This window comes from Chlorocebus sabaeus, chromosome 13 (assembly GCF_047675955.1).
Source record: "Chlorocebus sabaeus isolate Y175 chromosome 13, mChlSab1.0.hap1, whole genome shotgun sequence".
NCBI classification, from domain to species: Eukaryota; Metazoa; Chordata; class Mammalia; order Primates; family Cercopithecidae; genus Chlorocebus; species Chlorocebus sabaeus.
Genome location: NC_132916.1, coordinates 74,132,100 through 74,204,188, shown reverse-complemented (window position 1 = coordinate 74,204,188; position 72,089 = coordinate 74,132,100).

Sequence of the window (72,089 nt, the reverse complement as noted above, 5' to 3'; positions counted from 1 at the left end):
ATTTACATTGTGGTTTCGTATAAGTTTGGGTAATGAGATAGAAAATGCTAAAGACACGAGTATTAAGCATGAAAACCAATGACAGATGAAGGAATACTTCATTTGGGTGGCTTAACCATTTTACACATATTTTTAGTAAGTACTTTTTAAATTAAAAAACGGAATGGAAAATAATCACAATCCTGTATTTACTTCAATTAATGTATTATGTGAAATCACTACTCTTGTGCCCTTGGAGAGAAAAAGAAAAATTGTATCTTACACATATTTATGTCCTGAAGAATTAGACAGTAATAGACATGGAAAACATAGTAAGTATTCGAGGATACTAATATAACTTTATCTTTTTGATTCCAATAGTTTATCAAGTATAAGAAGTCCTACCAGTATGATGTCTTTTGAAAATTTTAAAAAACAAGATATGAATTCAAGCCTTGCTTATTAACCAAAAAAAAAAAAATACATTTATTTGTTATGTTTATATCCCACTTTCTTCTTCAGCCTAATCCTTATATTCCATCGAATAATTATTCCTCTGAGTATTTTTTGTCAATCAAGAGTTACACATAAAATTAGAGTGGCATACTTACGTTCTTGGAGTTTTAGGTGCTTTAAAATGAAGTTCATGTTGATTTTAAGGTTTATTAAAGAGTTCTTGAGTTCTTGTCTTTCACAGTATGTTTGAAGGTATGTTTGAAGTTTCTTTTTTTTTTTTCTTCAGTTCATATACTTTATTTTTTAGAGCAGTTTTAGGTTTACAGAAAAACTGAGGAAAAAGTACAGAAAATTCCCATATTAATTCTCCTCTTCCCCTTCCCCTATTACTCACATCTTGCATCAGTATGGTGCATTTGTTACAATGGATGAACCAATATTGATCTATCATTATTAACTAAAGTCCATAGCTTAAATTACGGTTACTCTTTGTGTTGTACAGTTCTGTGGCTTTTCAAAAAGCCATAATGTCACTCAGTCACCATTTTAGTATCATACAGAAGAGTTTCTCTGCTATAAAAATTCCGTATTCTCCACTTATTCATTCCTCCTCCCTAAACTCCTGGCAACTACTGATCTTTGTACTGTCTTCACAGTCTCACTTTTTCCAGAATATGACTTAGCTAGAATCACATAGTATGAAGTCTTTTCAGGCTGGCTTCTTTTACTGAGCCAGATACATTTAAGGTTCCTCTAAGTCTTTTCAGTCTTTTCATAGACAGATAGCTCATTTATTTTTTTTTAAATTTTACTTTATGTAAAATAAAGTACGTTGTACATGTGCACGAAGTGCAGGTTTGTTACATATGTATACATGTATACATGTGCCATGTTGGTGTGCTGCACCCATTAACTTGTCATTTACATTAGGTATATCTCCTAATGCTATCTTTCCCCCCTCCCCCCACCCCATGACAGGCCCCGGTGTGTCATGTTCCCTTTCCTGTGTCCAAGTGTTCTCATGGCTCAATTCCCACCTATGAGTGAGAACATAGTTTGCTGAGAATGATGGTTTCCAGCTTCATCCATGTCCCTACAAAGGACATGAGCTCATCCTTTTTTATGGCTGCATAATATTCCATGGTGTATATGTGCCACATTTTCTTAATCCAGTCTATCATTGATGGACATTTGGGTTGGTTCCAAGTCTTTGTTATTGTGAATAGTGCCGCAATAAACATATGTGCTCATGTGTCTTTATAGCAGCATGATTTATAATCCTTTGGGTATATACCCAGTAATGGGATGGCTGGGTCAAATGAGGTTTCTAGTTCTGGATCCTGGAGGAATCGCCACACTGTCTTCCACAATGGTTGAACTAGTTTATAGTCCCACCAACAGTGTAAAAGTATTCTTATTTCTCCGCATCCTCTCCAACACCTGTTGTTTCCTGACATTTTTTTTTTTTTTTTTTTTTTTGAGACAGAGTTTCACTCTGTCACCCAGGCTGGAGTCCAGTGGCGCGATCTTGAGTCACTGCAAGCTCTGTCTCCCAGGTTCATGCCATTCTCCTGCCTCAGCCTCCTGAGTAGCTGGGACTACAGGCACCTGCCACCACACGAGGCTAATTTTTTTTTTTTGTATTTTTAGTAGAGACAGGGTTTCACCATGTTAGCCAGGATAGTCTCAATCTCCTGACCTTGTGATCCACCTGCCTCAGCCTCTCAAAGTGCTGGGATTACAGGCGTGAGCCACCACGCCTGGCCGTATTTCCTGACTTTTTAATGATCACCATTCTAACTGGTGTGAGATGGCTTCTCATTGTGGTTTTGATTTGCATTTCTCTGATGGCTGGTGATGATGAGCATTTTTTCATGTGTCTGTTGGCTGCATAAATGTCTTCTTTTGAAAAGTGTCTGTTCATATCCTTCACCCACTTTTTGATGGGTTTTTTGTTTTTTCTTGTAAATTTGTTTGAGTTCTTTGTAGAATCTGGATATTAGCCCTTTGTCAAATGAGTAGATTGCAAAAATGTTCTCCCATTCTATAGGTTGCCTGTTCACTCTGATGGTAGTTTATTTTGCTGTGCAGAAGCTCTTTAGTTTAATTAGATCCCATTTGTCAATTTTGGCTTTTGTTGCCATTGCTTTTGGTGTTTTAGACATGAAGTCCTTGCCCATGCCTATGTCCTGAATGGTATTACCTAGGTTTCCTTCTAGGGTTTTTATGGTTTTAGGTCTAATATTTAAGTCTCTAATTCATCTTGAATTAATTTTTGCACATTGATTTTGTATCTTGAGACTTTGTTGAAGTTGCTTATCAGCTTAAGGAGATTTTGGGCTGAGACCATGGGGTTTTCTAAATATACAATCATGTCATTTGCAAACAGGGACAGTTTGACTTCTTCTTTTCCTGATTGAATACCCTTTATTTCTTTCTCCTGCCTGATTGCCCTGCCAGAACTTCAACACTATGTTGAATAGGAGTGGTGAGAGAGGGCATCTCTGTCTTGTGCCCGTTTTCAAAGGGAATGCTTCCATTTTTTGCCCATTCAGTACAATATTGGCTGTGGGTTTGTCATAAATAGCTCTTATTATTTTGAGATACTTCTCATCAATACCGAATTTATTGACAGTTTTTAGCATGAAGGGCTGTTGAATTTTGTCAAAGGCCTTTTTTACATCTCTTGAGATAATCGTGTAGTTTTTGTCTTTGGTTCTGTTTATATGCTGGATTACATTTATTGATTGAGTATGTTGAAGCAACCTTGCATTCGAGTGATGAAGCCCACTTGATTATGGTGGATAAGCTTTTTGATGTGCTGCTGGATTTGGTTTGCCAGTATTTTGTTGAGGATTTTTGCATCAATGTTCATCAGGGATATTGGTCTAAAATTCTCTATTTTTCTTGTGTCTCTGCCAGGCTTTGGTAACAGGATGATGCTGGCCTCATAAAATGAGTTAGGGGGAATTCTCTCTTTTTCTATTGATTGGAATAGTTTCAGAAGGAATGGTACCAGCTCCTCCTTGTACCTCTGGTAGAATTTGGCTGTGAATCCGTCTGGTCATGGAGTTTTTTTGGTTAGTAGGCTATGAATTATTGCCTCAATTTCAGAGCCTGTTATTAGTCTATTCAGGGATTCAACTTCTTCCTGGTTTAGTCTTGAAGTTTCTTTTATTCCATGCAAATAAAATTCAGTGTTTCCATTGTTTGGTGTATATTCATGTAGACAATGTTGAGCCATTAACATTTTTAGGCATTTTTAAACCCCTGAAAAATAATAAAATCTGTGTTCGGGAAAAATATTGAAAACTTTAAATAAGAGATAAATAGAAAGAAAGTAAAGAAAACCAGAGGTAAGACACCAATTAGCAGACGTAGATAGTAACAAAGTAAGAGATAATGAGACTCCCAATCTAGGGTAGCAAGGATGAATAGGGAAAGGAATATTGGAAAGATATTTGAAATGTGGAATAAATAGAACTTATTGGCTTATTAGAATTGCCAAGTAAGGAAGTAGAATAAACTTAAAATATATTGATCAAAGAGGATAAATAAAAGTCTTTAAACAAAGTTTCCCAAGAGTGTACCTGAATGAAAGAATTATAGAAAAGCAATAAGCCTATTGGTTTCCTTCCTTTTTTATCTTCTTTCAGAAATATTTATTGAGTATCTTTTTAACATTACCCAAAATTCTAGGCTTTGTGACTAGAGAGTAAACAAAACTATGTTCTTGCTCTCAGTACCATACTGAAGAGACATATAATAAATAAAAAGTAAATACAGAGTACTTAACATACTCTAGAGGAAACCACTGCAGCATAAACTTTCACATAAAGTATGATACAGTAATTTGTATCTAATTAATTCACCTACCAATAACACCTGTTAAAGCTGGATTAAAATACAGCAGAACAAAGAAGGACAACTATATGAAAGCATCAAAGAAGATCCAAGGTAATCAGAATTTCAGTACAAAGATTTCAGAAGAAAAGCATATACAGATGTGAACCTGACATACTGTGCACAATTTCTACCTTGAGGCATCCCTTTGAGTATTTTGCTGACTCCAAAGTTATGCATGTGTGGGATAATTTTCCAAGAAACCAGTAGAAAGAAGTGATAAGAGGCTCAAAAGGCAAGAGGAGCTTTTGGCAGGATGAAGTTTCCAGAGACAGAGAGAAAAATAATTAAAGGTAATCCTGCCAAAGAGTTGAGGCCCTGGTGAAAAACCTAGGGCTAGGTCATATGAATAAAAGCAAAGAAGAAATTAATGGCCATCAGCTGGATCAAGGAAATCCACCAACATTAAATACTTTTTGGAAGAAGATAGCATCACACAGTGCTCCCACAAATTTTCATATATGACATCTGCCCTTCCACAAAAAGCACACGGCATATTGCAAACATGACCAAACTGAAAACCAAGAGAAAAAATAAATGATAGAAACAGGCCAACTGATGATCTAGTTATCATAGTGTTTCAGTTACTTTTGCTACATAGCATATTATACCAGAACTTGGTGGCATAGAACATATCTATGATTTTAAGGGTCAGGAATTTGGGAAGAGGTCAACTTTGCTGTTTTCACTTAGGGTCTTTTATATGGTTGCAGTTACATGTTGGCTAGGGCTGCATCACCCACAGACTTTACTGGGCTGTACATCCAAGGTGGCTTATTTACATGGCTGGGTAACTGATGCTGACTGTTGGCTTGGGGCTTAGCTTGGGCTGTTAACAAGAGCAACTTAGTATGGCCTCTCTACCATTGTTCTCTCAGTGTAGTGAAACTTATGTAATAACTGGTTTGCCCCAGTATAGTCATCCCCAAAGAGTCAGACAGAAGGTATAAGACCACCAATAACATAGCCTAAAAAATTCTATAGCATCATTTACATGTGCTTTTTGTGCTAAGCATAAGCCAGATATAAGGGAAGAAGACATAGACCCTGCTTCTCAATGAGAGGAGCACCAAAGAATTTATAGCCATTTTTAATTTCTACATGGAGATATCAAAGGTAGACTTTTCACATTTTCTTAATCCAATCTGTCACTGATGGACATTTGGGTTGATTCCAAGTCTTTGCTATTGTGAATAGTGCCGCAATAAACATACGTGTGCATGTGTCTTTATAGCAGCATGATTTATAATCCTTTGGGTATATACCCAGTAATGGGATGGCTGGGTCATATGGTACATCTAGTTCTAGATCCTTGAGGAATCGCCATACTGTTTTCCATAATGGTTGAACTAGTTTACAATCCCACCAACAGTGTAAAAGTGTTCCTATTTCTCCATATCCTCTCCAGCACCTGTTATACACCATGGAATACTATGCAGCCATAAAAAAGGATGAGTTTGTGTCCTTTGTAGGGACATGGATACAGCTGGAAACCATCATTCTTAGCAAACTATCACAAGAACAGAAAACCAAACACCGCATGTTCTCACTCATAGGTGGGAATTGAACAATGAGATCACTTGGACTCGGGAAGGGGAACATCGCACACCGGAGTCTATCATGGGTGGGGGGAGGGGGGAGGGATTGCATTGGGAGTTATACCTGATGTAAATGACGAGTTGATGGGTGCTGACGAGTTGATGGGTGCAGCACAGCAACATGGCACAAGTATACATATGTAACAAACCTGCACGTTATGCACATGTACCCTAGAACTTAAAGTATAATAATAAAAATAAAATAAAATAAAATAAAATAAAATGTTAGTTAACCTAGAAAAAAAAAAAAAACAAAGGTAGACTTTTCATAACTATGATTACAATGATGTCAGTGAAAATGGTGAAGTAAGGAATTTTGAAAGCTCACTTCTCCAAACAAACAAACAAACAAAAGGTCAGAACTGTCATAATTAACTTTTTTAGAACTCTGGAAATTAGCCAAAGGCAAAAGCCCCAAGGAATGCTTATTCAAGAAAAATGGCTTAGTCTTAGTAAGCACAGTAAGCTCTGTAACATTCTAGCATACCCCAGTCCTACACTTCCTCTTCCCATATCAGTAATAATCTATTCTTCTGAAAATTATAGCCTAGATTCTCTATACTGGATAAAACAGAATAGACCTTATTCATAAACAATTATATTTACTTGTTTTCATGTATTGATGACTACCTGGAAGACAAGCTCAAATATCTGTCTTTATTTCACCTGGATGGAACTGGACCAGTGCTAACATTAAAACTGTTATCTAAGGGTCATTTGTCAAAGAAAAATTTATAGGCAAATGTTTTCTTGCTGCTGCCTTCCAGATTCCCAGAAATATTAATCATTTCTGGGAATCTGGAAGGCCACACATGCCTAGGGCTGTGTACATACTTAGAAAAAAAAACTAGAGAAAGTTCTAAGCTCTTACATCTGACTACTCTTGACACAATACAGAAACAGAAAGTGAAGGCTAAGGCAGACTTATAAATTGCCTGAGTGAGTGTTGAGGTGTGACCTAATGGCACCTTGGTAAACACTGGGAAACTCTTTGATTCCAGGTGTTTAAGGAAATTTTAGTCCAATAATTATCTGACCACTAAACTAATGGAACAGACACTTCAGCAGCCATGAATGAAAAAAAAAAAATATTTAATTTTCTAAAATATTTTGGAGAATTAGTTCAGAAAAGTCACTTAATAAACAAACAACAACAGCTTTAATAAGAAGCAGTGTCAACAAACCTAGGTTAGAATAGAGTATCTTTTTTCTAGAGTTACCATATTTATAATATTCAAAATGTCCAACTCTAAACAAAGTTATGAGACATGCAAATAAATAAGGTAGTATGCTCATACATAAGAAACAAGAGCAGTAAACAGAAACTGTTACTGAGGAAGCTCAGACATTGGACTTTCTGGAAAAAAATCTATAAATGAGCTATTTAATTGAGGAGGAGGGACTCATCCCCAACTCATTCTATGGGGCCAGGATCATCCTGATACCAAAAACTGACAAACTGACCAAAAACACAACAAAAACAAGAAAACTTCAGGCCAATATCTTTGATGAACACTGATGCAAACATCAACAAAATATTAACAAACTGAGTACAGCAGCACATCAACCATGATCAAGTAGGCTTTATCCCTGGTATACAAGGTTGGTTCAACCTATGCAAATAAATGTGATTCATCACGTAGACAGAACTAAAGACAAAAACCACCTGATTATCTCAATGCAGAAAAGGATTTCAATAAAATTCAACATCCTTTACATTGAAAACCCTCAATAAACTAGGTATTAAAGGAATATACCTCAAAATAATGACAGCCATCTATGCCAAACCCACAGCCAACATCATACTGAATGGGCAAAAGCTGGAAGCATTCTTCTTGAAAATCAGAACAAGTGAAAGATGTCCACTCATGCATAATATTGGAAGTCCTGGCCAGAACAATCAAGCAAGCTAAAGAAATACAATAAAAGACATCTGAATAGGAAGACAGGAAGTCAAACTATTCCTGTGCATTACTCCATTTTTACACTGTTGATAAAGGCATTTGCCCAAGACGGGGCAATTTACAAAAAAAAATGAGGAGGTTTAATTGGACTTACTCTTCCACATGTCTGAGGAGGCCTCACAACCATGGTGGAAGGTAAGGGGGAAAAGTCACATCTTACATGAATGGAGGCAGGCAAAAAGATAAGGCTTGTGCAGAGAAACCCCTGTTTTTAAAACCATCAGCTCTCGTGAGACACATTCACTATCACGAAACACCATGGGAAATACCCACCCCCGTGATTCAATTATCTCCCACTAGGTCCCTCCCACAACATATGGGAGTTATGGGAGCTACAAGATGAGATTTAGGTAGGGACACAGAGCCAAACCATATCACCCTGTTTGCGGGTGACATGATTCTCTGTCTAAAAAACCCCATAGTCTCAGCCCCAAAGGTCCTTGAACTGATAAGCAACTTCAGCAAAGTTTTGGGATATAAAATCAAAGTATGAGAATCAGTAGCATTCCTATACACTAACAGCACCCAAGCTGAGAGCCAAATCAAGAATGCAATCCTATTCACAATTGCTACAAAAAGAATAAAATGTCTAGGAATACAGTTAATGAGAGAGATGAAAGACCTCTATAAAGAGAACTAAAAAACACTGCTCAAAGAAATCAGAGATGACACAAACAAATGGAAGAAACTTCCCTGCTCTTGGATAAGAAGAATCAATATTGTAAAAATGGCTATACTGCCCAAAGCAATTTCTGGATTCAATGGTACTCCTATCAAACTACTAATGTCATTCTTTACAGAACTAGATAAATGTATTCTAAGGTTCATATGGAACCAGAAAAGAGCCTTAATAGCCAAAGAAATCCTAAACAGAAATAACAGAACTGAGGCTGGGTGTGGTGGCTCACGCCTGTAATCCAAGCACTTTGGGAGGCTGAGGCAGGTGGATTACGAGGTCAGGAGATTGAGACCATCCTGTCTAACACAGTGAAACCCCATCTATACTAAAAAAAAAAAAAAAAAAAATTAGCCAGGCATGGTGGCAGGTGCCTGTAGTCGCAGCTACTTGGGAGGCTGAGACAGGAGAATGGTGTGAACCTGGGAGGTGCAGCTTGCAGTGAGCAAAGATGGTGCCATTGCACTGCAGCCTGGGCAACAGAGTGAGAAAGAAAGAAAGAAAGAAAGAAGGAAAGAAAGAAAGAAAGAAAGAAAGAAAGAAAGAAAGAAAGAAAGAAAGAAAGAAAGAAAGAGAGAAAGAGAGAGAGAGAGAGAGAGAAAGACGAAAGAAAGAAAGAAAGAAAGAAAGAAAGAAAGAAAGAAAGAAAGAAAGAAAAGAAAGAAAGAAAGAAAGAAAGAAAGAAAGAAAGAAAGAAAGAAAGGAAAGAAGGAAGGAAGGAAGGAAGGAGAGAGAAAGAAGGAGAAAGAAAGAGAGAAAGAGAGAAAGAAAGAAAGGAAAAGAAAGAAAGAACAAAGCTAGAAGAACAACCTTGTGGAACTTCAAATTGTACTACAAGGCTACAGTTACCAAAACAGCATGATACAAAAACAGATACATAGACCAATGGAACAGAATAGAGAGCCCAGAAATAAAGCCACACACCTACTACCATCTGATCTTTGACAAAGCTGACAGAAACAAGCAATGGGGAAAGGACTACTGATATGGCTTATCTGTGTCCCCACCCAAGTCTCGTCTTGAATTGTAACTCCCATAATTCCCTTGAGTTGTGGAAGGACCCAGTGGGAGATAATTGAATCACGAGGGCAGTTTCCCCTCTACTGTTCTCATGGTGGTGATTAAGTCTCACAATATCTGGTGGTTCTTTAAAGCAGAAACCCCTTTTGCTTGGCTCTCTCTCTTCTCTTGTCTGGCACCATGTGAGACCTGCTTTTCACCTTCCACCATGATTGTGAGGCTTCCTCAGCCACATGGAACTGTGAGTCCATTAAACCTATTTTTCTTCCTGGTCTTGGGTATGTCTTTATCAGTGGTGTGAAAATGGACTAATACAATAAATTAGTGGGGTACTGCTGAAAAGACACATGAAAATACAGAAGCAACTTTGGAACTGGATAACAGACAGAGGTGGGAACAGTTTAGAGAGCTCAGAAGGAGATAGGAAAATGTGGGAAAGTTTGGAACTTCCTAGAGACTTGTTGAATGGCTTTGACCAAAATGTTGACAATGATACGGACAATGAAATCCAGGCGGAGGTGGTCTCAGATGGAGATGAGGAACTTGTTGGGAACTGGAGCAAAGATGACTTATGTTATGTTTTAGCAGAGACTGGTGGCATTTTTGCCCCTGCCCTAGAGATTTATGGAACTCTAAACTTGAGGAAGATGATTTAGGGTATCTGACAGAAGAAATTTGTAAGCAGCAAAGCATTCAAGGGGTGACTTAGGTGCTTTTAAAGGCATTCAGTTTTTGTTTTTGTTTTGTTGTTGTTTTTGAGATGGAGTCTTATTCTGTCACCTAAGCTGGAATGCAATGGTGGAAGCTCGGCTCACTGCAACCTCTGCCTCCCGTGTTTAAGTGATTATCCTGCCTCAGCTTCCCGAGTAACTGGGACTACAGGCATGTACCACCACATCCAGCTAATTTTTGCATTTTTAGTAGAGACAGGATTTACTTTTGGCCAGGCTGGTCTTGAATCCTGACCTCAGGTAATCCACCTGCCTTGGCCTCCCAGAATGCTAGGATTATAGGCATAAGCCACCACACCCAGGCAACATTCAGTTTTAAAAGGGAAATAGAGCATAAAAGTTCAGAAAATTTGTAGCCTGACAATGCAATAGAAAAGAAAAACTCATTTTCTGAGGAGAAATTCAAGCAGGCTACAGGAATTTGCATAAGTAATGAGGAACCAAATGTTAATCACCAAGACAATGTGGAAAATGTCTCAAGGGCATGTTAGATGTCTTCACAGCAGTCCCTGCCATCAAAGACCTGAGGCCTAGGAGGAAAAAAATGGTTTATTGGGCCAGGGCCCAGGGTCCCTCTGCTGTGTGCAGTTTAGGGACTTGGTGCCCTGTGTCCCAGCTGCTGCAGCCATGGTTAAAAGGGGCCAAAATACAAATTGGGCCATGGCTTCAGAGGGTGCAAGCCCCAAGCCTTGGCAGCTTCCCCGTGGTGTTGACCCTGTGGGTGTGTGAAAGTCAAGAACTGTGTGGTTTGGGAACGTCCACCTAGATTTCAGCGGTCGTATGGGAACGCCTGGATGCCCAGGCAGAAATTTGCTGTGGGGGCTGGGCCCTCATGGAGAACCTCTTCTAGGGAAGTGCAGAGGGAAAATGTGGGTTTGGAGCCACCACACAGAGTCCCTACTGGGGCACTACCTTGTGGAGCTATGAGAAGTGGGGCCCCATCCTCCAGACCCCAGAATGGTAGATCTACTGACAGCTTGCACCATGCACCTGGAAAAGCTGCATACATTCAATGCTAGCCAATGAAAGCAACCAGAATGGCTGTACCCTGCAAAGCCATAGGGCAGAGCTGCCCAATGCTGTGGGAGCCCACCTCTTGCATCAAATGACCTAGATATGAGACATGGAGTCAAAGGAGATCATTTTGGAGCTTTAAGATTTGACTGTGCCACTGGATTTTGGACTTGCATGGGGTCTTTAGCCCCTGTGTTTGAACCAGTTTCTCCCAATTGTAATGGTTGTATTTACACAATGCCTGTACCCCATTGTATCTAGGAAGTAACTAACTTGCTTTTGATTTTACAGGCTCATAGGCAGAAAGGACTTTCCTTGTTTCAGATGAGACTTTGGACTGTGGACTTTTGAGTTAATGGTGAAGTGAGTTAAGACTTTCGGGACTGTTGGGAAGGCATGACTGGTTTTGAAATCTGAGAGCATGAGATTTGGGAGGGGCCACGGTGCAATTATATGGTTTGGCAGTGTCCCCACCCAAATCTCAACTTGAATTGCAGCTCCCACAATTCCCTTTTGTTGTGAGAGGAACTCAGTGGAAGATAATTGAATCATGGTAGCAGTTTCCTCCATACTGTTCTCATGGTAGTGAACAAGTCTCACGAGATGTGATGGTTTTATAAGGGGAAACCCCTTTCACTTCGCTCTCTCTCTTCTCCTGTCTGCCACCATATGAGATGTGCCTTACACCTTCTGCTGTGATTGTGAGGCTTCCCAGCCATGTGGAGCTGAGTCCATTAAACCAATTTTTCTTTTCAATCTCAGGTATGTCTTTATCAGCAACATGAAAACAGGCTAATATAGCTCCCTATTCAATAAATGGTGCTGGGCTTACTGGCTAGCTGTATGGAGAAGACTGAAACTGGACCAATTCTTTAAACCATATACGAAAATCAACTCAATATGAATTAAAGACCTAAATGTAAAACAAATGTATAAAAACTCTGAAAGATAACATAGGACATACAATTTGGACACAGGAACTGGCAAAGATTTCATGATGAAAACGCCAGAAGCAATTGCAACAAAAGCAAAAATTGACAAATGGGACCTAATAAAGTTAAAGAGATTCTGCACAGCATGTGAAGCTATCAACAGAGTAAATGGGCAACCTACAGAATGGGGAAAAATATTTGCAAACTATGCATCTTACAATATATCTAATATCCAAAATCTTCAAGGAACTTAAACAAACATACAAACAAAAAGCAAACCACTTCATTAAAAAGAGCAAAAACATGAACAGACACTTTTCAAAATAAGACCCACATGCGGTCAATAAGCATATGAACAAAAGCCCAATATCACTGATCATTAAAGAAATGCAGATCAAAACTATGATAAGATACTATCTCACGTCAGTCAGAATGGCTCTTACTAAAAAGCAAAATAAAATAAAATAAAATAACAGATGCTGGTGAGATTGCAGAGAAAAGGAAACATTTACACATTGCTGGTGGGAGTGTAAATTTGTTCAGCCACTATGGAAAGCAGAGTGGTGATTCCCTAAAGAACTAAAAGCAGAATTACCATACAACCCAGCAATCTCACTACTGGGTATATATCCAAAGGGATATAAACTCTTCTTCCATAAAGACACATGCACACGTATGTTCATTGCAGCATTATTCAAAATAGCAAAGACATGGAATAAACCTAAATGCCCATCAACAGTAGACTGGATAAGGAAAATGTGGCATATATACACCATGGAATACTACGCAGCCATAAAAAGAAAGAGATCATGTTCTTTGCAGAAACATGGGTGAAACTGGAAGCCATTATCCTTAGCAAACTAATGCAGGAACAACAGACCAAATACCACATGTTCTTGCTTATAAGTGGGAGCTAAAGGATGAGAATACATGGAGAGAAAGAGGGGAACAACAGATATGGGGGCCTACATGAGAGCAGAGGGTGGGAGAAGGGAGAGGTTTAGAAGAAAAGGAAGAAAAGAAAAAAAAAAACTATTGGATACCATGCTGAGTACTTGCTTGATAAAATAATCTGTACACCAGATCCCTGAGTCATAAGTTTACCTCTGTAACAAATTTGCAAATGTGCCCCTGAACCTAAAATAAAAGTTAAAATATTTTTTAAAAAAATTATCCTTGGCCTAGTGCGATGGCTCATGCTTGAAATCCCAGCACTTTGGGAGACTGAGGCAGGCGGATCACGAGGTCAGGAATTTGAGACCAGCCTGACCGACGTGGTGAAACCCCATCTCTACTAATAATACAAAAATTAGCTGGGCGTGGTGGCATGTGCCTGTAATCCCAGCTACTCAGGAGGCTAAGGCCGGAAAATCGCTTGAGCTCAGGAGGTGAAGGTTGCAGGGAGCTGAGATGGTGCCACTGCACTCCAGCCTGGGCAGCAGAGTGAGACTCCAACTAAAAAAAAAAAAATTATATATATATATATATATATTTCCTTCTAGGGGGAATCTACACTGGGAATACCAAAACTCTTCATGTGAAACTCAAGATCTACCTTTGTGTGCAGCCTTATCTATGAACCCAGACTCAGAATATAATAGCCTAAACTCAGGGCGTGAGATAAGCACGCAGTTACAGTTAGCAGAACAAGGAGGATAGCTCCTTATACTGTCAGCCCTGCACCCTGCTTCCCCAAATCGGCTTCTTTAGTTATTCTATTTCCCTTATCTTTTCCATAAATCTCACTTCCCATTGGGGACCTTGTTCCATGACATTATTGGTCTTGGACTTGATTGTTCTTTAGATTTGACTTCAGAAAACCCAAGCCAGAGCACCTTTCCTGTACACCCACACACACACATATGCACACACACATTCACCACCTGAAAAGAGGTAAGAGTGAACAATGTATCTCTCAAGATACCATGGATTGCATCATGAAGCAAACCTGCCACAAACATGAAATGTCTTATCAGTTTTGTGTTTTATCCTAAAATGAATGTATAATTTGCATTCTGATTTCTAGCATATTAATTTTTTTCATTTTCAAGGTAGGTTTAGATTACTCAAAATTCCACTAAGTAACCTAAACAGGTAAGAGCTGAGCCTGATATACAAAGCATGTCACTTTCAACGTCTGGACTGAATTGAACTGAACTGATACTTGACAAATCAGATGCAGCAACCATGCAACTGCTGTTGTCTGTCTTGCTATTACAATATTTCAAGAGTCTCAGTTCCCTCATACGTACACTTAAATAGAATCAGCTTTTGATGGTGGTGGTTTAATGTTTTATGGAGAAAGAGGCTGCTTGTTTTTTTTGTTTTTAGGTTTTATTTTTAGGTCAGTGTGATCACCTAGGTGAGCAGCCAAAATAATGCCAATGAGGTGGCAACATTTTCAACTTATTTTTGGTGGAAATTTTGATCAGCATATTTTCTTACTGAGAAATCAAATAGCTTTTATTCATTTTTTAGGTCAAATGGTTTTGATCCACTGGTCAGTTTATTTTACTATTTGGGGAAAATACATGCTGTATTAGTCTGTTCTCACATTGCTATAAAGAACTACCTGAGACTGTGAGACTGGATAATTTATGAAGAAAAGAGGTTTAACCAACTCACAGTTCTACAGGCTTAACAGGTAGCATGAGTTGGAGGCCTTAGGAAACTTACCATCATGGGAGAAGGCAAAGGGGAAGTAAACACCTTCTTCACATGGAGGCAGGAGGGGGGCGGTGGGGGAAGTACCACATACTTTTAAACCATCAGATCTCATCAGAGCTCACTCACTATCATGAGAATAGCATGGGGGAAATCTACCCCCATGATCCAATCACCTCCCACCAGGCCTTACCTTCAACACATGGAGATTACAATTCCACATGAAATTTGGGTGGGGACATAGAGCCAAACCATATCACATATCAAATAAATGTATTTTCAGCAAAAAATCTATTTTAAATATGTCTGAAAAGCTAAAAACACCTAAAGAACTGAATAATTGGCCAGGCATAGTGGCTCACGCCTGTAATCCCAGCACCTTGGGAGGCCAAGGCGGGCAGATCACAAGGTCAGGAGATCGAGACCATCCTGGCTAACACGGTGAAACCCCAGCTCTACTAAAAATACAAAAATAAAAATTTAACCAGGTGTGGTGGTGGGTGCCTGTAGTCCCAGCTACTTGGGAGACTGAGGCAGGAGAATGGTGTGAACCTGGGAGGTGGAGGTTGCAGTGAGCCGAGATTGCACCATTGCACTCCAGCCTGGGTGACAGAGTGAGACTCTGTCTCAAAAAAAAACAAAACAAAACAAAAAAAGGAACTGAATAATTAAAATAATCCTAAAGAATTAAAGAAATGTGGGTGACACATGTTTTACCAAATGGAGAATATCAATAAAAAGATAGAAATTATAAAGAAAAAACAAATAGAAACTTTATAGTAGGAAAAAAATCCAAATAAAATAAAAAATTCACTTGAGGGGCTCAACAAGAGATTTGGTCAGAAGAAACCATCGGTGAACTTGAAAACAGGTCAACATAGATTAGTTACCCAGTCTGAGGAATATAAAAAAAGAAATAAAATTGAACAAGTGAAGATAACCAAATTTAAAAATGGATAATTCATTTGAAAAGACAGTTCTCCATAGAAGATATACCAACAGCCAATAAACACCAAAAAATACTCAACATCATTAATAATTAGGCAAAAACAAATAAAAACTACAAGGAGATGGCACTCAACATGCCCTAGGATGGCAACAGTAAAAAAGATAGTCAATAGCAAATGTGGGTGAGAAGGTGGAGAAATTGAAACCCTAATGCGTTGCTGGTAGAAATATAAATTGTAGAGACACTGTTGAAAACAACTTGGCCATTTCTCAAAAAGTTTAGCATAAAACTATGATAAAACCCAACAATTCCATTCTTAGATATGTATCTAAGGGAAATGAAAAGATACATTCACACAAAATCTTGTCTATGAATGTTTATGACAACATTATAATAGCGAAGAAGCAGTAGCAACACAAATATCCATTAACTGATGACTGAATAAATAATATGTGATATATCTGTACAATACAACATATTTGGCTTTAAAAATAAATGAAGGGTTGATACATGCTGCAACACGGATGAGCCTTGAAAACATCATGCTAAATGAAAGAAGCCAGATATAAAAAAAATTGTGTGATTAACATATATTAAGTATCTAAAATAGAAGTATATTAGTAGTTGTATTAGTCAGTTTTGCATTGCTATACAGAAATACCTGAGACTGGGTAATTTATTTAAAAACACATGTACCCTAGAACTTAAAGTATAATTTAAAAAATAAATTTAAAAAATCAGAATAATTCCCACATTCTCTGCAGTTGCCCATAATTTATAAACTATTTTTATTTTTCATTATTTCTTGATTATTTAAATTTAAAAAATTATGGTGAAAGTATTACATGAAAATAATTGCTAAATACTTCTATAAAGCATATATATATAAAAAATTATTCACTCTTTTCTCTCATTGAATTGTCCCATTTCATTGATTTGTGCCATTTGCTAGAAGAATCACTTTGTTTTTAACTGTTTTTTCTGGTATTTACCTCTCATGTGAAAACAATATTCCTCTTGATAAATCAATTTACTTTCTATAGGATATGTTAGGATTTTTACTCATTTATACCTTATACTTCATATTCCTTTCCTCACTTCTTCCATATATGATTGATTATGTCTAAACTTTTAGTTACATCTTTTAAAAATAAATAAATAAATAAATAAAAAGTGGTTTAATTGGCTCATGCTTCTGCAGGCTGTACAAGCACAGGGCCAGTATCTGCCTCGTTTCTGAGGAGGCCTCAGGGAGTTTTACTCATGGTGGAAGGTAGGGCCAGAGTAGGCACATCACATGGCAAGAACAGAAGTAACAAGGAGGAGGTGCCACACACTTTTAAACAATCAGATCTCATAAGAACTCATTACCTTGAGGACAGCACCAAGCCATGAGGGATCTGCCCCATAAGCTAATCACCTCCCACCAGGTCTCACCTCCAACATTAGGGATTACATTTCAGCATGAGATTTAGAGGAGAACAATACCTAGACTGTATCAGTGGTTGCCAGGGGACAGGAAAAGGGGTGAATTGGCTGCTAGTAACTGTGGAGTTTCTTTGGGTGTAATAGAAATGCCCTGGCATTAGATAGTAGTGGTGTTTGAGCAACATAGTGAATATACTAACAACCACTGATTGGTAATCTTTAATATGTTAATTTTATATTATGTAAATTATATCTCAACTAAAAAATAACTATGCTTAATATTTCCAAGCCAATACATGAAAAGATGGAGATTTGACTAGAGAATTGGATTCATTTTAACAAATCAAATAGAAATCCCAGAAATAAAAATGATTACTTAAGAGCAAAGAGGAGGAAGTGCTACACACTTTTAAACAACCAGATCTCATAAGAACTCATTATCTAAGAATTTAATATAGGGTTTAATCAACAGATTAGACAGAGGCCAAGGTAGGAGGATCACCTGAACCCAGGAGGTTGAATCTGCAGCAGTGAGCTGTGATTGTGCCACTGTACTCTACCCTGGGTGACAGAAGGAGAACCTGTCTCAAAAAAAAAAAAAAAAAAAGAAAAAAGAAAAAAAGAAAAAAAAAAAAGAAAAAGGGAGAGGGAGACAAAATTAAAAACAAAGAGAGAGAAGTTGAAAATCATTCAGCTAAAAAAGGAAAAAAGGATACATTATTCAAAAGATCCACAGTAATACCAAGTTTTCAACAAAAAATGATGGAAATCAGAAGCCAGTGAAATGACATCTTTGAAGCGTCCAAAGAAAAAAACTGTCAATCAGTACCCAAACTGTCAATTCAATACCCAAGGAAAATATCTGTCACAAAAAAAGAGGGTAAAATAAATATATATATTTTTTAAAAAGATAAAGAATATTTTGCTAGAAGAGATGCAATAACAAATACTAATAATCATCATCCTACTAGTAATAATAATAGCAAGTTTCTGCCCTTCAAGTAGAAGGGACATGATCTCAGCTGGAACTACATACAAACAGAAAAAGTAAAGAACACTGGTACATATTTGGTTAAATGTACATAAATATTTACCGTTTAAAGCAACAAAACCACAATACGTTCTCATTTAATGTTGTTAATAGGTTTTTGAAAATTCTGAATTTAGCAGGTTTTCAAATAATATTGTTTTATTCAATGTGTCCTTACAATGTTAATGAGGGAAAAAATTGGATCTGTTATACAATGTTTCACTGGAAGTCTCAGTTTCCAAGAACGCGTTGACAATGTTACGTGAAGGCTTATTGTAAGGTATTATGAAGTTTACACTATATAAAGAATGTGTGAAGGTCCATTTAAATATATCTAGACATGAGGATAATCATTAAAAAAATTTATAACTAAAAAACTAATAAGAAGGTGGGAAGAAGATGGAATGATTAGAAAAATGAATCCAAAATAAGTCATGAAAGGAGTACACAGAATAAAAAGAAAACATAAGCTAAGAAAATAAAATGTGGGACAAATTTTTTAAAGACAGATTTAAACCCCAAAATGTCATAATTACATTATATATAAATAGACTAAGCCCAGTGAAAGTTTTTCTCACTTTAAATAGAAAGCTGGAAGTTACTAAGTTTAGTGAGGAAGGCATGTCTAAATCTGAGATAGGCCGAAATCTAGGTCTCTTGTACCAAGCTGTTAGCCAAGTTATGTAAGACAAGAACGCAAAAATGCGAAGGAAAAGTTCTTGAAGGAAATTAAAATTGCTACATCTGTGAACACATAAATGATAAGAAAATGAGACAACCTTATTTCTGATATGGACAAAGTTTGAATGGTCTGGATAGAAGATCAAACAAGCCACAAGATTCCCTTAAGCTGACATCTAATCCAGATCAAGGCCCTAAGTCTCTTCTATTATATGAAGGCTGAGAGAGGTGAATAAGCCACAGAGGAAAAATTGGAGGCTAGAAAAAGTTGGTTCACAAGGTTTAAAGAAAGAAGCCATCACCGTAACATAAAAGTGCAAGGTAAAGCAGCAATTGCTGATTATAAGCTGCAGCAAGTTTCCAGAAGATCGAGGTAAGATGTTTGATGAACATGGCTATACTAAACAATAGATTTTCAATGTAGATGAAATCGCTTTATGTTGGAGGAAAAATGCCTGATTTTAAAGCTTCAAAGGACAGGTTGACTCTTGTGAGGAGCTAACATGGCTGGTGGCTTTAAGTTGAAGCCAACACTCATCTACCGTTCCAAAACTTTTAGGGCTCTTAAGAGTTACACTAAACCTACTCTAACTGTGCTGTATAAATGGAACAAGAAAGCTTGGAAGACAGAACATCTCTTTACAGTATGGCTTATTTAATATTTTAAGCCCACTCCTGAGACCTACTGTTCAGAAAAAAAAGACTCAAAGAACTACTGATCATTTACAATGTACCTGGTCACTCAAGAGCTCTGATGAAAATGTAAAAGGAAATTAATGTGGTTTTCATGCCTGCTAACACAACATCCATTCTGCAGCCCATAAATCAAGGAGTAATTTTGACGTTCAAGTTATATTCTTTAAGAAACACTTTTATAAGGTGATAGCTGCCATAGACAGTGAGTAGATCTGGACAAAGTAAGTTGTAAGCCTTCTAGAAAGAGTTCATTCTAGATGCTATTAAGAACACTTCTGATTCATTGGAGGTCAAAATATCAACACTAACAGGAGTTTGGAAGAAGTTGATTCCAGCCCTGATGGATGACTTTGGGAGGTTCAAGACTTGACTTCAGGAGAGAAAGCAACTGTAGGTGTGCTAGAAATAGCAAGTGAATTAGAGTCAGTAATGGCTCCTGAAGATGTGACAGAATTGCTGCAATCTCATGATAAAACTTGAAGGGATTGCTTCTCATGGTTGAACAAAAAGTATGATTTTCTGAGATGGTATCTCTTCCTGGCGAAGATTCTGTGAGCATCATTTATATGACAACAAAGGATTTAGAATATCACATAATCTTAGTTAATTAGGCAGAGGCAGCGTTGGAAAAGATTGACTTCAGTTTCAAAAGAAATTCTATTGTGGGTAAAATGCTATTATATCAAAAAAAAACCCAGGGCATGCTCCAGGGAAATTATTTATGAAAGGAAGAGTCCAACGGTGTGGCAAACTTCATTGTTGTCTTATTTTAAGAAATTACTGCAGTCACACCCACCTTCAGTAACCAGCACTCAGTCAGTCAGCAGCCATCAGCCTTGAGGCAAAACCTTCCTCCTGCAAAAAGATTACTACTCGCTGAAGCCTGAGATGATCATTAGCATTCTTTAGCAATAAAGTACCTTTAAATAAGGTATGCACATTATTTAGACATAATGCTATTGCATACTTAATAGACTACAGCATAGTGCAAACATAACTTCCATACATACTGGGAAACAAAAAATTGTGTGGCTCACTGTATTGCAATATTTGCCTTTCCATGGCAGTCTGAAACCTAGCTCAGTATCTCTGAGATATTCTTTTAATGTGTAAGCTGTTTTCTTTTTATATCCTGTATTCAGTTTTCTGATGTACCAGGCTTTGGATCTTTTGTTGGTATTCCTCCATTCAGGATGCAATCCTTTCCTCTTGATGGTAACTCTTGATATTTTAATAACTGTATTTCTCTGCTATTAGGACTCTAGTGTATTCTGTTCTCTTTTGCAAAATCTTTGATCCTTGACCCTGGCCTGTAAAACAGCAATGTTGACTTACATGTGAATTACAAATTTCAATTATTTTCTGTCTCTCTGCTATTGTCATAGGCTATTGGTGATTTTATTTGTTCTTGTTGACGTACATGTTTTCTGGGGGAGTGTATGTGGAAGAATTTGAAATTAAGTGGTCACAATCAGCCCATGGAAAACCAGAAGCTCTATTTTTTAAGCTTTGATGTTTGAAGTTAAGAAGATTGGCGATATATCTGGAAAATCTTCAGATTGTATAATAGTTTAGCATTCATGTTTTATATTATAATTTTATATCTTTGTGAAAAAATTATTTCCGAGGCTGAAACTATGAATATTTTTTCAGCATTCTTTTGCACCTAGATTTAGTTCTTCAGTATCAATTAATTTGAAAGTAATTTTGGTCTTTCTATTTTTCATATCATCTTTAATTGAAGAACAGCAAATTCACTGCGTTTTAAAAACCTAATATCAGATTATCAGACAGATAGAATTAAATAAACAAGAAATTGTATTCCACTCCTCTTCTGTTGTATTTTATTGTTAGGTTTTTGCCTTGTATGCTATTAATGGTGGTGTTTTGTTTTGTTTTGTTTTGTTTTTGAGATAGAGTCTTGCTCTGTTGCCCAGGCTGGAGTGTAGTGGCGCCATCTCAGCTCACTGCAATCTCCGCCCCCCGGGTTCACACCATTCTCCTGCTTCAGCCTCCCTAGTGGCTGGGACAACAGGCGCCCGCCACCAAGCCCTGCTAATTTTTTGTATTTTTAGTAGAGACAGGGTTTCACTCTGTTAGCCAGGATGGTCTCAATCTCCTGACCTCGTGATCTGCCCACCTCCGCCTCTCGAAGTGCTGGGATTATAGGCGTGAGCCACCGCTCTCGGCCAATGATCTGCTTTTAACTCCTGTTTCCACATGAAAGATGTTGATACAAATGCCATTTCTCATTTTGGGGATTATTTATTTCTTTCGTTTTCCTTCAAACATCTTTTATTTTTTCTTTTTATTTATTTATTTTTGAGAGAGAGCTTCACCCTTGTTGTCCAGGCTGGAGTGCAATGGCGCGATCTCAGCTCACCACAACCTCCGCCTCCCGGATGTTATTCTCCTGACTCAGCCTCCCTAGTAGCTGGGATTACAGGTGCCCACAACCATGCCGGGATAATTTTTGTATTTTTAGTAGGGACGGGGTTTCACCAGATTGGCCAGGCTGGTCTCCAGCTCCTGACTTCAGGTGATCTGCCCACCTCAGCCTCCCAAAGTGCTGGGATTGTAGGCGTGAGCCACTGCGCCCAGCCTCCTTCAAATATCTTTTTAACCTATGTAGAAGAATTCTACTAGTCACAAAGATAACTTTTTAGGGGAATTTGATTTTCATCTGAGCCATTAAAATATCACAATCCTATATGCTTTCTACTTACAAAAACAAATCTCTCAATTAACTATTTTGTAAGAAAATGTTAAAAAATTCTCTTAATTTAAAAAAAGTCATCAACAATTTTATAAGAGATCCTTATGTTTTCACAATAATGAACATGTATTTCTTGTTACATTTAAAAAAATTAAATTTGCATTATTTTGGCGATCTTAAAGATGATTACAAAGAATGAATAACTCTAGGTTCTAGAAGTTTTTAAAATAAAATGCTATAATCAGGATTTTGACATGATGGACAATTTTATTTTTTCTAAGGTTTATCATGATGAAATTAAAGTTTTTTATTATTTAAGAACATTGTAATATTCTTTATCACTGGAGAAATATAGATTAATCACCTGCTATATACACCAGGTCTTGTTTTAGACGCAGAAGATGTGGAAACAAATAATAAAGAGAAGAATCTTGCTCTTAAGAAGAAAACAGGGATTAGATAAGCAAATAAATGAGTTAATTGATAGATAAAATATAGTTGATTTTTGTTTAAGAACTAAAATAAGGTATAATATGAAAACATTACTGGGTTTGATTGGATGGTTAAGGTGAGCAATATTCTAGGAAATGGAAACAGAAAGATGGTTAGTATTGCCAGAAGAAAGCTGGGGATGAAGAGAGTATTTTGTTTTCTTTTTAAATTTGATCACCAAATTAGACTAAATTAATATTCATGTCGACAATATTTGAGAATAATTTAAGAATCTAGTGATTATCTAAAAATACTTCATTGACTGAATCATTTGTCTTTGGAAAGCTCAGTTGGCTCTTTTGGTTATGAGCTCTCTTGTACCGAATGCCAATGGCAATGTGGTTTTAAAGAAACGGTGCTCTCTTTGAAAGAAATACTTCCCTAAGGATAGCTTTTCAGCACTAGCAGCTGGGTAGCTCTCTGGGTTAATGATAAGTGCTGAAGCAAAGAAAATATAGTGTCTGCCTTTGCAGGCTTCCAAATGGTCCTTGAGGCTCTTACTGTGCAATGAAGAAGATAAAGTGTATGTTGCCTGTCGATGTTAAGGTCTTCTGCAGTATCTTTTCTACCTCACCATGTTTACAAAACAACATGTAAAACCATCTGCCATAGCAAAGAAAGTAAAACACTTTTCCTCAAATAAATTGCACATAAACATAATAAGATGTATGTGTATGTATGTATGCATTATAAACTCTGTTTCTAAATGAAGGAAAATGATATAATTTAATGTGATATGGATAATTGTATCCTTTTCTAAAAATTATGATGATGGGTCTCCTACAATGAGGAGTAGCTAGTGCTTATTGAATGAAAGAGAGCTCCATCTGGATGTTCAATGCTGTTCAAAACAGTAGATTAACCGCTTGTTGGGAAGGAGTGGTTCAGCTATGCAAAGAAGGTAGGTGTAGATGAAAAGTACTCAGTGCAGTGAGAGAGGCAAATAAAAGTTAAATGTCAGAGCATATGAAGGTAGAGAAAGATTCAAAAATCACAAAAATATAACTGGAAAACTAAGGAACAGTGATATAAAATTTAAAAAGATACAGATAATAAATACAAATAATTTATTTAAGATATTAATGAAAATACAAAATTATGTGTGTTATGATTTTGAGGGCTGAACACTCAAATAATAAGATTAGGAAGCATAACTTTTGAAAATCTAAAGTAAATAGAATTGAACAACAACAGTCAAAAAAAAAATCAACACAAAAAGGAAAAAAGAAAACCAATAAACAGAATATATAAATTAAAATAGCACAAATAATTATAAATATCCACTATTAAATAATAATAATGGGATAAATTTTCCTGTTTGAAGACACTTAGTTTGGTGTCACTTAGTTTGAAGACACTAAATATTGAAGTACTTCCCGGCTTAAGAAGACACACTTAAAGCAAAATGTGATTTAAAATTGAGTATAAAATATTGAAAAAGAAATTTCAGGCAAATATTAACAATAAGAAAGTGGGTATGAATATTTAATAAAATCAGTATTCAAATAAAAAGCTTTGAATAGAAAAGAACAAAGAGACATGTTATATATTGAAAAAGTGTAGTCTGATGAGAAGACAGTAGTAAGGGCTATCATTATTTTTTTCTTGTGCTAATTGAATTATCTCCTAACTAGACTGTCTTCTTTCACCCTTGACCCTGTATATCCTATTTTGAAAAGCAAAATCAGATTTTAAAACACCACTTCTTTATTTACTCTTCTATTGGCTTTCAGATTCATTCAGTGTGAACTTTCAAGTTTCTAGGAGATGCACCCTGACTCCTCCACCCCCATTAACTCTCTGATAATCTTATCTCTTACTGCATCCCTCAGGCTCACTCTGTTCCAGCCCAGTGACCTCCTTGCAGTTTCTTAGACATGCCACTCTCACCCTTTCACCTATGTCCGTTGCATCGGCCATTTCCTCTGTTACACTCTGCCCCAAAATCCACAGGACAAACTCCTTTACATCTTTCGGAATTTACCCTATTTAAAACAGCTATCTTCCCTCCCCACAAACTCCACATGACCAGTTCCACCTACCATATCTCTTAGTCATTAGTTTTGTAAAAACAACATTATGTTAGCTATAGGAGAGTAAACTAGGGGTGTGGACTTGATATTGACTGTCTAAGGTTGTCAGAATGAGCACAGGATGTTGTTGAATGATGCTATGTCAGGAATACTTCTGTGCTCTGTCCATTTAAATTTCTTTGGACTCCATGAATAACTCCACAAAGTCAAAATTGCCACCAAATATAAAGAGAAATGTTATTTCTCCTTTCAAATCTTGTTACTATTCAGAATGAACTACGTATCTATGCACTTAAACTAAAAAGAAGAGAAATAATTCTCTTTCATCAGTAAGGTCATCATTTGAGTTGCATTTCGAAGATGATTCAGGAACTTTTTGAACATATAAACAGATATTGAATAAAATACAGTCTCTTTGAAGTCAGTTAAGAATGTGGATGAAAGCAAGGAAATACAAATGTACATTAAAAATTGAAAAGCCACATGTAAAATATTTTAATTTTTTTAAAAATCAAATGTCATTTCAGTTCTTTGCCTCTCTGAGTTTTACAGTTTTATGCTTAAGAAACTTCAGTGTAAAATAACTTGATGCTCAAACTTTTATATAGTGTAATTGCAAAGAAAACAAGAAAAATCTCTATATACAGATATGTATATTTCCCTTCCTCATGATTACAAGGATGCATAGTTTTATGTTTTGACCTTATTTTTCTTCTATATTTTCAACCCTTTAGTATCCCATCTCTGGAAGTAAAAATTCATTCAGATGTTTGGAATAATATATGCTACACTGTTAATTAAAAAAATCGTTGTGGAATAATATGTGCTACAATATTGATTGTGGAAATTATTTTGATATAAATCTGGTTTTGATTGTACTGCCAAAGGAAAAAGCTTTTCAGGAGCCCACTGGAATAAATAAATTTAAGGCCTGACTCATAGGATGAGGTATACATGCAAAGGGAGCAATGTGAAGACTGCCATGATTCTAATGGAAAGGACAGCGTGTAATAAGGAGGAAAAAGTGATGGGTCCCTATCCTGGTCTGCTGTGAATATCAGCCAGTAGTGAATTGGCTCTTTTCTGAGACTGAAGATTGCTGCTTGATGCCTAGAATATCAACCAGAGAAGAGTTCAATGGAAACTCCTTGGAAATAGCTTATAGCACTTGAATATTGCTATATATTTACAAAGTTTATTCGTAATTTTAAAAATTGTATAATTTAAAGATTTTAATTCCTACAGAGGCTTTTTAAGTAGATAATTAAAAATATCTAACAACGGATTTTGATTGAGTAGCAAGCAATGATCTTCATGAAACTCATGCGATTGATCACATTTGAGACTTGGTAGAGAAAGTATCTAATAATAAGATCTTTCAGCTGGGCAGAAATAAGACAACGTGAAGCAATCACACAGTGCTACATTACAGCCAGTGGCTACGAGTCTTCAATAAAGAGCAACTACCTCAGAAGAAAAACCACTGCCTGAAATCTGGCCTTCACAGTAACGAAAGTGCAAATGACAAATGCAATATTTGATTCATATAGTTTTTCCTTTTTGCCATTCTCAAATATCTGACTATTTTAAAGGAATGGATTGATTTAGGTACAGAAGCTATCTTTGGCAAGCTATTCCAATAATCTTTAAAATATTCATTTCCACTGGCCTAGAAATATGATTTCCAGAAAATAATATGAAATTCAGAAAATGACTTACCGCTGAGCATGGTGACTCACGCCTGTAATCCCAGCACTTTGGGAGGTGGAGGCAGGTGGATCACTTGAGGTCAGGGGTTCAAGACCAGCCTGGCCAACGTGGCAAAACCCTGTCTCTACTAAAAAATACAAAAATCAGGTGGGTGTGGTGGTGGATGCCTGTAACACCAGGTACTCAGGAGGCTGAGGTGTGAGAATCGCTTGAACCTGGGATGCAGAGTTTGCAGTGAGCTGAGATCACACCACTGTACTCTAGCCTGGGTGACAGAGCAAGACTATGTCAAAAGAAAAAAAGAAAGAGAGAAAGAGAGAGAAGAAGGAAGGAAGGAAGGAAGGAAGGAAGGAAGGAAGGAAGGAAGGAAGGAAGGAAGGAAGGAAGGAAAGAAGGAAGGAAAATGACTTACACAAAAAGCTACTAATTGAAATTTTACATAAGAGAAAACACACACAATCTCAACTGCATATAGTACTCTACTTTATATAGATATGTGGTCTTTTATATATAGTACATAAGTTAGATAAATAAATACATACACAGACGTAGAGACAGATATGGATCCATGTCTGTATATCTAATATAGTTTAGTCCATTGGAGCTGCTATAACAAAATACCTCACACTGTGTAGCTTTTAAACAACAGATATGTATTTCTTATAGTTCTAGGGCGTTACTAGGAAATCTGTGATCAAGGTTTCAGCAGATTCAATGTCTGGTGAAGACCCATTTCCTGTTGCAAAGATGATGCCTTTTCTCTCCATCCTCACGTGGTGGAAGGAGCAAGGCAGTTTTCTGGGATCTGCTTTACAAGAAAGTGAATAAATTCCACTCATCATGGCCCCTCTGCCATGATCTAATCACCTCCCAAAGGCCCCACCTCCTAATACCATCCCAATGGGGATTAGATGTCCAAATATGAATGTTGAGAGGACACAAACATTGAAACCATGGTAATCTATATTTAGATCTATATCTAATAGATCAGACATAATTATTGATACTTTTACACAGATATACACTGTGAATTATTTCTTCACAGAGTAGAATACTCTCATTATTTACACTTCTACACTTCTATAAGCTTCGTTACTTACTTCTCTATGACTTATCTTTATGAAAACCACATTTTGCTAGATATTAGGGAAAAATAAATTTAAAAATTCCCAATTAATGCTATTACTTTCTCTTCCAGTTTAATCTCCTTCAGTTTAAAATAAACTTTCTCAAACATTTAGTCAATTTAACGTCACATCCCTCATCCAGCTGTTTCTATATTTTTCCTCCTCCTGCCTGAGACAATATTTCTAATGAAGAGAAAGTTTATTGTTCTGTGGGGTTGATGGAGGGTGCCAGGTTTTTTGTAGAGCAGCTGATAGCTGGTTGGTATTCACCAAGTGTGGTTGGGTTGGTCCTATCTGTGGGCTTCTTGCTGGTGTCTGCCACTGTAGACCATGGCTGGTGTAAACCGTGTTATGTTCACTTAGTTTAGGCAGTGGTCTGGGGAGCACAGCTATTTCACCTTGTTGATGGGCCTCATTGGCTTCATCTCATATCAGGGACACTCTGGTTTCTGGCAGAGATTCCTACTTAGTCCCCAGCCCAATAACATATTCTACAGTTCTTAGCTGTGGAATTATCCTAAGTAATACTAACCCTTGAATCTTCCTGGAAATTTCCCTGTTTATTCAATTGCCCTCTTAATCTCCACTTGGGAGACTGGAGGAGGAACTACGGAGCTCTTCCTTGCCAAACAGTGGGTAGAAGCTGTGTTTAGATTGCCTCCCAACTCAGTAATCTGACCACTTGCTGTGCTGTCTGTTGCCATCCCACATTGGCAAGGTCACTGGGAGTGGGCAAACTCCACCTGAAGTTCAAAACAGGAAATGGGTAAAAACCCTTCAGCTTATCATTCTTTACTCCCTGGAACTTTTGTGCATATGGGAAAGTTTGCACCCAAATGTGTGAATACTTCCTTCCCCTAATTCTGACTCTCTTTTCTCTTCCACAACCACTGTGGCCAGGGGGAATAGGCTTCCCCCTTCCATATGACAGGACATATCTTGGGTACCATCTCATAGTTTTTCCATGGTTGATTTTAGTAAACTTGACAGTCAAGGCCACCATATCTGGGTAGAAAACCCTTTCCCTCTTGTGAAGATCTGCGTACAACAACTACAGCCATGTTAGGGGAAAAGAAAAATAGACAAAACATAAACTTTGATAATCAAAACTGAGAAATTACTGCCTTTTTGGAAGAAATTGGGGAAGTTTAAATCAAGGTTGAAAAATTATGATCTATTGAATATTATTAGTATGAAAAAGAAGAGAAGAAATTTTAAAGAGAACAAATAAGAAAAAGGAAAGGTGTTGAGGTTCTGCAGGCAGAGAGTATGAGAAAAGGCCATTTTTAATGTATATTTTACTTTTCCAAATCCATCCTTAAGCTTAGTAAAATGAACCCTAATTAAATTAACTATCATTTATTATATTGACAATATATGACAAATATGTGTTCTTATAAAACATAACCAAGGCTAAATATTTTAGGGTAAAAGTGAGTGAGTCATGGCTTAGAAAAAAAATCTTTAGTGATTAAGTATTAAAAACAACAGGACCCTTATTGATTGATACTACCTTGTTGATTAATTGTGGCTTCATAATTTCAGTTTAGGAGGAATTTAGGGAAAGCAACCTTGTTGAAAGAAGTAAGTGAATAGTAGGATAACAATAACAAAATTCTGTTTTATTGTACTGTCAGTAAAACTGAGAAAAAATCAATTTCACGTATAAAAAATGGTGGTAATAAAGTTGGAGTAGTAGCTGAAAACCTTTTGAGCCCTGCCTAAGTGTCATCAATTTTTCTGATGGTCAATGAGGTCAAATTTTTTGAGAAAGGTGAACTGACTTGAGTTTAATTTACATGGATTAGAGTGCAGTTTCAATAACATTTCTGGTTTCCAGTGACACAAAGATAACTGATATTTCAGATTTTTTTTTTTTTTACAAAAGATGATATGAATTATATGACATATCTGTAAGGGAAAATTATTTGATAAATAAAATAATAAGAAAATAAAAAATAGTGTATCCTAATTATGAAAAGTACAAAACTGGGACTTTCATATTATATATAGAATTATCTAATTATATGTGTATATACACACTTAAATATATATGTATATATACAATATGATTATACAAATCTCTAATTATATGTAGTTATATTTATATATAATAGATACAAATATACAGATTTGTATAATGATATCTAATTATAGATTTGTATAATTATATATTTATACAAAAATATATAAATTTTTTTTTTTAAATTTATTTATTATTATTAAACTTCAAGTTGTAGGGTACATGTGCACAACGTGCAGGTTTGCTACATATGTATACTTGTGCCATGTTGGTGTGCTGCACCCATCAACTCGTCATTTACATCAGGTATAACTCCCAATGCAATCCCTCCCCCCTCCCCCCTCCCCATGATAGGCCCCAGTGTGTGATGTTCCCCTTCCCGAGTCCAAGTGATCTCATTGTTCAGTTCCCACCTACGAGTGAGAACATGCGGTGTTTGGTTTTCTGTTCTTGTGATAGTTTGCTAAGAATGATGGTTTCCAGCTGCATCCATGTCCCTACAAAGGACACAAACTCATCCTTTTTTATGGTAAATTTTTTTATATATAACATATATAAAAAAATTTTTATATATGTTATATTTTTATATACATATTTTATATACATATAAAAAATTTATATACATATAAAAATATGTAAAATTTTATAATATAAATATATTTTATATTAAATATATAGAGATTTGTATAACTATATTATATGTTTATGTGTATATACATATATTATCTCTTTATATGTATATATACACTCATATATATTCTATTTAAGCTAATATTTTTAACAGGTGAATTCAAATCTACACTTTTGTGGATTTAAAAAATCTTTACAAATCTATCAGTTTTCACCTTATATACTTTGAAGGTATGATTATGTGGCTTTTTAAAAATCATAGTTCAGTATCTTTACTTGTCTGTTTTTGTAATTTTTTTCTTAAATTATATTTTAGCTGATTTTAATGTTATTTGGTTTACTATTTTTCAGCCGTAGTTTGTCCAGTTATCTTGTTGAAAGCCTGTTTTTTTAACTTTAGATATATATCTTACAGATAGCTCATACCTCTTTTATTTTAAATCCAAATCTCTTATTATCTTTCTTTAAAACCTACTCTGTTTATATTTATTGTTATAACTGGTGTATTTGAACCTATTTCTACCATCTTATTTAAGTTTTCCGTTTCCTTTTTTTCTACTGCTTTTTTTTTTTTAACCTCTTATTGAACTGTGAACTTTTTTTTAAACAACTTCTCTTTAGTGGTAGTCTTTAAAATTTTTATAAACATGTTTGTAATTTTCCCCACAGATACTCACAGAAATTAAAATTATTCTGTAATGCTATTTTCACCTTTAAAAAGGTACACAAATACATAAACATAATGTTCCTTTACGAAGATATACAAATGCTTAAACATAATGGTAAGAAACTCCCTTCATTACTTCCAAAATAACTATGCAACACCATGATAAAAAAAGTCTGTTATTCAAAGGTAGCCAGAAAGCAAGATTGAAAATTCAAGTACTCCTTGCATGAAACTATGTAATATGATCTTCTCACAAAGTATCATTCTTCTTGTTTAGTCCTTCACTGTCTATTTACAGCATGTTATACACTGTATTTTATCACCTGTTGGTGAAATAGTTAAAAAAAAAGAAAAAAAAAAAAGCAGTGTTACCACTATGTAGTCAGTCAGTGTTACCAAAGCATCAATTCTCAAAGAATTTGCTTAGGTCAGTTCTATGGCTTGAATGTATCCCCAAAAGTTCATGTGTTGGAAGCTTAATTTCCAGTGCAACAGTGCTGAGAGGTGGGATCTTTAAGAGGTAAATATGTTGGAAGGGCTCTGCCCTCATAAATGGATTAATGCCATTTAGTGCCATTATTGTAGAAATGAGTTGGTTATCTTGGGAGTGCATTTCTAATAAAATGATCTCTCTCTCTCTCTTTCTCTCTCTTCTCTTGTAGGCATGCTATCTTACCATTTTACCTTCAGCCATAGACACAGTAAGAAGGCTCTCTCTAGAACTGTAAAAAATAAATCTCTGTGCTTTATAAAGCAACCAGTCTCAGGTATTCTGTTATGGCAGCACAAAATGAACTAAGGCAGTAAGATTTAGACACTTAAATTAGTACCATAAATTATATACTCCATTGTCCTCCTGCCAATATAATTATTGTTGAAATAATTAGAATTTTTGTATGTGGATGTTCATTGTCAGGGCAAGAAACTAGTTAGATTCATGATTAGCTTTTAAATTTTAACGACCTCATTTATTTGAACAAATGTTTTTTATCTGTTATAAAAAGAACTTATAAAAGGTATACAAAAAGCAATGAAGAGGATGAAGTTACATCCACAATTATATGCATACATAAACTACTGAAATTATTGATGCAGCCAGCATAAGACATAATTTTAAAAGTTCTAGTAGTACCATACGGTGAACAATTTGCAGAAACTGTAGAATGCCATAAGCATATGGGTATATTCCATATGATCTGAAAAAACTTTAGGGGCAAAGAGTATCATAACAAAGAATATGCTCATTTAAGTGGCAAAATAGGTAAATATTAAATATTATTGGCTTGAATACCGTGGTGTTGGTGGTGATTTACATGTGTATGAATGTAAGAGAAAGAGAACACAAAAAATGAGATGATTTAATTAAAATCAAGCATATTCATTATAAATATTTAACTTGGCTCTCAGAAGATGATCTTGTCAAAGCTGACTGGCAGAGACCATGGTTTTGATTTCAATATTCTTAACATTTTCCAGTAAAAGAAGCCAGCAATGCATAACCTAAATGACAACCCTTAATAAAATATATTTTAAATTTTGATTTCAATTTTTATTTAAAATATTGACTTTTCAAAGTTTAGTTTGTTTCATTTTAGCTCACTAATGTATATTTGATTTAAACTATTTTTGTTTTTGTATCACTCATATTTGTAATAGTTATTTCATTAATTAATAAATTATTCAGAATATTTTTTACCAAGTTCTTTAAGATTCGTAGTTTTCTGTCAAACTCAAAATTTTTTCCGTTAGACACTGAATGTTGATAATTTTAGTTTTTAGTGCAATGAAAATTTCTAAACAAATGATGTGTCAAAGATAGACAAGTTTTTTCTTTTCCAAATGTAGTAGTCTTTCACAAAATTGAAAGCCCTTGTGCTAGAGAATAAAAATATGAGGAGTCTCATGATTTCTAACCAACATATTTGCTACAAGTGTGATCATTATATTTAAGGCAATTCACATCAAAATCTTTTACAACCATTCTTCCAATTTTTGAGATTTGATTTCTGTTTCTATTCTTAGGTTTCCATCTGCCTGTGCTTTAAATATTTTTTCATAACCTGTCTGATATAGTTGTATTTTTGAAAAAGTTCTCATCAACTCAAAGGATATTAGACCTGGAAGGACTTTTGGAAATACTGTAGCCCAGTAGAAAATTTTTCCATCCAACACATCCGAGGGCTATAACACGCTTCTGTTAGCAACTGTGGCTCACTGTACTGTACTGTTCAATGGTGAGGCCATGCACTGCTGGGGAAAGGAACAGGGAGGGGCATTGAACAGAATTTGCATTGGCAGTGGGTGTGTATAGTTTTAAAAAGTCACCCAAGGGATTTGGATGTGCCTCTTCCTGTTGAGAATCCTCATTCTGCAGGTAAAGTCATGTGGGAACAAAATAATTGTAGCTGTCTTTAGTGGAACTGGAAATAGAATCAAAGGCCTCTGACTCACAGTCAAATGCCTTTTCTTCAGCACCATATTCAAGTTCTATAACATTTAGACTTCTTTGATCTTCCAAGGAATATAAACATACTTTGGTTAATTTAATTTAAGAAGACATTTTTAACTACATAGCATAGTTCATGGAATTGAGGGGAAAAGTGGAAGAGCCAGGTTTCAGAGCAGCTCTGGGCACTCGCCTTCAGGAATGAAGAGACATTCATTCACTGCCAGTCTGAATCAGAGCAACAGTCCGTATATCATTCTGCTTAAAAATCAAATTCAGTCAAGCGGGGTCATGCGCCCATCCTTTGGCCAGAGTGGAATGGAGTAGTCTGATCAGAAGTCCCATCAAGACTGAGGAAGAATTTGTTTCTCAAAGAATGATTAGGGTGTTGTTACCCAAGGAAGGAAGAACTGGTAGCTGACAGCCACAGTAATATATGTCTGCTAAAGCTCCCTTCCTGAGAGAAGTCTCATTCCAATAGAGTCTTCAAAGCTTCCTCTGTGACAAACAGCCCTGGCATCTTTTCTGGATGGCTGGGCAGTGGTCACAGCAGAGATTCTGTTATCCAGCGCTTGTCACTTTCCCACTTGAGGCATCCTTTCCCCTCACCTGCACCCGGCAGTTGGGATGAAACACACAATGGAGGAGATATTCCTGGAAAGAAGCTTTGCAGAAAGGAATAAAGTAAGAATGAACAAAAACTGAGCAGGATACACTTAGCATTGAGTGGAAGAATTTGTGGGAATTTGGATCCGTTAGTCTCTGCTCTCCCAGAGCATTTCCTGAGGAGCAGGTATAGAATGTGGGAGCTCATGTGCAGCAGATTAGTGGTGAAGCAAAGGCTTCTGAGGAGCATATCACATACAGATGGAGAACAGAAATGTGCAATGGCCAGTCCAGGTGACTAAAGACTTTTCTCCTGGCTCTGCTCTTCTTATGAGTCTAAATGAAGCCACCAGAGACTGGAATTTTTGGTGGAGAATCAAGTGGGAGCAGTGAATTCTCAGGGCAGGGGATGGGCAGTTGTGGTGAGATGGTAGTTTCCATCTTGGTAATGGGGTCCAGGTGGAAGGGAGAACCTGAAGGAGTTGAAGGAGTGGGGCTCAGCTGTGGGAAGCTGTTGTATGTAAGAACCACTCTCAGGATGTGTGGAAATACAGCCATACACAACCTAGAAGGTTGTGACCATTGGGAGGACTTTCTGCATTCAGGATTCAGCTGTGGAGTCTGGGGGCAGCCACCGCAACTGTGTGGCTGAGGTGAGATGGGTTGAAAATTAGTAGCATACAAGCAAAGTCTATATTCAGAAAAAAGTCACCCCCTCATTTTTAAGAAAATACCAGAAAAATATGAATGTAAAATGGAGTGATGAGATTGATAAGTCATTGCCTTGAGTTATACCTAGAGTCAAATTATATTGGAGCTTCAGCTAGAAATTCCATCTTAAAGTTCTTTTGTGGGAGGGTTATTTTTCCTGCCTGCATGTATTAATGCACCATGCTATGAAAACACACTTACTGAAGAGAATTTTAACCCCTGAGCCTGACGAACTCAATACGTTATTTTTTAAAAGCTATAATATGGAAGAAAAGTGACAAACCAACTGCCTGGGATGCTAATGGGTCAAGGCATTTATGAGACGGGCAGTTTTGAGAGCTGTATTCTGCAGCACAAAATGCAAAAATGTTTTTCCTACGTGAAGCACAGCAATACAGTTTTACAGACTTCTGTAGGATTTGGTACTACTGAAAATCCATAGAGCCACACAGGCTGGGAAAGCTAAGTAGGAACCAGCTAAGGAGAAAGCAAAATTAAAATAAATGAAGAGCAACTAAAACTTCTGAGGAATCTTATCTAAGCGCTGAGCTGCACACCCACCATAACGAGCTTCCTGAGCTTCCCTGGAAACACCAACAAGGTCTCAACATCACCTCAGCCAAGGCTGGGTCTGTTTAGTTATGAGGGAGATTTCAGCCATTAGGGGAAGAGATTCAATTCCTCAACAGAGGAAAATTTTCTGTCCCCTAAACATCCTGTAGAAACTCTTTTTACAGTTTTTAAAATTATTTTACCTTTCTCTTCACAAGATATATTTACTCTGGGACTCTCAGTTAAAAAAAAAAAAAATTAAGAAATCGATGTACATTTCCTACGACCCCCTAAACATGAATCACCCTCAAAATGTTGTCAATTTGTCTATTGTGTAACAAATCATCTATATTTTAATAACATAAAAATAAAAGTATATCATGCAATGCTTTAAACTTATAAGTAAAAGCAGTCAAAACAGTTTTCTCTCAGGAAATATGGGACAACTTATTCTGAAATATAAATACCCTTATCTAGGCTAAAAGCTGCCATGTGCAAACTGTTCCTACAGCAGCAACATTCAATTCTCTGTGCTCCATCTCCCTATGTTATCCTTATACTTCAGGCTTTCTGCCATTCCTCTATTTATCTGCTTGGTTTTTAATTCTTGCAAGTCATTGACACCCGTGTTGCTCAATATATCCTACTTATGGGTAATAGGAAGAATTTGTGAAAACTAGAGCTATGTATATCCATATAAAATCCTATACAAACAAAAGCCATAATTTTAGTGGTCAAATTTTCGTAAGAAAAGCATTGAGAAAATTCCAAGTTGTGAGACTGGGCATCAACTAACATAGTTGCATGTTTAATATAATCACAAACGTTAGAAAATTGTTGTGCTAATGACAATCCGCATTTAAAAAAAAAAAAAAAAAAAAAAAAAAAGCCTGCCTGTTTTGAAAAAGATGCACAGCCTTCACTGGGAATATTGTATTCTAAAGTCATGCTTCTATTTAGAAAGAAAACAACAACTCATTTAGGAGCTCTAAGCTGGGAGTTTTATATTTCTCTTTTTGCCGATAATTGTACCCATGACTTCCATCCCTAAGTGGGCAGGATCAAGATAGTAGTTTCATGATTTGCAGCTGGGAGTGGGTGGTGATGCCATTTAGCTGCAGGACCCAGAGCACAGTGCAACCAAAGCCAGTCTTCTGGCGTAAGTCAGGCTCAAGAAGCATGTGACTGTGTCCAGTCTAAAGAAGACGATGGAGAGCAGGAATGGAAACCAAATCAATGGCTTTGCAACTGGGGTCAGAGAAGCATAAGCAAATAGTCTTAGGAGCCTGGGGAGTTACCTGAGCAGCAGAACTCGGGGGATGTAGTTTTCTCTGGAATGTCAGCAACAAAGCTGGTGGGAGGTAGAGGAGCTATTATGGTTTCTGAAGAGTCAGAAACAAAGTAGTCATCACAGGCACATTTTTAGAATAAGATAAGATAATGTTCATGACAGTACTTTGTAAAGCATAACACAAATGGGAGGTGTCATTATTGTTATTAATATAATTACCATCATTACATACCTCTGAATACCTCATAAATCTATGTGATGGAAAAGAATGAAAAGAAATGATAAGAACCTCATTCTTCATGCAACAATTTAGAAGCAAAATAACAGGCACAAATATAACTGGAAGTAAAATAACTTAACATGTGAAAAATTTAAATTCAAACGCTATCCTATGTGCACATTCAGGGGAAAATTATGTTAATAATGGAAAGCTAGAGTATCTGTGGACCTATCAGGTTGAAAATTATCAGAGTAAAACAATCCTTCTCTGAGAAATGTGGAAAGACCTCACAGATCAGGAGAGATTTAAGAATCTCTTTAAATTTTATGAAAGCCAACTGTATGGCTCAGGTGAAAACCGTACATTGTCAAGCCACATATTTTAACATATCGAATGTTCTCCATTTCTTTTGATGTGTTCTGTTCTAGCCAATGAAATTAAAATTCTCTGAAGGCAAACCCTAACTTTCCCTGATCTTGCATGCTTCCCAGAATAGTGCTCAATACTCTGTAGGTATTCAGCGAGTACTCGGTGATTATGACTAAAGTGACAGCATGGTCAGAGCATGATCCAGTGTTTACAAAGGAAGTAACCTAGGTGGAGTGCACGGGTAGAGTGAACAAGAAACAGGAGACAAAGTAGGATACATGGGGGAAAAAGTGAGCCAAAGAGGCCTTTGAAGAAAAATGGTTTAAAAAATAACCTTTTTTTAGAACTGTAGAAGCCACAGTAGAACTTTCTAGAATAAGACACTAAAGAATAAACAATAGACTGAAATGAGCTATGACAGCAGCTAGTGGATAGACAGAGGGAAGGATAGCATATTTCCAAAGGCAGGAAGTCCAGTGAGGAGAAATTACAGAATGGATTCAGCATTGAGGAGGAAAGTGCTGTCGAGGAGAATTTGCTATCCACATTGGACTTGCAGGTCAGAGGGTAGAGAAGAGACAGAGAGTAAATGGTGATATTAGAGTAACAGGATGTGAACACAGGACTTTCTGCCTTAGTTTTGTCTGAAGACTCAAAGGAGGAGGACAAAAGAGAGGTGACAAGCATTCCTCTTAATATTTCAAAGTATAATAGATCCTCTGTGAGAAATTAAAAGCAAAATAAAGACCGGGGAAAAATCTAGGGATATTTAGGATGCTGAATTTACAAAGAGCCTAGATTAGTTTTGAAGATAACTTCTTCAGCAGAAGTGAATCAACTGCTATGACAATCTTTGCCACCCCATCCCCAACACAGGGCAGGGGAGATGTGTGGCTGTGTGTATTCCCCACTTAAAGCAGAGATCAACTGGCATCAAGAAAGCCACTTGGGAAGGTTAATTTAGAAATTCAGAGTTTATGAGGTAGAGATACTGGTATCAAATCCACATCTAACAAAGCCAAAAGGCAAAAGGTGGTGGCTGGCCAGCTATCCAGGACAGCAAAAAAGAAAGGGCTGTACTGAGAATGACTGTACTTGTGCTGAAGGCAGAACTGAATGTGGAAGGAGTTGGTCTGGAGTACTTCCATCCTGCCCAAGAGGAGGATCACCTAGGGTACAGGGGACTGGAATCCAGCAGCATCAAGCTTAGCTAGCACCCATACCATATTATGGCAGTAAACTCCCATCTCTAAGAAGAAGGGAAAGACAATCTAGAGAAGGAGAGTGGGAAGAGGCCAAGTACAAGAAGGGGAGAAATGGAAGAGACTACCTAAACAACCCACCACTCCTCTCCCTTTGTCCACTATAGGCTTCCAAGCCAAGGAGGAAAAAAATGTGTAAATGATTCAGTCTACTTGTGAGGAGTTTTTATGTGAAAATAAGCTATTTGTCAGGACCCCAAGGCCTTGTAACTATGGCCAGTAGATAGAAGTTACAGGGTTAATATTTTGTCTCAATATAAGTAAAGACATTCTTAAAGGAATATCAAAATATGTATCAAAATTCACTGAATTTTATCTCGTGAACAGTTTCTTAGCATCATAGTAAGAACATAACATTTCCAGAATGATTGGACAGTCACCCTGAGTGCTGAAGGGGCTCTTGATGGAGATATGGTAGAGATGATTCACCCATGGGCTGAAAAATGGACCACATCTATGAAATCTTTCTAATTTGTCTACTATTAAGATTCTATTAGCATAATTCATAAGACTTTATTCCTGCCTTCTTTCAAGTGCTGTATTTCACTTTACAGGGTATGGTGATAATTTCAAACTACACAATAAAACTTTAAGTCTCCATTGTATAAAGTTGTCATAAACCTTTAATGGCCTTTGTGAATGCTTTTGAAAATAATTTGGCTTGCTCTTTGCTCTTAATTGGAAATCATGCTCTGAAATATAACCAGACAACTAAATTTTTACAAAGTTTCTCTGTGACTTTCAAGACCTCTCTCTAGACATTCTCTGTATTTAACATCATTTTACTTTAACTGATTCAATGTAGTCACCTTCAAAATGAGAATTGTTTTTCCCTGATTTTGTGCATTATGCTTATACTATTCTTTTTTCACAGTCACTATTGATTTTACCTCCCCTTAGTAAAAGAGAAAATTGATGTCATGAAGAGCAAATCTTGGCTTTTGTCACCATATCTAAACTACCATAGACTCCTTCACATCTTCTGAGCTGGTAGTAAGTGGTGGACTGGAGGTAGGGCTTAAAAAATTACACCAGGGAAACCAACCAGCAGAGGACCCCAGATGCCGTCCCCTCACTCTGTTGTCTTAGCCACTGTATTGGACAAAACCTACCATCTCAGGGCCTCTTGCAAAAAACACATTTTCTGGTTCCGTACGACTATGACAAGCACAACAGGGTGCTCATTTATTTAGCACAATTCTGACAGAAGTTATACTTTTCTCTCTATTGGTAGGCAATAGAACAGATGAGAAATGAACAGCATCAAAAGCCTCAATTCACTTGGTCAAACCCTTTGTAAATATATTCTCAATTTTGAAAAATGTAAGTCTGCAAATATCCCCATACTTTAGCAGATTATAATCTAATCCTGAGTATATAATTGATTTTGGCCAGAATAATATTGAGAGCTAAAGGAATTCAGTAAAAGGGAAGAATTAATTCTACAAAATCCATTGATATGACCAGATATGTAATTTATTTTCTCTCTTATTTGTCCCCCATGGAGTATTTACACTTAAATCAGTAAGCTTTTGTAAAGTGCCTATTGACATTTCAGATCTATCTATTAAACATATTTGTGAGAAATGCGTGTATATTATGTGTACTTTGATATTCAACTATGCAGTTATTTAAAAATATGTTTATTCTATGTATAGTCTAAACGTATATGTACTCCAGCATTGTGAAGATGAAGAAGATTTTTTTTTTTTTTTTGAGACAGAGTCTCTCAGTGTCACCCAGGCTAGAGTGCAATGGCACAATCTCAGCTCACTGCAACCCCTGTCTCCCAGGTTCAAGATATTCTCTTGCCTCAGCCTCCCGAGTAACTGGGATTACAGGTGTCCACCACTACGCCCAGATAATGTTTTGCATTTTTAGTAGAGATGGTTTCACTATGTTTGCCAAGCTGGTCTCGAACTCCTGACCTTGTGATCCTCTTCCCTCTGCATCCCAAACTGCTGGGATTACAGTAGTGAGCCACCACACCCAGCCAGATGAAATTCTTTATCAGGTCAAGTCTGTACCTGCAAAGGTGTTTTTAAATACACACCTTCCCCTTGTTCTGTATCTACTATTGTAAAAAGGGTCAAGATGCTGATGTCACACAGACATGAATTCAAACCTGAACTTTACTCCATACTAATCGAATGGTTTTAGGGGAGGTTCTTACCCTCTTTGAGTATTAGTATAAAGTAACATATATAAAATCCTTGGCATACATGGGTTGATGATTTTTGTAGCTGGTTAATGGTCCATGTACTTTTGTTTATGTTTGAACATTTTCTAATTTTCTAATAAAATAATTTTAAAATGCCTGGAAAGTGCAGAATTTTACATTTAATTTTTTTTTTTTTTTTTTTTTTTTTTTAACCATTCTCAAACCTCATTTTTTCCTTTCTAAACTTAATTGATTTCTTTTCATGAGCTGTTACACTGACGACCTATACCAATATTGTAAAATTGATCATATTTTGCCTAAGTGCATTTGAACTGTTTCAAATAATTATGACTCAGCTCAATGTATAATTAGATACGTAGCAAATATATCTTGATGATGATTGTTTCCATGCTTAAATCAATCAAGTCATTATGCAAGGAAAATGTCATATTTTCACCTATTATATTAGTTCAAAAATAAGCTTATTAAGGAATGTATATTGTCATCATAGAAAGAGCTGGTATCTTTTATAATCACGAAACTTGATTAATGATCATAAGTGACTCTGGTCAAGTAGTCCTTTTAACCTCTGTTTTGAAATAGAAAATTTATAGATAGTATCTACTTCTATTATTCTATGGCAGACATTCTCACAGAGGAAAAGTAAATAATCATCAGAGTCCCCCTAGTTCATATAGTAGATGAAAGATTCACATATCCTCCCTCATTAACTTCCTTTATCTCATATCTCTTGTTTTCTGGGTTCCCGTGTTGCCTGACTATTAAGTTGAAACTGTGATATTGTTAGAGAAAACTGGTCAGGTCATCTGCTGAAGCTATGTGAAATATACTATTCATAACAATAACAAGAATATTTTTAAAGGGCCAACAGCTTTCTAAGAATTGTAAGTGTGGCTGGGGAGAGTCACAAGTAATAGCAGGGGCTGCAAATGAAAATATAGTTTTAACATGTCTTTATAAACTTGGCTGTCACACCTCAGACTCAGCTTGTCTCAGCAAGCATATTGTTGTACTACCAGCTTTGATCCCCCAAAATTATCTTCTCTGTTTCTCAGCCATTAGCACCCTCATTCTCCAGGTTACTTGAGTTTGAAGACACAAAGTTAATGTTGACTCTACTCAGGCATTGTCCATAACCAGCCCTTGTTAATTCTTCATTCAAAATGTCTCCAACATACATACCTATTTCTTTATCATTGACTGCTTCCAGCAATAATTTTACTTAGGTCTTTATCCCTTCAAATTTAAATAACTCCAATGATATCCTTACTTTAATTGTCTTCCAGTATTAATTTCATGGTGTCAGTCACAGTCTTTTCTATTGCCTCAAAGGATTAAACTCCAACTCCCAATAGGGCTCCAACTTACCCTCAAATCTCTCATTAGTCTTCTTGAGGATTATTCTTCTCAGTAATTCTCAGACACACTCTACTTGGTCATTCTTTCTTTGTTACCTTTTCCAGGAAGGTTCAGGTTTCCCCACATTGTCTTCCATCCCCACATTTACAAATCTTACCATTCTTCAAATCTAGTGCCACTTCAGCCTCTAGGTCTTTTCTACAATTTCAAGCAACATTGACTTCGCTCTTGCATCACCATCTCTCATTAACCCTCATTTGACTATCTGATTGTATTATTGTCTTATTTCCTAGGTGTATATGGTAGCGAGCATCCAAGAAGGCTCCCGACATCTATAGCCTTCTTCCATATTGAATCAAGGCTGACCTTTGGGGCCAACGGAGTGTGGCAGAAATGATGATGTGTTTCAAGCCAGGTCATTCATAAAATGCATTGCAACTGTCACCTTGCTCTCTTGGGTCACTCACTTAGAAGACATATCATCAGGATACTCAGGCAGCCCTATGGAGAGGTCAATATAGATAGGAACCAATTAGCCAGCATTAACTTGCCAGCCATGAGAGTAAACCTCAGTGAAGTGGATTCTCTAGTGCTGTTCAAGCCAAGAGGAATAATCAAGTCAGATCCCCTGTAAGTAATCATCAGTGTTCCCCTAGCTCATATAGTAGATGAAAGCCTAGCCAATCCATTTCCACACTCCTGATTCACAGAAACTGGGAAAGATAATAAGAAATGAGTATTACTGTTTTAATCCACTAAGCTTTAGGGGTGATGATTTAAATAATTAATAGAAAAAATACTAGTGTATAATTTGCTCCCCATCTACATTGCAAGCTCCTCAAGCATAGAACACTTCTTTGAAATTTTAAAATCCAGGCAATAATTTATATATTATTAAACATCACAGCATAATTAGATACTGAGTGTGAAATTAGAAAAAAGAAGCAACATTTATTGACTGCCTACTAAGGTGCTTTGTATATACATGAACCTCATATACATAAAAATGGCTACCTATATGTAGAAACAGATAGTCTCTAAAGAATAAAACGTTGTACCCAAACTGCAAAGTAATGAAGTCAATTTTTTTCTTTTTTTGTCATCATTTCCCAGACTTGTTTTTTAAGTGAGATGATGTGTGCGAAAGGATTTAATAAACTATAAATTACTCTACAGACATGTGACATTACAGCTTGCATCAATTTATTTTCCTATCAAGTTCTTTAAAGGATAATTAATACTTCTACTCTGGTCTTTCTTTTGCCTTTCTAAGACTAGAATTAGATATGACACTGTTATATAAACACTTCTGATTTCCTGAAAATCCATTAAAGGGCAAAATAAAGGATGTTTTGTTGTTAGTACTTGCTGCGGTCTGAATGCTTGTATTCCCCAGAGTTATTTTGTTGAAACCTAGACCCCAAGGCAATGGTATTAAAAGGGAGGACATTTGGGAGATGATTGGGTCATGAGAGTGGAGTTCTCATGAATATCTTTAGCGCCCTTATAAAAGAGGACTCAACTAGAAAGTGCCATCTAGGAAGCAAAGAGCCCTCACCAGATGCTGAATATTCTGTGCCTTGATCTTGGACTTGCCAGCCTCCAGAATTGTGTGAAATAAATTTCTGCTGTTTATAAATTACCCAAGGCATTTTGATATAGTAACCTGAACTAAGACAGTACCACATTGTCCCATTTGCTGTTGTATGCCCAGGAGACAACAGTCTGTTTAAAACTGTATCAATCAAGTTCTCAGACTTGATTGGGATGAGATAGGATGAGACGGCCCGCTTAAGTGGGTCATTGAGGAGAATTTAACATGACTAAGGAAAACAAGTGCAGAAAGAGGAGAGAACCATTAATGAAACTCAGAGAGAGTAATGTAACTGTAGTAGAAGCCCTGACAATGTGATCTTTGGTAGAAAACACAACCAACTGGTCTCAACGTAGCATGAAGGGGCCAAAGAAAATCAATTCATGAACTTCATCCTCTTTGTACATCTTTCTCTCCCACCCATGGCCCACACTGGCTGAATGCAAATCAAAGCCAGAGAGAAAGGGTGCTGGGTAGTACAGCTGTTACTGGTCATCCTCCTGGGACACAGAGCAGGATGAAGAAGAGCAGATAATTAACTGAGGATGGACAATGGAAAATGCCCAACTCAAAATGTAGTGTTATTTGTATAATAGCAAATAACTCCAATGGTGTGTAGTAGGCACAGAAATAAGACATATATTCCAAAGGACAGCAAGACACTGAAGCTCATAACAGGCAGTTTCAAATTTAAGGCAAAAAGGAGAAATAAGAGATTATGTCCTCAATGGCATGAAGATGAGGAAGTTTCATTTTTTTAATTTTGAAAAATTGCTTTAACTTCCAAAGGGAATATTAAATGCATAACTATCTTATGTCAATGCTCTTCAAACTGGTTATATAAAATTTAGCTATTTAGCTATATAAACATGTCCTTACCCAGAGGATATTGAAAAATCATCTTAGAAACAAGCTTCAGTCAAACTGACAGCGTCATTTCTGTATCCATTTATAACTTCCTGACTTGATGACAATTTTTAAAGAATAATTTAATAGCCTTTGCTTATATCTGATAATGAATAAAAGGTTCATATTCTAATAACCAACAAAACTGTAAAACATCTTTTCCATTTGAATCATAAAATTTATTTAAAGCTATAAAGGGAAATATTTTTTAGACTTATAACTTTGAAAAAGCTACTCAATGGCATTTTAGTTTAGTTCATGAAGTACATCTGGAATTTTAAATTGTGAAAACCCTTACAATTATAGGAAAGCTGGTAATTTTCTTATATTTTGCACAGGTGTGCAGAACTTGCACTAAATATACATTTATGCTGTAGCCTTTTCTTTTATTTGCTCTCATTATGTCAATAAGACAAGATAACCCTTGGAAATATTAAATTGTATGGCTAAATTTAGAGGCTCTTCTAGAACTAAGTAGGCCCTGACAGGAGTCTCTTAGTTGTAGGTCCAGAGATCATATTATGACAAATACAGGTACTATGTCAAATTTAGTGTAAATGCCTAAGATTGCTCAAATTACAGCCAATGGTTTAAATACCTAGTGCATGCCTTTTGTCTCAATATATCATGGCCATATATGTGGATATGGTTTCATCAGAAAGAGATCTCCAATGTTCCTTATCATCTGTACCAATCACAGTGGCTTTTCTTTTTCAAATTTGGAAAACTTTACTGCCGAAGACAGGCGTTAGTGAAATAAGACCCCGTGTTAGCTGCGGATCGCACAGTTAGCATCTGTACACTTTGCCTTGCCACTAGGCACAATCCTGCATTTCCCACCACTTCCCTAACTCCTTCCCCAAAGAACTTACAGCCTAGTCTCCACCATTTCCTTTGGCAAATGATTGCTTCTTCTAGATGAGTGGTTCTCAAATTTGAGCAGCAGCAGAATCACCTGAAGGACTTATTAAAACATATCTACTCTCAGAGTTTCCAATTCACTAAGTCTGAAATATGACTTAAGGATTTGCATTTCTAATGACTTCCCAGGTGATGTTGATGTTGTTGGTGGGGTCAATACTTTCAGAACCATTGCTCTCGCTTATCCCTAGGAAGTGTTCTAGCCTGAAGGTAACACCAGTCAAAAAATTGCCATATTCATACTTTCAGGACATTTGGTTTTCCTGAAAATCCACTGTCTGGGACCAAGTGTCTTTGTTTACACTGCATTCACACCACCTGCCTGGGCTATTGCAGTTTATCTGACAACTTGGTAGCTGCCATTAGAGGAAGAAATTTTAGTCAGATGAAAAGCAACTACAATGTATGTATATACATTCACCAGAGTGCCTTATCAGACATCATTCTTACTACCACTTTCACTTGTAATTGTTGCCTCCTTAAGAGTGGAAATTAAATTACAACAGATGATACAGTTTCAATAGGAGTGCCATTATTCTGAAGCATTGCCATCAGAACTATAGATCTAGCAAAAAAATAGTTAATTTTTTATATGTAAAAGGAAAAATGTTATTTGAAGCTTCTTGTATATTATGTTAGATAATTTAGGAACTTACATGATCACTATGCCATGGCCACCTTCCTGTTGTGGAAGATGAAAATGAGTGATTTTAGTTCATTTTAAAACTAATCAGATTAAAAAGAAATACTTTAGTTATAAAAAAGGAGCAGACTTTGGTGGCAGCAGCCTTTAACTGTTGAATATTGAATATTATTTCAAAGGCCTGCATTAATAACCTAAACAAATTATTTGTATATTTGCATGGTGTGAAAAAGATATAGACAGAGTTTAAATAATATACTGTGTGTGTATGTGTGTGTGTTTGTGTGTGTGTGTGTAGGCATCTCCATGATTAAATAGTTCTAAGAGATTTTCATAAGCAATTAATATTCATGAATGATCAAATTCAAATGATTTTGATGGAATAATAACTAAGATTGAGACAAAGTTGTAAAGTGGGTATAAACACTTGTACAGCTTATAATAAAATAAGACTTTTACTAAAAATGGTGATGTCCTGGAAAACAACTATTCAACAGTTTCCAGAATGACTATTTCTTACCTGAAGATTCTCTAATCTAGTAGTTCTCCAGTGTGGTTATAGCCCCAAGTTTATAAATTGACATCAAATTCAACAACTTCTTTGGGAGGCAACCTAAATAAAGTAATAATCCTGATTCTTGTTTTTTGGAATTAAAAAAGGATTTTGCATATTTCTGCTGCTTTATTGCACGTTATGCACATGTACCCTAGAACTTAAAGTATAATAATAATAATAAAAATTTAGAAAAGGAGAATTGAAAACTTACTTGGAAAGAACAGTCTACATAGTACAGTGCTTTATCAGGGGAACATTACCTATGCCATTTCTGCTTCTGACATGAATTTCATCCTTTTTAAATGTTATATTTAACTCTAGGGTGTCATTCATATACTTACAGTCCCCAAGAGAAAGCCTTGCCTTAGGATGAAAGGACTTTCTGGTAATTACGTGATGTAACCAGAAGCCACAGCAGACTCGCAGACATTCAGTTCATGAAAAAGACTAGTTGTCATCAGAACACAGGCTGTCGAATTGACAATGAGTCACTGTGTGTTTGTCTAGCAACTTGTATATAAAAATTGCATTTCTGGAAGAGGTATATGATGAGTTAACTTGACTGATTAAGCATGCAAATTCAAGTCCAACATCTTCTTAGGTGGTACTTTCATGTAAGTCTAGTTTTGCTAACATTGTCAGCAACTTTTCTATTCACAACAGCAGCAATCCAATTAAAATGGCCATCAAAACAGAGTTGAGCCGCATTAAATGGTTCTCATTAATATCATGTTTAATTTGGAAGTACAGTGTTCAAGATGTTCATTACTGTCCTGTGAAAATCATCATGCAGCTTGTGGACACCAAGTTTTACAAATTATATTTGCATCTTTTAGGAAAGAAAAAGAACAATTTGCTTATATTTCAAAACCGCACTTCTAGGTTATTTATATTCCTTAAAATCTGTAACATGCAAGTCACTACATTTAAACAAGCTTCCTGCAGCAATCTTTCAAGAAGGTGTGAGGAGGAAAGAAGCAAATTGTGACTGCATGTCTTCCAGTAGGCAAAGGATATAATTAGACTTCAATTATTCTTTTGGATTTGCAAGATTGACAATGTTGTTGAGTCTATTTTCTCACATAATGAAGAATCAGAAAATAGGAAGCTTTGGTGTTAATTTAAAAGAAATCTACTGAAGAGGGCTACCATTGAAACAAAGTGCAAAGTAGTCAGGGCAATACTTCAGACTTTCTGCAAGCATCAGTTCAGCACGTGACTGAATGAATGGTGAGTTTCAATTTGAATTTTTCAGGCTACATGCCCTTATTCTGACTCTCAAAAGGCAGAAAACATTAGACAAACTCATATACATGTTTAAAAAAAACAATTTACATACAAAATAAATATGAGTATATAAAGACCTGTATATCAGTAAGAAAAATACAAAAATATAAACTTTTAAAATGGACAAAGGGTATGAACAGACAATCCATGGGATAAAAAACTTGGGTGTTTAAAAACATATGAAAATATGTTCAAATGTAAAAGTCATCAGAAAAGTATAAATGAAAATAACAAAATAAAGAGACAATCCACAGAATGGGAGAAAATATTTGCAAACTACCCATCTGACAAGTGATTCATAACCAGGATATATAAGGAGCTCAAGCAATTCTATAGGAAAAGGTTTAATAATCTGATAAAAAAAAAAAAGGGCAAAAGATTTGAATAGGCATTTCTCACAAGAAGACATACAAATGGCAAGCAGGAGTATGAAAAGGTGCTCCGCATCACTGGTCATCAGAGAAATGCAAATAAAAACTAAAACGATCATCTCACCCCAGTTAAGATGTTTTATATCCACAAGACAGGCAATAATGAATGCTGACAAGGATGTGGAGAAAAGGGAACCCTCATACACTGTTGGTGAGAATGTAAATTAGCACAACCACTACGGAATATAGTTTGGAGGTTCCTCAAAAACCTAAAAATCGAGCTACCACATGATCCAGAAATCCCACTGCTGGGCATATATCAAAAAGAAAGAAAATCATTATATTAAAGAGCTAGCTTTACTCTTGTTTGTTGCAACACTGTTTATAATAGCTGAGATTTGGAAGCACCCTAAGTGCCCATCAACAGATGAACAGATAAAGAAAATGTGGTACTCATACACAGTGGAGTACTATTCAGCTGTAAAAAGAATGAGATCCAGTTATTTGCAACAACATGGATGGAACTGAAGATCATTATGTTAAGTGAAATAAGCCAGGGACAGAAAAGCATCACATGTTTCACTTATTGTGGGATGTAAAAATCAAAACAATTAAACTCATGGACATAGAGAATAAGAAGGTGGTTACCAAAGGCTTGGAAGGGTAGTGTAGAGCAGGGGTGTCGGGGGTGGTGGTGGGGGGGTGTGGGGGCATGGGTAACGGGTACAAAAATAGTTAGAAAGAATGAATAAGACCTACTGTTTGATAGCACAATAGGTTGACTATAGTCAATACTAGGTTAATTGTACATTTGAAAATGACTTAAAGTGTAATTGGATTGTTTGTAACTCAAAGGATAAATGCTTGAGGTGATGAATAGCCTATTCCCCACAATGTGATTCTTTGATCATTTCACCTTACACATCTATATCAAAACATCTCCTCTACCACATGAATATATACACCTACTATGTACCTACAAAATTTAAAATATTTTAAAAATAACAAAATACAATTTCTTAATTATCAGGGTGGCAAACATTGAAGTGTAATAATATCAGGTTTGAGGAAAGTTACAGAAGTGTGAGAATTCTCTACACCACTGGAAATGGAGCTTGAAGTGACAGCTTAAGAGAGTAATTTGGCATTAAAATTGCAAATGCACATATCCTTAGAATAGACGTCTCATTTCTAGGTTATTACATAGAAAGTAACCGAGACATATGTACAGATATAAAGTAGATTTAACTCTTTAAAAAACATTATTTTTTCATTTCTTTTTTATATTTTGGCCTAAGTTCAAACTTACTGAGGAGTTTCAAGAATAATACAAAGAATTCACCTAGGTAGACCAAATGTTAGCCTGTTTACCTGTGTTCTTTTGCTCTTTCTCTGTCTATACCAAATTATTTTTCCAAACCAATTAAAAATAAACTGAAAACATGATTTTTCTTTCACCGTTTAGATACATTAGTGAGTTTCCTAAAAACAAGAATATCTTCTCACTTAATCAGACTATAATTATCAAAATCAGAAAATTGATATTGATAGTACATTATTATCTAATCTACTAACCTATGCAAATTTCATCAATTGTCCAATCTTAATCTTTGTAGTACAAGTAGGTACCATCTCGACACTGCACAGTAATGTCATGCATCTTTATCTCCCTTAATCTGGAAGACTTTGTTTTTCAGGACATTTAACACCTTTGAAGGGTACTAGTCAGTTATTTTGTGCAAATTCCCTTCATTTGAATTTTGCTGAAGTTTCTTCATAATTAGATTCAGCTTATGTGTTTTTAGCGGAAATTCCACGGAAGTCATGCTGTGTCCTCAGCTCATCTATCAGAAGGCATATGATGTCCATTTGTCCCACTAGAGCATCATTCATTTTGATCACTTGGATAAGATTATGTTGGCCAGCTATCTCCCATTTACACGATACGATCTACCTATTTGGAATTAAGAAGTATTTTGGGGAGTAAGAGTCACTAGCCCAGAGCAAGATGGCCCAAAACAGGAACAGCTCCAGCCTTCAACTCCTAGCGGGAGCGACACAGAATATGGGTGATTTCTGCATTTTCAACTGAGGTACCGGGTTCATCTCACTGGGGAGTGCTGGACAATTGGTGCTGGTCAGCTGGTGCAGCCCAATCAGTGAGAGCTGAAGCAGGGTAAGGCATCACCTCACCTGGGAAGTGCAAGGGGGAAGGGGATCCCTTTTCCTATCCAAGGGAAACTGAGACACACAATACCTGGAAAATCAGGTAACTCCCACCCTAATACTGCACTTTACCAAGGGTCTTAGCAAATGGCACACCAGGAGATTATATCCCACACCTGGCCCAGAGGGTCCCACGCCCATGGAGCCTCCCTCATTGCTACCACAGCAATCTGAGATCTAACTGCAAGGCAGTAGCAAGGCTGGGGGAGGGGTGTCCACCATTGCTGAGGCTTATGTAGGTAAACAAAGCCACTGGGAAGTTCAAACTGAGTGGACCCCACTGCAGCTCAAGGAGGCCTGCCTGCCTCTGTAGACTCCACCTCTGGGGACAGGGTATAGCTAAACAAAAAGCAGCAGAAACGTCAGCAGAGGTAAATGACTCTGTCTGACAGCTTTGAAGAGAGCAGTGGGTCTCCCAGCATGGAGGTTGAGATCTGAGAACGGACAGATTGCATGCTCAAGTGGGTCCCTGACCCTTGAGTAACCTAACTGGGAGACATCCCCCACTAGGTGCAGACCAACACCTCACACCTCACATACCTGGGCACACCTCTGAGACGAAGTTTCCAGAGCAACAATCAGACAACAACACTCACTGTTCAGCAATATTCTATCTTCTACAGCCTCTGCTACTGATTCCCAGGCAAACAAGGTCTGGAGTGGACCTCAAGGAAACTCCAACAGACGTACAGCTGAGGGTCCTGACTGTTAGAAGGAAAACTAACAAACAGAAAGGACACCCACACCAAAACCCCATCAGTACGTCACCAGCATCAAAGACCAAAGGCAGATAAAACCACAAAGATGGGGAAAAGCAGTGCAGAAAAGCTGGAAATTCAAAAAATCAGAGCTCATCTCCCCACCCAAAGGAACACAGCTCATCATCAGCAATGGATCAAAGCTGAACGGAGATTGACTTTGATTAGTTGAGATAAGAAGGCTTCAATCGATCAAACTTATCAGAGCTAAAGGAGGAACTACGTACCCAGCACAAAGAAACTAAAAATCTTGAAAAAAGAATGGAAGAATGGATAACTAGAATAATCAATGCAGAGAAGGCCATAAACAAACTGATAGAGATGAAAACCATGACACGAGAATTACGTGACAAACGCACAAGCTTCAGTAACTGACTTGATCAACTGGAAGAAAGAGTATCAATTATTGAAGATCAAATGAATGAAATGAAGTGAGAAGAGAAGTATGGAGAAAAAAGAGTAAAAAGAAATGAACAAAGCCTCCAAGAAATATGGGATCATGTGAAACGACCAAATCTATGTCTGATAGGTGTGCCTGAAAGTGAGGGGGAAAATGGAACCAAGTTGGAAAACATTCTGCAGCATATCATCCAGGAGAACTTCCACAACCTAGTAAGGCAGGCCAACATTCAAATTCGGGAAATACAGAGAACGCCACAAAGATACTCCTTGAGAAGAGCAACTCCAAGATACATAATTGTCAGATTCACCAAAGTTGAAACAAAGGAAAAAATGTTAAGGGCAGCCAGAGAGAAAGGTCGGGTTACCCACAAAGGGAAGCCCATCAGACTAACAGAAGATCTCTCAGTAGAAACTCTCCAAGCCAGAAAAGAGTAGGGGCCAATATAAAACACTCTTAAAGAAAAAAATTTTCAACCCAGAATTTCATATCCAGTCAAACTAAGTTTCATAAGTGAAGGAGAAATAAAATCCTTTATAGACAAGCAAATGTTTAGAAATTTTGTCACTACCAGGCCTGCCCTACAAGAGATCCTGAAGGAAGCACTAAACATGGAAAGGAACAACCAGTAACAGACATTGCAAAAACATGACAAAATGTAAAGACCATCGATGCTTGGAAGAAACTGCATCAAGTAATGAGCAAAATAACCAGCTAATATCACAATGACAGTATCAAGTTCACACATAACGATATTAACCTTAAATGTAAATGTAAATGGACTAAATGGTCCAATTAAACCATGGGTAAATAGGATAAAGAGTCAAGACCTATCAGTTGGCTGTATTCAGGAGTCCCATCTCACATGCAGTTCCATCTCACTTCTCACACACATGGGCTCAAAATAAAGGGATGGAGGAAGATCTACCAAGCAAATGGAGAACAACAACAAAAAAAACAGCAGGGGTTTCAATCCTAGTCTCTGATAAAACAGACTTTAAACCATCAAAGATCAAAAGAGACAAAGAAGGCCATTACATAATGGTAAATGGATCAATTCAACAGGAAGAGGTAACTATCCTAAATATATATGCCCCCAATACAGGAGCACCCAGATTCATAAAGCAAGTCTTCAGAGACTTACAAAGAGATTTAGACTCCCATACAATAATAATGGGAGACTTCAACACTCCACTGTCAACATTAGACAGATCAATGAGACAGAAAGTTAACAAGGATATCCAGGAATTGAACTCATCTCTGCAGCAAGCAGATCTAATAGACATCTACAAAACTCTCCACCCCAGATCAAAAGAATAGACATTCTTCTCAGCACCACATCACACTTATTCCAAAATTGACCACATAATTGGAAGTAAAGCACTCCTCAGCAAATGTATAAGAACAGAAATTATAACAAACTGTCTCGCAGACTACAGTGCAATCAAACTAGAACTCGGGACTAAGAAACTCAATCAAAACTGCTCAACTACATGGAAACTGAATAACCTGCTCCTGAATGACTACTGGGTACATAATGAAATGAAGGCAGAAATAAAGATGTTCTTTGAAACCAGTGAGAACAAAGATACAACATACCAGAATCTCTGGGACACATTTAAAGCAGTGTGTAGAGGGAAATTTATAGCACTAAATACCCACAAGAGAAAGCAGGAAAGATCTAAAATTGACACCCTACCATCACAATGAAAAGAACTAGAGAAGCAAGAGCAAACACATTCGAAAGCTAGCAGAAGGCAAGAAATAACTAAGATCAGAGTAGAACTGAAGGAGATACAAACACAAAAAACTCTCCAAAAAATCAATGAATCCAGGAGCTGATTTTTTGAAAAGATCAACAAAATTGGTAGACCACTAACAAGACTAATAAAGAAGAAAAGAGAGAAGAATCAAATAGACACAATAAAAAATAACAAAGGGGATATCACCACCGACCCCACAGAAATACAAACTACCATCAGAGAATACTACAACCACTTCTATGCAAATAAACTAGGAAACCTAGAAGAAATGGATAATTTCCTGGACACTTACACTCTCCCAAGACTAAACCAGGAAGAATTTGAATCCCTGAATAGACCAATAGCAGGCTCTGAAATTGAGGCAATAATTAGTAGCCTACCAACCAAAAAAAGTCCAGAACCAGACGGATTCACAGCTGAATTCTACCAGAGGTGCAAGGAGGAGCTGGTACCATTCCTTCTGAAACCATTCCAATCAATAGAAAAAGAGGGAATCTTCCCTAACTCATTTTATGAGGCCAACATCATCCTGATACCAAAGCCTGGCAGACACACACACACACAAGAGAATTTTAGACCAATATCCCTAACGAATATTGAGGCAAAAATTCTCAATAAAATACTGGCAAACCGAATCCAGCAGCACATCAAAAAGCTTATCCCCCTTGATCAAGTGGGCTTCATCCCTGGGATGGAAGGCTGGTTCAACATATTCAAATCAATAAACATAATCCAGTATATAAACAGAACCAAAGACAAAAACCACACGATTATCACAATAGATACAGAAAAGGCCTTTGACAAAATTCAACAGCCTGTCATGCTAAAAACTCTCAATAAATTTGTTATTGATGGAAGTTTCTCAAAATAATAAGAGCTATTTGTGACAAACCCATGGCCAATATCATACTGAATGGACAAAAACTGGAAGCATTCCCTTTGAAAACTGGCACAAGACAGGGATGCCATCTCTCACCTCTCCTATTCAACATAGTGTTGGAAGTTCTGGCTAGGGCAATCAGACAAGAAAAAGAAATCAAGGGTATTCAGTTAGGAAAAGAAGAATTCAAATTGTCCCTGTTTGCAGATGACATGATTGTATATTTAGAAAACCCCATCATCTCAGCCCAAAATCACCTTAAGCTCATAAGCAACTTCAGCAAAGTCTCAGGATAAAAAATTAATGTGCAAAAATCACAAGTATTCTTATGCACCAGTAACAGACAAACAGAGAGTCAAATCATGAATGAACTCCCATTCACAATAGCTTCAAAGAGAATAAAATACCTAGGAATCCAACTTACAAGGGATGTAAAGGAACTCTTCAAGGAGAACTACAAACCACTGCTCAGTGAAATAAAAGAGGACACAAACAAATGAAGAACATACCATGCTCATGGATAGGAAGAATTAATATTGTGAAAATGGCTATACTGCCCAAGGTAATTTATAGATTCAATGCCATTCCCATTAAGCTACCAATGACTTTCTTCACAGAATTGGAAAAAAACTGCTTTAAAGTTCATATGGAACCAAAAAAGAGCCTGCATTGCCAAGACAATCCTAAGTCAAAAGAACAAAGCTGGAGGCATCACGCTACCTGACTTCAAACTATACTACAAGGCTACAGCAACCAAAACAGCATGATACTGGTACCAAAACAGAGATATAGACCAATGGAACAGAACAGAGTCCTCAGAAATAATACCACACATCTACAGCCATCTGATCTTTGACAAACCTGACAAAAACAAGAAATGGGGAAAAGATTCCCTATTTAATAAATGGTGCTGGGAAAATTGGCTAGCCATAAGTAGAAAGCTGAAACTGGATCCTTTCCTTACTCCTTATACGAAAATTAATTCAAGATGGATTGGAGACTTAAATGTTAGACCTAAAACCACAAAAACCCTAGAAGAAAACCTAGGTAATACCATTCAGGACATAGGCATGGGCAAAGACTTCATGTCTAAAACACCAAAAGCAAAGACAACAAAAGCCAAAATTGACAAATGGGATCGAATTAAACTAAATAACTTCTGCACAGCAAAAAAAAAAAACTGCCATCAGAGTGAACAGGCAACCTACAGAATGGGAGAAAATTTTTGCAATCTACTCATCTGACAACGGGTTAATATCCAGAACCTACAAAGAACACAAACAAATTTACAAGAAAAAAACAAACATCCTCATTTAAAACTGGGCAAAGGATATGAACAGACATTTCTTAAAAGAAGACATGCATACAGCCAACAGACACATGAAAAAATGCTCATCATCACTGGCCCTCAGAGAAATGCAAATCAAAGCCATAATGAGATACCATCTCACACCAGTTAGAATGGCAATCATTAAAAAGTCAGGAAACAACAGGTGCTACAGAGGATGTGGAGAAATAGGAACACTTTTACACTGTTGGTGGGATTGTACACTAGTTCAACCATTGTGGAAAACAGTATGGCAATTCCTCAAGGATCTAGAACTGGAAATACCATTTGACCCAGCCATCCCATTACTGGGTATATACCCAAAGGATTATAAATCATGCTGCTATAAAGACACATGCACACGCATGTTTATTGTGGCACTATTCACAATAGCAAAGACTTGGAATCAACCCAAATATCCATCAGTGACAGACTGGATTAAGAAAATGTGGCACATATACACCATGGAATACTATGCAGCCATAAAAAAGGATGAGTTCGTGTCCTTTTTAGGGATGTGGATGCAGCTGGAAACCATCATTCTCAGCAAACTATTGCAGGAACAGAGAACCAAATACCGCATGTTCTCACTCATAGGTGGGAATTGAACAATGAGATCACTTGGACACGGGAAGGGGAGCATCACTCACTGGGGCCTATGGTGGGGATGTGGAGGGGGGAGGAATATCATTAGCATATATACCTAATGTAAATGACGAGTTAACAGGTGCAGGACACCAACATGACACATATATATATATGTAACAAACCTGCAGGTTGTGCACATGTACCCTAGAACTTTATATATATATATATATATATATATATATATATATATATATATATATATAAAGGTATAGAAAAATATTTAAGGGGAGTAAAAGAAAGAAGTATTTTGGGAGAGGCAACTTCGGATTTTGCAAATACCCTGCTGTTCTTCAAGTTTTCACCCACTAGTTTTAATATCTATTTAATAATTCTTTCTTAAACCTATTATTTTTCAGATGATTGTCATACCCTGCTTTTCTAATTATTTCTGAGATGACTTTCTAATCTAGGAAAAGTGTTTCCTTCTCTCTCTTATTATTCATTTATTTATGTTAGTATTGACTCACTAAATATTATTTTACTCAATGGCTTATTGTTTAATTTGAAGCTCAAAATACCCCAGATTTAACCACTTGAGGCAGCTTCCATATCCTTTTGACTTGCCGTCATCATTCTTTAAGCTCTGCCTTACCTTCTGTCACAAAAACATGTTCAGAGGTAAATTGATAGCCCTTAGGCACTATAAAGCAACGCTCATTAATGAAGTACTTGGGATGCAGTCAAGTTCATTGATGGAGATTCAGCCCATGAAATCAAGAGGTTTGGCGTTAATTCTACCTAATTTCTTACTGTGTAATGTCAGTCCCATCTAAAATTTCATTAAGTCTCTTATTAGTTCATAGTTTTGGGGGGCTTTGGGGTAGAATGCAATAGGATTGTGCTTAACATTGTGTCTGACACATGGTTTACCCAAAATTCAAATACATTCTGAGCATCAACACGAAGAGTAATTGGAAATAAAATAGGAATTACTGTCCATCCTTAACAATGTACATTCATCCTCAAAGAACACTCTTTGCCATTCTAGGCACCAGACCTTAAAAGAGAGATCACAGATCTTGTTAAGGTGAAAATAGAGTACTTTTGTATATTATATATAAAAAGATGGGTACAAGTATGCATATGACAAATGTTGCATAAATGACAAATACTTTCATTTTCTCCTTACTTGATTACATTAATTTTTTTTGTCATATTGGGCGTTAGGTGTTTTTTTTTCTCCCCTACCCATTTTCTAGGCTTGATTGTAGTTAAAAAGACAAATGAAACATAATGATAATGGAAATATATTTGTTCTGTTAACTTGTTGATGTATTATTACAATATTGTTTTAAGAACTGTACTCAATTTAACACTTTAATAAAGTAAAAGGTACTTTATTAACCATTTCTTAATCTAACAGGCTTTTCATTATGTAGGAACATTGATTTATGGATAAGCTTGTCAACCAAACAGTCGCAAAATCTGTAAGTTTAGAAAGGAGGACTTTATTTCTAAAGATGGGGGTATAACAACCTGTACGCGGGAAGCAGAGCCTCGACAGAAACCAAAAATTAAGCACTTTGAAGGAGGGAAAGAAGAGACAAGAATTTATGGTGAAGTTTGTCTAAGTATATATATTTAACAGATTATAGGAGGAGATATGAATATTCACATAGAAAGTTATGCACATGCACAGAAAGCAAAAAATGGATAAAATGGATGTTGCATATGTTCCATGCTCACTTTGGGGTGGAAACTTAACATTGAAATTATTACTATGAGTCCTAAATATCAAAGGTTGAAGCAGAGGACACAAAGGCACTCAGTAGGCAGCCTCTATAAACTGGTCAGAACCACTCCATAGTCAGTGGTCTCTTACTAAGAAGGAAGACCAGCTATTGTGCTGAAGTCTCATAAAATGATGGGGGTCAACATTAGGCAATTGATGGAAATCATCAGTAGAACAAATATTTTGAAAGGGCTGGTTTCTGTTTAACTTTTAAGAAAGAGATAATGGGGTTTAGTGAGGGAGGGGGATAATGAGATGTGACTTTCTGTCTGACCTTCTGTCTCATTAGTTTTTAAGGTTTATCTAAGTTCCCCTTGGACAAGAGGGGATTAATTCAGTTGGTTGGGTGTCTTAGGATTTTATTTTTATTTCTCATTTACTCCTTTGGCCAAGATTTGTCAGTCAGCACCGACGCCCAAACTTTCATTTCATGTCATATCATTGTCCTGGTGGTCTGGCTACTTTCCCTGGGATTACCCAGTCCCACTGTGGGACCCTTGTGGCCAAGGTACTTAGAGCCAGAAGAATTACAACCAATCAAATGTTTTAGGCCAGATGGGAATGGGAATGGGCAGGCACTCATCAATCCTTAAAACCTTTTAAGCAGCATAAAAATCAAAACCCAAAAGCCAAAATAAGCTCTAAGTTTTAAGCCATAGTGATCTTGGTTTTAGTTACAAATTTGTAATAGTTATACAAAACATAAGCATTATGATTATCAGAAAAAAAGGAATGAAATAACAAGGACAATAATAGCAAGGATTTGTAAAATGGATTGAAGCCAATTTCCTAATCTAGTCAGGAGATAGCCAGAAAGATTATTGAGGGCGTCTATAGTTCATATTTTTTGTAAGCATTTGGTTTATTTGGAAATATTTTCTATATGAGTTTCTACCTCACCTGAAGGGTTGATGTAAATACAAGGGGTGGTGTGAGCCACTGTACAGAATACTCCTTGTTTGACTAAGAGAAAATCTAATGTAGCCCAATTGTCTAAAACCACTTGGGCCAGAAAAAGTCTCTAAATTCTTGGGCCAGAAAAAGTCTCTAAATTGTTGTTTCACAATACTTTGTACACTCTCGTCAGCAATTTGCCCTGAGGTGGCTGATAGATTTTTTTCTAGTCACATAAACTGTATAACCAGGAATTAATATACACAGAGTTTCTGTCACTAATTCTCTTGAGAAACTCCCAGTAATTCTCTTTTTAGTCTGTTGAAAGCAGGAAAACTTTTATAGTTGGGGATGATGGAAAAGGGGTTACAACATGTCCCAGCAAATAAGAATCTTCTTGTATAGGCTGTTGAGGCAGTGGTGTGCCCACCCAAGTATGAGTGGATCAGCTCTTATGTCACATATAAACACATAACCTGGGGGAGACAAGTGATAGTCCCAAGGGTATGTTTATTGATGAACTAAATAATGGGAAGTGCCAATAAGACTAAATTAAACCATGTGTCACCTCTATCACAAACTTTTTAAAATTCATTTGCATGACATAGTAAATATAAATATTGTTGGCATAATAGGGACAAATTTTAAACTTTCTTTATTTGATCTAGAATGTATCCGTCTACCCAATAGTTCATTAATCAAGGAAGTCTTGTGGTATACAGTGATTTTCTAACATTAATAACATGGGATAGATTAAAAAGGGGTGGTAATATTTGGGTGTGCAAGCAATTGGACTCAGAAAATTGACAAGAAAAGAAATTAGTCCAGATAAGTGGTGATGCCAGGAACATCGAAGAAAGTCTGTGATGGGTGGTTTTTTTTTTTTTTTTTTTTTTTTTTTTTTTTTTTTTTTTTTTTTTGAGAAGGAGTCTCACTCTGTCACCCAGGCTGGAGTGCAGTGGTACAATCTGAGCTCACTGCAACCTCTGCCTTCTGGGTTCAAGTGATTCTCCTGCCTCAGCCTCCCAAGTAGCTGGGACTGCAGGTGTGCACCACCACAGCTGGCTAATGTTTGTATTTTTGGTATAGATGGGGTTTTGCCATGTTGGTCAGGCACATCTTGAACTCCTGACTTCAAATAATCTGCCTGCCTCAGTGGCTCATACCTGTAATCCCAACGCTTTGGGAGATGACAGGTATTATTAATGGCAAATGTTTATTATTAATGGATTTGGTAAGCTCTTGACAAATCTAACAATTTGGTAAATTGTCTCCGGCAGCAACACTTTGAGACAGTTTAACTAAGTAATTATCATGCCATTTTATATGTTGACATAAAGGGACAATTACAAAGAGATGGGAAAAGACTGTTAAGTCTGTAAAAGAAAACAAAAAGGAGACACACATTCTATTTAAAAATTCAAACCAAAGAAGAAATCACAAGTTTCATACAAACTCAAGGGAGCTATCAGGCAACCTTTTGGGATTGTCTTTGAGATAACAGAGCACCCTACTAATAAAGAAAACAAATAACCATACCCTTAAAAGAGAGTCCATAAATCCTGTCAGATTCTGACTGTTGCAGAAGAGGAAGCTCATAAGTATTTTAATTATCTATGGGTGTCTAGTTGTTGGAACGCACAGGCCTATCTCAACATGGTGCAAAATGTCTAAAATACATAACATTTCTACAGATATAACAATTAAAACAATTAGAAAATAGATGTGCATTTAGCAAGGTGGGTGTGGGTATCTCAATACTTTATGTAAGAAAATGATAACTGTGAAAATTCCTAAAACACTAAATGTGATAACCAATACAAGGAGCATATAAATATTCATCTCAGTTCAAGCTGGTTCAGAGTGTTACAAAGTTCACTGTGGTTGTCTTTCCTTGGGCCTAAGTACTAGGGTTTGATCATCTTGGGTTTGGTGTCAGATACAGGCATTAATGTCCATGATTCAGCAGCGATTACTGCCTTTTTCAGATGAGATACATGTACCTAATAGTAAATTATTTGTAACTTAATAGCACAATAGGTTGGTCAATAATACTTGATAAGAGCCTTTTCAATAGGGCTAAATGGAATCTTTTAACTGATGTGTTTTCCAGTATGTGTAGCCACCAGGTTGGAGTTAGTGAGACCGGAGATTATGGCCTCACTGGAAGCTGTAAAATGATTTTCCCACCTTGTGGTGGTTGACGCCTATAGCTTCAAAGAGCTTCTGGCAATAAGCTGGGAGTTCCCCCCCGTAATTGGGTAGAAAATAACATTTCTTGGTCTAAAGGTGTAGACCAACCAATTACAATTTCTTTTCTTTTGCTTTTTCTTTTCTTTCTTTCTTTCTTTTTTTTTTTTTTTTTTTTTTTTTTAAGGCTCTTGCTCTGTTGCCCAAACTGGAGTGCAATGGCGTAATCATACCTCACTGCAGCCTCAAACTCCTGGGCCCAAGCAGTTCTTCTGCCTCTACTCCTGAGTAACCAGGACTACAGACATGTGTCACCATGCCTGGCTTTTTAAATTTTTTTCACTTTTAGTGGAGACATGTTCTCGATATTTCTCCGAGGCTGGTAGTGAACTCCTATCCTCAAGTTATCCTCCTGTCTTGACCTCCCAAAGTGCTGAGATTACAGGCCTGAGCCACCAAACTGAGCCAGTAACAATTTCGAAAGGAGAAAGTCAATGTTTTCTCATGGGAGTGAACTGCAAAATCAGTAAAACCAATAGAAGAGCTTTAAGCAGGACACATGAAATGTTTTGTGATTTTTGTAAGATGGATTTTAATGATTTCATTAGTCTGCTCAACTGCCCAGAGGACTGGAATGATAGGCACAGTGAAAGTGCTGTGGGATGAGCCAGGTTTTAAAAACCTGTTTCAGTACTTGACTGGTAAAATGAGCTCACCTACCTGTGATGTTTCAAGGGAATCCCAGGTAGAAATTGTTTTCTCAAGTAGTATTTGGCCACCACCATAGCTATGACTTGTTTGCAAAGGAAAGCCTCAACCCAATGAGAATAAACATCACTATTACAAGAACATATGTTTATCCATGGGATGGCAATAACAGAATGATAACAACTTGCCATTACAGTGAAGGGAAGTTAAAGTTAGCTTGGAGGAGAGTTTAGGGGTTTACTGAGGGCAGACATTGCAAAGCTTATGTACCTGAGAAGCAACAGTTGGAGAAAGTCTCCAATAGTATTATCTGCTCCATTGAATTATTTGTCTGGATTGCAGTGAGTCAGATTCTGTATGAAGGTTAAAGTCAGTCTTTAAAGAGTGCTGGGTACAACTGGATGTCTATTTGGACGTTCCTATCATCTTGTCTGGGGGTTTAAAGAACAATTTTGTTTTATCTCATTCTTCATTTCAGCCTCTGAAACTGTTTTTAGAAATAGCGAGAGTCTGGAAAAGAGATCTTCAGATGGGAAAGGGAATGAGGAAGAGGAAGGAGCCCAGGAAGAAGGAGGGGTAGTGGGTTGAGCAGCCATAATTGGGGAAGGAGTCACCCTGCAGCAGCTGGAGCTGCCACATTTCTTAGGTAATTGTGTAGAGGATTACGTGCTCGCAAACGAGACATTCCCGGTAAGTCCTGCTCTTGCAAAGGAAGCAGGGCGTTCCCGATAAGTCATGCTCTTGCAAAGGAAGCAGGGCATTTCTTCCCTGCAAACAGGGAGGACAAAGGAGCCAGCTGCAAACAGCAGACCCTGGGGGCTTGTTTATGTGTAAACATCTTGAAAATTCAGAAAGTCAGGGCAAGGTCAGAAAAACAACAATGTGTCTTATGACTTAACATCATTCCACAAAAAACTGTATAAAATAAAGCAGAGTGCACTATTCTGGGTGGCCGCCATGTTTGTCTTGTCTTGTGTTGTCTTGTGTGTTCATTCCTTTGTTTAGGAAACTCGTGGACCCCAACATAATTGTCTTTGCTGTCCTGTGTCTTGTCAGAGAAATTTCTCTGGACTTTGATAATGACTATTTCTTGAGAAGCCTGGGTATCCAAGAGGACCAGAATAAAGTCTTCATTCTTAACAGGCTCTTCAGAAGAGTTGAAGAATCATTTTTGGCTGTAGATCATGCTGAAATCACAGGCAACTCTGAAGGCATGTCTGCTGTCTGTATAAATATTACCCCCTTTATATTTGGCTAGTGGACAGGCTTGAGTGAGGGCATGCAGTTCTACTTGTTGGGCAGATTAGGCACCTGGCAGAGCACCTGATTTAATGGTTTCTATCAGAGAACTCACCATGTAGCCTGCCCATTAGGAAATAGCAAAATCTCTGATAAAAGACTCATCAGTCTTTTATAAAATTCAGATTGAGTAAGGATAAAATTCAGATACCAGATAAAATTCAGATTGAGTAAGGGAGTTTCCTTTAGTCTGTGTGGGGCAAAAGAAGGATGTCTAAAAGCAGTATAGTCATGGAGGATACCTCTTCTGGTAAAGGAAAGAAGGTGCCAGGGTTAAGGAGGTTACAGGGAGCTAAGACTAGCTTAGGAGAGGAGGAGAAAAGTGTCTTATAGCAGGTCAGAGTGGACTAGTTGAAAGATGCTGAGTGTGGTGCAGGGGGAGAAAGGCCTCAACTGAATGAGGAACATGTATAGTGAGAGGGGTTCTCATTGTTATTTTTTTAGAAGCTTTAAAGCTTTAATGAGTGTGAAAATGGCCATGACTGTCCTAGGATAGGGTAGAGCTACAGAATTGAATTGTTGACTCTAATCTCAATGGGTTGATTGTTACCCCCATAAGGCTGAATTAGGATTCCCAAGGTATTTCCTTCTGGTTTTGGGACAAAAAGGGAAAAGGGGAAATCACAATTTGGGTGTCCCAGAGTAGGGGGCAGTGAGGCCAACTGAACTTTTAGGTCCTTGAAACCTCTCTACCTTGTGGGATTCAAATAAGGGGGTCAGAGGGGGAAAACTTTAAGTAAAGCATATAGAGTTTGTGCCATTAAAGAGTGGTTGGAAACCCAAGCTCTGTAGTAAGTCACAGAAACTCTCCATGCTGCTTCTTGATAGTGCAGAGAGGTGAGGAAAAATGCCTTAAAGGTGAGAAGGTTGTTGTTTAGCCCTGAAAGGGTTAATAGATATCTGTGAAGTTTAATAGTATTCTGACAAATCTGTAGCTTGTCTTTAGAGACCTTGTGTCCCTCAAGGGCCAGCTGGTAGAGCAAGTGAAGAGGTCAGTAAGACAGGCATCTTGTGAGAGACAGCATAAATGTATTATAACAGGGTAGGATTGCTGGGGAAGCTTATATCCTATAAGTCAACTCATGAGATTTGAGAAACATAAGTGGAGTTTTCTGTATATTCCCAGAGAATGACTGCATTAGTGAACGATTGGCCCTTTCACATGAAAGCAAAGAAAAATTGACTTTCTGGATTGACAGGGCTTCTGAAAAAGGCATGACAGAGATCAATAGCTGAGAGACACTGAGTGTTAGAAGGTCTGCCAGACAGGCATGTGTGTGGGTCTGCCACAACAGGGTGTCAAGGCATAACAATATTATTAATATCATTAAAGTCCTGAACAAACTTCCATCACTTTCTATGTGGTTTCCAGACAGGTAATGCAGGTGTGGTACAAGGGATAATGCAGGGCATTATGAAGCCCTTGGGAGGAAATCATTAAGGACAGACTCTATTCTGGCCAAAGCTTCAGGATTGAGGGGATATTGTCTTATATTAGGTAGAGGTTTGTTGGGCTCTATCTGTATAGTAATTGGCAGTGCTGAGTGAATCAGATGGACATCAGTGTTAGATTGGCCCAGAGTGTATCAGGCAGTTTTTTAAAAGCCTGGTGCTCAATGGCAACTGAGAAACTAATGACTGACATGGGGGGAAAGACATGAGTAAGGTCAGTGGTCAAGATGTCCAAAGGATAGACCTCTAGAATGGTTCCTCCCTCATGAGAAAAATAAATATGAACCTGATGCCTTTAAAGGAACTCTCTATCGTATGGAGAAGAGCAGAGGAAACAAGAATGATGATGCCCCGGCTTTGCCTTAAAAATAGTCATAGGTTGGGCAGGGTGTGGTCAGTCATACCTGTAATCCTAGCACTTTGGGAGGCTGAGGCAGGCAGTTCACAAGGTCAGGAGATCAAGACCATCCTGGCTAACAGGATGAAACTCTGTCTCTACTAAAAATACAAAAAATTAGCCAGGCATGGTAGCACACTACTGTAGTCCCAGGTGCTTGGGAGGCTAAGGCAGGAGAATCACTTGAACTGGGGAGGCAGAGGTTGCAGTGAGCCGAGACTATGCCATTACACTACAACTTGGATGACAGAGTGAGATTCTGTCTCAAAAAAAAAAAAAAAAAAAAAAAAAAAAAAAAAAAAAAAAAGAGAAAAAAGAGAAAAAAAGAGTCATAGGTTGATTAGTGACCCTGACCATTTTTATGGTTTGGTTACAACCATAGCATAAAATGCTGTTATGGGGAACCTAGATTCTAAGGGAAGAGTCACTGATCAGCCCCCAGCAAAACCCTGGCAGCTCCTGGGGTGGTGGACATACAAATGGTTGGGGTTAAACACTGAGAGAGTGGACCCAGTATCTATTTGAGTTCAGAATGTTTCATTATTAATTTGAAGATCAAATTCTCCCAACTGATTTACCATTAGGAAGAGAAAAATTCTCTTCCCCTCCTCATAGTACCCCATTCTTGTAATGGGAAAAAAACTGTTCTGGCATCAGTCTACTTTAGTAGACTTTAGAAAGAATTAGTTTTCTTTATCATGATCAGAGTTTTTTTGTTTTTGTTTTATTTGTTTTGTTTTGTTTTGTTTTTTGGCCACATTGTCTATTTCTCACCATCCTGTTTAAAGTGACAGACTTCCCTGTAAAAATAACAATCTATGAATTTTTATGTCAGGCTCTGCTCTCTTCTGCTCCTTTGGTGGTGCTTGTTGTTTAGTGGATAGCCCCTGATACTGCTTAATGTGTAGGGCCATGAGTTTTGCAGTTTCTTCCTGGCAATGAGTATCTTAACTACCCAAGTATCTTTCTTTTTCTGTTGTTTTTGCGAGGTAGTTGAACAAGTAAACCAATTCTTGAGGTCTTTTAGAGTCCAGTCAGAATCATGGCTTAAGTGGAGTACTGGTTCATCTGCTTGACCAGAGTACTAAGGGTCTCATTGAGACCTGAAAGAAGAAGTGAGTTGGAAAGCTTGGCATTATCATCATTTAAATCTTTGATGTCTGAATTCTCTCTGAAAGTTTTTTTAATTGATTGAAAAAAAGATCAAAGACTGGCTCATCCCTTTTCTGGATATATCGTTGAATAGCCTTCCAATCTATTTGACATGGAAAAATTACTAGGACGGCCTTAATTAATTCTGTAATTACCTCCTGAGCCCTCCTAAAGTCTGCTTCCCACTTAAGTTCAAGATCAGTTTCAGGGTGTGCCATATCCTCATGGTTCATCTATTCCCTGCTAAAATAGTCCCCCTAACATCTGGAGAAATTGACAAACACTGAGAAGGCCTGGTTGATATATATTTATAATGAAGCCAAAATGGTGTTCAAATTCAACTGAGTCTGTTTTAGGGTTAGGGAAGTCCTTGATAATAGGCATAAGATCAGTTTTGGACCAGAGGGAGGAGAATGACTCTACTGCCTGGTAACCCCCTGTAATTTGAGCAACTTGTAAGGGGGCAAGAAGAAGGGTGAGGGGAGGATGGAGAAAGGAGGGGGTGGCTTCAGGGAAGAAGAGTAAGGGAAGAAAGAAAGCTCAGAAAGGGTGAAAGATGGCAGAGAAGGATACAGTGTTGTTGGCATTAAAGATGCAGTAGAATGAGAATGGGAAGACACAGTGTTTTCCTCTGTCTCAAGGTTGGAATCTAACACAAGGTAGCTCTCAAGTTTTTAAATATACTGGTCAAGTTTCAAATTAGACTCCTGCAGCCTTGAATTTGCCTCCTTTGAGGAGGCCATCAGAGACTCCAGAACATGTTTAGAGTTCTCATAATACCAATTAATTACAAAAAGTCTCACACTGCTATTGAGAGGTCCAAACCCTCTCTGTTCTAGTTGTGCAAATAAACAAACTTGTTTAAGCATGTCAAAAGTTCCCCCATTGTGACCAACAAAGCTTTAAATCCTCCTGGTTAGCTTTAGTCAGGATCTCAAATATTCACAAGAATGTTTTCCTAGTTCTTAAACATGTAAGCCACCAGGGTTTTGATGGTGGCTGACCAGAGGCTATTCCCTTAGAACCCAGGTTCCCCATAACAGCATTTACCAGAGGTGTCCCTTTGAGGACCCACTGAGTTAAGTTGAAATGCCCCCCACAACCTGCTCCCCACCTAAGACCCAGGGCCAAGAGAAATTTCTCTTCCAAGATGCAGATGGAAGGGAGAGGTAGGAAGAAATAAAGATTCAAGATCGTCAGCCTAAAAGTGGGAGATCTTGGGACTTACCTAGCTCTTCCCCAATGGAGCTGGGGAGACAACTGCACTGTCAGTGGGCTCGTGCTTGCATTATTTTCAATCATGTTGCGGGGAATCTGGGGATCTGTCAGAAAATCTGTAAATTTAGAAAGGAGAACTTTATTTATCAAGCGGGGGTATGGGAACCTCCAGCTGACACTGAAAAGCGGGCACTTCGAGGGAGGAAAATATGAGACAGTAATTTATGTTGAAAGGATTGGTTGAGTATCCACATTTAACAGATTATAGGAGAAGCATGAATATTTACAAAGGGGGGGCAGGCACATGTGTATAAACTAGCATGTATGTCATGTATGTTTCATGTTCACTTTGAGGTGCAGATTTAACATTGAACTGTATTACAATTAGGCCCTATGCTTAAAAAGGTGAAGTAGAGTACACAAAGGCACTCAGTGCACAGTCTCTGCAAACTGGCACCAATTATTCCATGGTCAGTGGTCTCCTGTAAGGAAGGAACATCTGTCAGCTGCTATTTTGTTGAAACTGCAAAAAGGGAAGGGCAGTTCAGGCTGACGGTTGAAATCAGCAATGGAACATGTCTTTCAAAAAAGCTAAATTCTGTTTAACCCTTAGGAAAGAAAGTTTAACGATGGTTAGCAAGACAGTGGTGTAACAGGTGTGTCCAACCTCCTGTTTCATTGTGGCTGGGCACTAAGATTTTAAGGTTTCTCTGGGGTCCCCTTTGATGAGAGAGGATTTATTCAGTCCACTGGGGGACTTAGGATTTTACTTTGATTTCTCAAACTGCCTCTTTTCCATCTCAGGTTGTTTCCAAACCCCCAACCAGCAAGTAGTAAGCCGCACATCACCAACTCCTCTGGGCAGAGACAGACAATTTGACCAAGTTCAATTGGGCAACTTGACCAGGTTGAACTAATCTGTTTCCTAGGAATTACATATTGAGATAGAAAACAGGTGAAAAGTTTGCTGCAGGTGTTGGACTAGCAAGAACATTTAAGTTTGAGGCTAGTCAGTCATAATAAACCTTGTACATTGACAAGCAAGTAAAGAAACTGGCCTCAGGCAGAAAAAATATGATGTAAAAATGCATATGTACATCTTTTGCATCAAATATAATGTAAAAATATGAGTAAAGCCAAGAAAGCAATAGAATAAAAGCCAGAAAGTAAGATAGCAAAACACAAATAGAGAATTAGACTGCGCAGAAGTATGAATGAGAGTGAGAGGGAGAAAGAGGCAGAGAGAGAGAGAGAGAGAGAGAGAGAGAGAGAGAGAGAGAGAGAATGTGCAAGCACAACTTGGATAAATAATGATGGGAAGAGAATGAACCTTTTGTTTACCCGAGAAAAGAAATTGTCCTGCAGAACTACCACCAGACAAGTTTGGCAGAAAATAAACAGCGTAAGAATTGTAAAGTTTATGCCATGAAGGGTACCTTACATCACTCGGCTGGGCCAGGTGCCCAGATACTTGTTCAAACATTATTCTGGATGTTTCTGTGAAGGTGTTTTTTAAATTTAAATTTAAGGCGAGATTAAAATTTAAATTGGTGAATTTTCAGCACAGCAGCTTAGTCTCTATTTTGTGGCTGGGCCTCATCCAGTCAGTTGAAGGTTTTAATAGAACAAAGATAGCCCTCCACAAAGAAGGAAGGAATTCTGCCAGCAAACTGCCTTTGGGCTTGAACTGTAGTTCTTCCCTTGGTGTCCGGTGGGCTGTCCTGTCAATAGATTTTGCACTTACCAAGCTTCCACAATAGTGTGAGCCAGTTTCTTCAAATAAATCTCTCTCCTTCTTGCTCTCTGTATCACTCTCTGTTTCTGTTTCACTCCCGTTGGTTCTATTAGGAAAGCCCTGAGTGTACACAAAATAAGAAACACAAGAATTAACCATTTTTAATTCTTATATTTTGTTCCATCATGATAATATTTGCATATTTGATATTTTCTAATATTCCTGTAAGTTCTCTCAATGCCCAATTGATGAAGAAAAATTGTAAATTGGACGTCATAGTTGACAATAATTGCTTCTTGGGGAAAAGGGTTCAGGTTGTGACTACACCTCAAGGGTGCAGGAATTACTCCTCGTATACACTGAAAAATGGAGGTAGGAGAACTTCACTTCTTATCAAGCAAGGAAACTTCACAGAATAAGGTTGAGAAATCATTCATTCCTTTATTCACCAAATATTCATGGAACACCAATTAAGTACTAGGCATTGTTCTAGGCACTTGCAGTATGAAAACATGGATTTCTACCTGATTGTCCCCTTGGAGCTTACATTCATGAGGCAAAAGAGAGAGACTTAAGATTAACATGTAAAGTGTATGTATGTTAAAAGGTAACGAATGGGCCGGGCATGGTGGCTTACGCCTGTAATCCCAGCACTTTGGGAGGCCGATGCTGGCAGATCACCTGAGGTCAGGAGTTCGAGACCTGGCTGGCCAACATGGTGAAACCCTGTCTGTACTAAAAATATTTTAAAAAATTAGCTGGGCATGGTGGTTGGTGCCTGCAATCCCAGCTATTCAGGAGGCTGAGGCAAGAGAACTGCTTGAAGCCAGGAGATGGAGGTTGCAGTGAGCCGACATAGTGCCACTGCACTCATGACAGAGTAAGACTCCATCTCAAAAAAAAAAAAAAAAAAAAAGATGATGAATGCTTTGAAAAAAAGCCAAAGGGAGGAGAAGAGGGGGTTGCATTTTTAAATGTAGATGTGAAGGTAGGTCTAATTGAGAAACTAATATTTTTGTAAGAAATTAGTGTGGTGATTCCTCAAGGATCTAGAACTAGAAATACCATTCGACCCAGCAATCCCATTACCCAAAGGATTTTAAATCATTTTATTATAAAGACACATGCACACATATGTTTATTGCAGCACTGTTTACAATAGCAAAGACTTGGAACCAACCAAAATGCCCATCAATGACAGACTGGATAAAGAAAATGTGGCACATATACATTGTGGAATACTATGCAATCATAAAAAAGGATGAGTTCATGTCCTTTGTAGGGACATGGATGAAGCTGGAAGCCATCATTCTCAGCAAACTAACACAGGAACAGAAAACCAAGCACCACATGTTCTCACTCATAAGTGGGAGTTGAACAATGAGAACATATGGACACAGGGAAGGAACATCACACAGGAGAGGGTGGTTCTTAAAGAACTTTGTGGATCTTCACAGGTTGTTTTGAGGGTTTATCTTTTACTAGTAGTGAAATGGAGAATCTTTGAAGGATTTAGACAGAGAAGAGAAATAAAGACAACATTGTATCAAATTGTTGTGGGAAGTCAGGGACCCCGAACGGAGGGACCTGCTGGAGCTCAGGCAGAAGAACATAAATTGTGAAGATTTCGTGGACATTTATCAGTTCCCAAAATTGATACCTTTGTAATTTCTTAGGCCTGTCTTTACTGCAATCTCCGAACATAAATTGTGAAAATTTCATGTACATTTATCACTTCCCCAGTGAATGCTCTTATAATTTCTTATGCCTGTCTTTACTTTAATCTCTTAATCATGTTATCTTTGTAAGCTGAAAATGTACATCACCTCAGGACCACTCTTGTACAAATGGATTGTAAAACATGTGTGTTTGAGCAATATGAAATCAGTGCACCTGAAAAAGAACAGAATAACAACAATTTTCAGGGAACAAGGGAAGACAACCATAAGGTCTGACTGCCTGCCAGGTCAGGCAGAATAGAGCCGTATTTTTCTTCTCGCAGAAAGCCTATAGATGGATGTGCAAGTAGGAGAAATATCGCTGAATTCTTTTCCCAGCAAGTAACAACCTTGGGGAAGGAATGCATTCCTAGGGGTAGGTCTATAGATGGCCGCTCTGGGACTGCCTGTCTTGTGTGGTTGAGATAAGGGCTGAAATATGCCCTGGTCTCCTGCAGTACCCTCAGGCTTCCTAGGATTGGGAAATTCTAGCCTTGTAAATTCTACTCAGACCGGTTGTCTGCTCTCAAACCCTGTTTCCTGTTAAGATGTTTATCAAAACAATGCGTGCGCAGCGGGACATAGACTCTCATCAGTAATTCTAATTTTGCCTTTGCCTTGTGATCTTTATAGCCCTTTGAAGCATGTGATACTTGTGACCTAATCCCTGTTCGGAAACCCCCTCCCCTTTTAAAATCCCTAATAAAAACTTGCTAGTTTTGTGGCTTGGGGTTGCCATCATGGTCCTACCAATATGTGATGACACCCCCGGAGGCCCAGCTGTAAAATTTCTTTGCACCTTTATCTTTATTTCTCAGACTGGCTGACACTTAGGGAAAATAGAAAAAACCTACACTGAAATATTGGGGATTGGTTCCCCTGATATAAATGCTTAAGCATTCACCTCCAAGCTTCAATAACCATGAACCTCCCGCCATCTTTGTTTCAGGCTATCCCCTTCTATATTATTTATTTCATTTTTTAAAAAATGTATGTTTAATTGTGAAATGCACAGATCTTATGATTACAGTTGGATAACGTGAGACAAACATATATACCTGTGTAGTTAACACCCAAATGAAGACACACAACATTTCTGTCAGCCCAATAGCTTACATTATGTTCACTTCCAGTCCAACCTCTTCAACCTGACAGAAAACCACCCTTCCTGCATCTCAAATCATAGATAGTCTCCCC